This window comes from Nothobranchius furzeri, chromosome 1 (genome assembly GCF_043380555.1).
Source record: "Nothobranchius furzeri strain GRZ-AD chromosome 1, NfurGRZ-RIMD1, whole genome shotgun sequence".
Classification (NCBI taxonomy): domain Eukaryota; kingdom Metazoa; phylum Chordata; class Actinopteri; order Cyprinodontiformes; family Nothobranchiidae; genus Nothobranchius; species Nothobranchius furzeri.
Window position 1 is genome coordinate 13,170,152 of NC_091741.1, and position 72,089 is coordinate 13,242,240.

The window sequence follows — 72,089 nt, forward strand, 5'->3', positions numbered from 1 at the left end:
GTTACAGGAAGGTAGAATCTTTTGAGTTGTAAGCGATCTGAACGTTTCATGATGATAGCACTTTCCTAAGGGGGTCAAACCATGTCCCAAAGGTCACCGGATCTGGTGTCAATTTAAAGAAGTAGTCCAGTTACACATTTGTGGGCTTATAACTTGGCTTCTGAATGTCCTAGAGAGATCAGGTTTGTTTTAGTATACTACAATAAACAGCCCCTACAATCCAAAAAGGAATGGAGTCATTAGCACCTATGGTTTTTAAATGGCACCCAGAATTATGTTGCACGAAGCACAATTTCACATCATTCTGGGTTCATTTGTGTGAAAACAAGGTCCAATCAGGCTGAAACGTTACAGAAAGGTAGAATCTATTGAGTTGTAAGTGATCTGAACGTTTCATGATGATAGCACTTTCCTAAGGGGGTCAAACCATGTCCCAAAGGTCACCGGGTCTGGTGTCAATTTAAAGAAGTAGTCCAGTTACACATTTGTGGGGTAATAACTTGGCTTCTGAATGTCCTAGAGAGATAAGGTTTGTTTTAGTGTACTCCAATCAACAACCCCTACAACCACAAAAAGGAATGGAGTCATTAGCACTTAAGGTTTGTAAAGGGCACCCAGAATTATGCTGCACTAAGCAAAATTTCACATCATTCTGGGTTCATTTGTGTGAAAACAAGGTCCAATCAGGCTGAAATGGTACAGGAAGGTAGAATCTATTGAGTTGTAAGTGATCTGAACGTTTCAAGATGATCGCACTTTCCTAAGGGGGTCAAACCATGTCCCAAAGGTCACCGGGCCTGGTGTCACCTTAAAGAAGTAGTCCAGTTACACCTTTGAGGGCTTATAACTTGGCTTCTGAATGTCCTAGAGAGATCAGGTTTGTTTTAGTGTACTCCAATCAACAGCCCCTACAACCTCAAAAAGGAATGGAGTCATTAGCACTTATGGTTTTTAAATGGCACCCAGAATTATGTTGCACGAAGCACAATTTCACATCATTCTGGGTTCTTTTGTGTGAAAACAAGGTCCAATCAGGCTGAAATGTTACAGGAAGGTAGAATCTATTGAGTTGTAAGTGATCTGAACGTTTCATGATGATAGCACTTTCCTATAGGGGGTCAAACCATGTCCCAAAGGTCACCGGATCTGGTGTCAATTTAAAGAAGTAGTCCAGTTACACCTTTGTGGGCTTATAACTTGGCTTCTGAATGTCCTAGAGAGATCAGGTTTGTTTTAGTATACTACAATAAACAGCCCCTACAATCCAAAAAGGAATGGAGTCATTAGCACCTATGGTTTTTAAATGGCACCCAGAATTATGTTGCACGAAGCACAATTTCACATCATTCTGGGTTCATTTGTGTGAAAACAAGGTCCAATCAGGCTGAAACGTTACAGAAAGGTAGAATCTATTGAGTTGTAAGTGATCTGAACGTTTCATGATGATAGCACTTTCCTAAGGGGGTCAAACCATGTCCCAAAGGTCACCGGGTCTGGTGTCAATTTAAAGTAGTCCAGTTACACATTTGTGGGGTAATAACTTGGCTTCTGAATGTCCTAGAGAGATAAGGTTTGTTTTAGTGTACTCCAATCAACAACCCCTACAACCACAAAAAGGAATGGAGTCATTAGCACTTAAGGTTTGTAAAGGGCACCCAGAATTATGCTGCACTAAGCAAAATTTCACATCATTCTGGGTTCATTTGTGTGAAAACAAGGTCCAATCAGGCTGAAATGGTACAGGAAGGTAGAATCTATTGAGTTGTAAGTGATCTGAACGTTTCAAGATGATCGCACTTTCCTAAGGGGGTCAAACCATGTCCGAAAGGTCACCGGGCCTGGTGTCACCTTAAAGAAGTAGTCCAGTTACACCTTTGTGGGCTTATAACTTGGCTTCTGAATGTCCTAGAGAGGTTAGGTTTGTTTTAGTGTTCTCCAATCAACAGCCCCTACGACCACAAAAAGGAATGGAGTCATTAGCACTTATGGTTTGTAAATGGCATCCAGAATGATGCTGCACTAAGCACAATTTCACATCATTCTGGGTTCATTTGTGTGAAAACAAGGTCCAATCAGGCTGAAACGTTACAGGAAGGTAGAATCTATTGAGTTGTAAGTGATCTGAACGTTTCATGATGATAGCACTTTCCTAAGGGGGTCAAACCATGTCCCAAACGTCACCGGATCTGGTGTCAATTTAAAGAAGCAGTCCAGTTACACCTTTGTGGGCTTATAACTTGGCTTCTGAATGTCCTAGAGAGATCAGGTTTGTTTTAGTGTTCTCCAATCAACAGCCCCTACAACCACAAAAAGGAATGGAGTCATTAGCACTTATGGTTTGTAAATGGCACCCAGAATTATGCTGCACTAAGCACAATTTCACATCATTCTGGGTTCATTTGTGTGAAAACAAGGTCCATTCAGGCTGAAATGTTACAGGAAGGTAGAATCTATTGAGTTGTAAGTCATCTGAACGTTTCATGATGATAGCACTTTCCAGAGGGGGTCAAACCATGTCCCAAAGGTCCCAGGATCTGGTGTCAATTTAAAGAAGTAGTCCAGTTACACCTGTGTGGGCTTATAACTTGGCTTCTGAATGTCCTAGAGAGATCAGGTTTGTTTTAGTATACTCCAAAAAACAGCCCCTACAACCACAAAAAGGAATGGAGTCATTAGCACTTATGGTTTGTAAATGGCACCCAGAATTATGTTGCACGAAGCACAATTTCACATCATTCTGGGTTCATTTGTGTGAAAACAAGATCCAATCAGGCTGAAACATTACAGGAAGGTAAAATCTATTGAGTTGTAAGTGATCTGAACGTTTCAAGATGATCGCACATTCCTATAGGGGGTCAAACCATGTCCCAAAGGTCAAGGGGCCTGGTGTCACTTTAAAGAAGCAGTCCAGATACACCTTTGTGGGCTTATAACTTGGCTTCTGAATGTCCTAGAGAGATCAGGTTTGTTTTAATGTACTCCAACCAACAGCCCCTACGACCACAAAAAGGAATGGAGTCATTAGCACTTATGGTTTGTAAATGGCACCCAGAATTATGTTGCACGAAGCACAATTTCACATCATTCTGGGTTCATTTGTGTGAAAACAAGGTCCAATCAGGCTGAAACATTACAGGAAGGTAGAATCTATTGAGTTGTAAGCGATCTGAACGTTTCATGATGATAGCACTTTCCTAAGGGGGTCAAACCATGTCCCAAAGGTCACCGGATCTGGTGTCAATTTAAAGAAGTAGTCCAGTTACACATTTGTGGGCTTATAAATTGGCTTCTGAATGTCCTAGAGAGATCAGGTTTGTTTTAATGTACTCCAACAAACAGCCCCTACAACCACAAAAAGGAATGGAATCATTAGCACTTATGGTTTGTAAATGGCACCCAGAATTATGCTGCACTAAGCACAATTTCACATCATTCTGGGTTCATTTGTGTGAAAACAAGGTCCAATCAGGCTGAAACGTTACAAGAAGGTAGAATCTATTGAGTTGTAAGTGATCTGAACGTTTCATGATGATCGCACTGTCCTATAGGGTGTCAAACCATGTCCCAAAGGTCACCGGGCCTGGTGTCACTTTAAAGAAGTAGTCCATTTACACCTTTGAGGGCTTATAACTTGGCTTCTGAATGTCCTAGAGAGATCAGGTTTGTTTTAGTGTACTCCAATCAACAGCCCCTACAACCTCAAAAAGGAATGGAGTCATTAGCACTTATGGTTTTTAAATGGCACCCAGAATTATGTTGCACGAAGCACAATTTCACATCATTCTGGGTTCTTTTGTGTGAAAACAAGGTCCAATCAGGCTGAAATGTTACAGGAAGGTAGAATCTATTGAGTTGTAAGTGATCTGAACGTTTCATGATGATAGCACTTTCCTAAGGGGGTCAAACCATGTCCCAAAGGTCACCGGATCTGGTGTCAATTTAAAGAAGTAGTCCAGTTACACCTTTGTGGGCTTATAACTTGGCTTCTGAATGTCCTAGAGAGATCAGGTTTGTTTTAGTATACTACAATAAACAGCCCCTACAATCCAAAAAGGAATGGAGTCATTAGCACTTATGGTTTTTAAATGGCACCCAGAATTATGTTGCACGAAGCACAATTTCACATCATTCTGGGTTCATTTGTGTGAAAACAAGGTCCAATCAGGCTGAAACGTTACAGAAAGGTAGAATCTATTGAGTTGTAAGTGATCTGAACGTTTCATGATGATAGCACTTTCCTAAGGAGGTCAAACCATGTCCCAAAGGTCACCGGGTCTGGTGTCAATTTAAAGAAGTAGTCCAGTTACACATTTGTGGGGTAATAACTTGGCTTCTGAATGTCCTAGAGAGATAAGGTTTGTTTTAGTGTACTCCAATCAACAACCCCTACAACCACAAAAAGGAATGGAGTCATTAGCACTTAAGGTTTGTAAAGGGCACCCAGAATTATGCTGCACTAAGCAAAATTTCACATCATTCTGGGTTCATTTGTGTGAAAACAAGGTCCAATCAGGCTGAAATGTTACAGGAAGGTAGAATCTATTGAGTTGTAAGTGATCTGAACGTTTCAAGATGATCGCACATTCCTATAGGGGGTCAAACCATGTCCCAAAGGTCAAGGGGCCTGGTGTCACTTTAAAGAAGCAGTCCAGATACACCTTTGTGGGCTTATAACTTGGCTTCTGAATGTCCTAGAGAGATCAGGTTTGTTTTAATGTACTCCAACCAACAGCCCCTACGACCACAAAAAGGAATGGAGTCATTAGCACTTATGGTTTGTAAATGGCACCCAGAATTATGTTGCACGAAGCACAATTTCACATCATTCTGGGTTCATTTGTGTGAAAACAAGGTCCAATCAGGCTGAAACGTTACAGGAAGGTAGAATCTATTGAGTTGTAAGCGATCTGAACGTTTCATGATGATAGCACTTTCCTAAGGGGGTCAAACCATGTCCCAAAGGTCACCGGATCTGGTGTCAATTTAAAGAAGTAGTCCAGTTACACATTTGTGGGCTTATAACTTGGCTTCTGAATGTCCTAGAGAGATCAGGTTTGTTTTAATGTACTCCAACCAACAGCCCCTACAACCACAAAAAGGAATGGAGTCATTAGCACTTATGGTTTGTAAATGGCACCCAGAATTATGCTGCACTAAGCACAATTTCACATCATTCTGGGTTCATTTGTGTGAAAACAAGGTCCAATCAGGCTGAAACGTTACAAGAAGGTAGAATCTATTGAGTTGTAAGTGATCTGAACGTTTCATGATGATCGCACTTTCCTACGGGGGTCAAACCATGTCCCAAAGGTCACCGGGCCTGGTGTCACTTTAAAGAAGTAGTCCATTTACACCTTTGAGGGCTTATGTCCTAGAGAGATCAGGTTTGTTTTAGTGTACTCCAATCAACAGCCCCTACAACCTCAAAAAGGAATGGAGTCATTAGCACTTATGGTTTTTAAATGGCACCCAGAATTATGTTGCACGAAGCACAATTTCACATCATTCTGGGTTCTTTTGTGTGAAAACAAGGTCCAATCAGGCTGAAATGTTACAGGAAGGTAGAATCTATTGAGTTGTAAGTGATCTGAACGTTTCATGATGATAGCACTTTCCTAAGGGGGTCAAACCATGTCCCAAAGGTCACCGGATCTGGTGTCAATTTAAAGAAGTAGTCCAGTTACACCTTTGTGGGCTTATAACTTGGCTTCTGAATGTCCTAGAGAGATCAGGTTTGTTTTAGTATACTACAATAAACAGCCCCTACAATCCAAAAAGGAATGGAGTCATTAGCACTTATGGTTTTTAAATGGCACCCAGAATTATGTTGCACGAAGCACAATTTCACATCATTCTGGGTTCATTTGTGTGAAAACAAGGTCCAATCAGGCTGAAACGTTACAGGAAGGTAGAATCTATTGAGTTGTAAGTGATCTGAACGTTTCATGATGATAGCACTTTCCTAAGGGGGTCAAACCATGTCCCAAAGGTCACCGGATCTGGTGTCAATTTAAAGAAGTAGTCCAGTTACACATTTGTGGGCTTATAACTTGGCTTCTGAATGTCCTAGAGAGATCAGGTTTGTTTTAATGTACTCCAACCAACAGCCCCTACAACCCCAAAAAGGAATGGAGTCATTAGCACTTATGGTTTGTAAATGGCACCCAGAATTATGCTGCACTAAGCACAATTTCACATCATTCTGGGTTCATTTGTGTGAAAACAAGGTCCAATCAGGCTGAAACGTTACAAGAAGGTAGAATCTATTGAGTTGTAAGTGATCTGAACGTTTCATGATGATCGCACTGTCCTATAGGGTGTCAAACCATGTCCCAAAGGTCACCGGGCCTGGTGTCACTTTAAAGAAGTAGTCCATTTACACCTTTGAGGGCTTATAACTTGGCTTCTGAATGTCCTAGAGAGATCAGGTTTGTTTTAGTGTACTCCAATCAACAGCCCCTACAACCTCAAAAAGGAATGGAGTCATTAGCACTTATGGTTTTTAAATGGCACCCAGAATTATGTTGCACGAAGCACAATTTCACATCATTCTGGGTTCTTTTGTGTGAAAACAAGGTCCAATCAGGCTGAAATGTTACAGGAAGGTAGAATCTATTGAGTTGTAAGTGATCTGAACGTTTCATGATGATAGCACTTTCCTAAGGGGGTCAAACCATGTCCCAAAGGTCACCGGATCTGGTGTCAATTTAAAGAAGTAGTCCAGTTACACCTTTGTGGGCTTATAACTTGGCTTCTGAATGTCCTAGAGAGATCAGGTTTGTTTTAGTATACTACAATAAACAGCCCCTACAATCCAAAAAGGAATGGAGTCATTAGCACTTATGGTTTTTAAATGGCACCCAGAATTATGTTGCACGAAGCACAATTTCACATCATTCTGGGTTCATTTGTGTGAAAACAAGGTCCAATCAGGCTGAAACGTTACAGAAAGGTAGAATCTATTGAGTTGTAAGTGATCTGAACGTTTCATGATGATAGCACTTTCCTAAGGAGGTCAAACCATGTCCCAAAGGTCACCGGGTCTGGTGTCAATTTAAAGAAGTAGTCCAGTTACACATTTGTGGGGTAATAACTTGGCTTCTGAATGTCCTAGAGAGATAAGGTTTGTTTTAGTTTACTCCAATCAACAACCCCTACAACCACAAAAAGGAATGGAGTCATTAGCACTTAAGGTTTGTAAAGGGCACCCAGAATTATGCTGCACTAAGCAAAATTTCACATCATTCTGGGTTCATTTGTGTGAAAACAAGGTCCAATCAGGCTGAAATGTTACAGGAAGGTAGAATCTATTGAGTTGTAAGTGATCTGAACGTTTCAAGATGATCGCACATTCCTATAGGGGGTCAAACCATGTCCCAAAGGTCACCGGGCCTGGTGTCACCTTAAAGAAGTAGTCCAGTTACACCTTTGTGGGCTTATAACTTGGCTTCTGAATGTCCTAGAGAGGTTAGGTTTGTTTTAGTGTACTCCCATCAACAGCCCCTACAACCACAAAAAGGAATGGAGTCATTAGCACTTATGGTTTGTAAATGGCACCCAGAATGATGCTGCACTAAGCACAATTTCACATAATTCTGGGTTCATTTGTGTGAAAACAAGGTCCAATCAGGCTGAAACGTTACAGGAAGGTAGAATCTATTGAGTTGTACGTGATCTGAACGTTTCATCATGATAGCCCTTTCCTAAGGGGGTCAAACCATGTCACAAAGGTCACCGGATCTGGTGTCAATTAAAAGAAGTAGTCCAGTTACACATTTGTGGGCTTATAAATTGGCTTCTGAATGTCCTAGAGAGATCAGGTTTGTTTTAATGTACTCCAATCAACAGCCCCTACAACCACAAAAAGGAATGGAGTCATTAGCACTTATGGTTTTTAAATGGCACCCAGAATTATGCTGCACTAAGCACAATTTCACATCATTCTGGGTTTATTTGTGTGAAAACAAGGTCCAATCAGGCTGAAACGCTACAAGAAGGTAAAATCTATTGAGTTGTTAGCGATCTGAACGTTTCATGATGATAGCACTTTCCTAAGGGGGTCAAACCATGTCCCAACGGTCACCGGGCCTGGTGTCACTTTAAAGAAGCAGTCCAGTTACACCTTTGTGGGCTTATAACTTGGCTTCTGAATGTCCTAGAGAGGTTAGGTTTCTTTTAGTGTTCTCCAATCAACAGCCCCTACAACCACAAAAAGGAATGGAGTCATTAGCACTTAAGGTTTGTAAAGGGCACCCAGAATTATGCTGCACTAAGCAAAATTTCACATCATTCTGGGTTCATTTGTGTGAAAACAAGGTCCAATCAGGCTGAAATGTTACAGGAAGGTAGAATCTATTGAGTTGTAAGTGATCTGAACGTTTCAAGATGATCGCACTTTCCTAAGGGGGTCAAACCATGTCCCAAATGTCACCGGGCCTGGTGTCACCTTAAAGAAGTAGTCCAGTTACACCTTTGTGGGCTTATAACTTGGCTTCTGAATGTCCTAGAGAGGTTAGGTTTGCTTTAGTGTTCTCCAATCAACAGCCCCTACGACCACAAAAAGGAATGGAGTCATTAGCACTTATGGTTTGTAAATGGCACCCAGAATGATGCTGCACTAAGCACAATTTCACATCATTCTGGGTTCATTTGTGTGAAAACAAGGTCCAATCAGGCTGAAACGTTACATGAAGGTAGAATCTATTGAGTTGTAAGTGATCTGAACGTTTCATGATGATAGCACTTTCCTAAGGGGGTCAAACCATGTCCCAAATGTCACCGGATCTGGTGTCAATTTAAAGAAGTAGTCCAGTTACTCATTTGTGGGCTTATAACTTGGCTTCTGAATGTCCTAGAGAGATCAGGTTTGTTTTGATGTACTCCAATCAACAGCCCCTACAACCACAAAAAGGAATGGAGTCATTAGCACTTATGGTTTGTAAATGGCACCCAGAATTATGCTGCACAAAGCACAATTTCACATCATTCTGGGTTCATTTGTGTGAAAACAAGGTCCAATCAGGCTGAAATGTTACAGGAAGGTAGAATCTATTGAGTTGTAAGTGATCTGAACGTTTCAAGATGATTACACATTCCTATCGGGGGTCAAACCATGTCCCATAGGTCAACAGGCCTGGTGTCACTTTAAAGAAGTAGTCCAGTTACACCTTTGTGGGCTTATAACTTGGCTTCTGAATGTCCTAGAGAGATCAGGTTTGTTTTAGTATACTACAATAAACAGCCCCTACAATCCAAAAAGGAATGGAGTCATTAGCACTTATGGTTTTTAAATGGCACCCAGAATTATGTTGCACGAAGCACAATTTCACATCATTCTGGGTTCATTTGTGTGAAAACAAGGTCCAATCAGGCTGAAACGTTACAGAAAGGTAGAATCTATTGAGTTGTAAGTGATCTGAACGTTTCATGATGATAGCACTTTCCTAAGGAGGTCAAACCATGTCCCAAAGGTCACCGGGTCTGGTGTCAATTTAAAGAAGTAGTCCAGTTACACATTTGTGGGGTAATAACTTGGCTTCTGAATGTCCTAGAGAGATAAGGTTTGTTTTAGTGTACTCCAATCAACAACCCCTACAACCACAAAAAGGAATGGAGTCATTAGCACTTAAGGTTTGTAAAGGGCACCCAGAATTATGCTGCACTAAGCAAAATTTCACATCATTCTGGGTTCATTTGTGTGAAAACAAGGTCCAATCAGGCTGAAATGTTACAGGAAGGTAGAATCTATTGAGTTGTAAGTGATCTGAACGTTTCAAGATGATCGCACATTCCTATAGGGGGTCAAACCATGTCCCAAAGGTCACCGGGCCTGGTGTCACCTTAAAGAAGTAGTCCAGTTACACCTTTGTGGGCTTATAACTTGGCTTCTGAATGTCCTAGAGAGGTTAGGTTTGTTTTAGTGTACTCCAATCAACAGCCCCTACAACCACAAAAAGGAATGGAGTCATTAGCACTTATGGTTTGTAAATGGCACCCAGAATGATGCTGCACTAAGCACAATTTCACATCATTCTGGGTTCATTTGTGTGAAAACAAGGTCCAATCAGGCTGAAACGTTACAGGAAGGTAGAATCTATTGAGTTGTACGTGATCTGAACGTTTCATCATGATAGCCCTTTCCTAAGGGGGTCAAACCATGTCACAAAGGTCACCGGATCTGGTGTCAATTAAAAGAAGTAGTCCAGTTACACATTTGTGGGCTTATAAATTGGCTTCTGAATGTCCTAGAGAGATCAGGTTTGTTTTAATGTACTCCAATCAACAGCCCCTACAACCACAAAAAGGAATGGAGTCATTAGCACTTATGGTTTTTAAATGGCACCCAGAATTATGCTGCACTAAGCACAATTTCACATCATTCTGGGTTTATTTGTGTGAAAACAAGGTCCAATCAGGCTGAAACGCTACAAGAAGGTAAAATCTATTGAGTTGTTAGCGATCTGAACGTTTCATGATGATAGCACTTTCCTAAGGGGGTCAAACCATGTCCCAACGGTCACCGGGCCTGGTGTCACTTTAAAGAAGCAGTCCAGTTACACCTTTGTGGGCTTATAACTTGGCTTCTGAATGTCCTAGAGAGGTTAGGTTTCTTTTAGTGTTCTCCAATCAACAGCCCCTACAACCACAAAAAGGAATGGAGTCATTAGCACTTAAGGTTTGTAAAGGGCACCCAGAATTATGCTGCACTAAGCAAAATTTCACATCATTCTGGGTTCATTTGTGTGAAAACAAGGTCCAATCAGGCTGAAATGTTACAGGAAGGTAGAATCTATTGAGTTGTAAGTGATCTGAACGTTTCAAGATGATCGCACTTTCCTAAGGGGGTCAAACCATGTCCCAAATGTCACCGGGCCTGGTGTCACCTTAAAGAAGTAGTCCAGTTACACCTTTGTGGGCTTATAACTTGGCTTCTGAATGTCCTAGAGAGGTTAGGTTTGTTTTAGTGTTCTCCAATCAACAGCCCCTACGACCACAAAAAGGAATGGAGTCATTAGCACTTATGGTTTGTAAATGGCACCCAGAATGATGCTGCACTAAGCACAATTTCACATCATTCTGGGTTCATTTGTGTGAAAACAAGGTCCAATCAGGCTGAAACGTTACATGAAGGTAGAATCTATTGAGTTGTAAGTGATCTGAACGTTTCATGATGATAGCACTTTCCTAAGGGGGTCAAACCATGTCCCAAATGTCACCGGATCTGGTGTCAATTTAAAGAAGTAGTCCAGTTACTCATTTGTGGGCTTATAACTTGGCTTCTGAATGTCCTAGAGAGATCAGGTTTGTTTTAATGTACTCCAATCAACAGCCCCTACAACCACAAAAAGGAATGGAGTCATTAGCACTTATGGTTTGTAAATGGCACCCAGAATTATGCTGCACAAAGCACAATTTCACATCATTCTGGGTTCATTTGTGTGAAAACAAGGTCCAATCAGGCTGAAATGTTACAGGAAGGTAGAATCTATTGAGTTGTAAGTGATCTGAACGTTTCAAGATGATTACACATTCCTATCGGGGGTCAAACCATGTCCCATAGGTCAACAGGCCTGGTGTCACTTTAAAGAAGCAGTCCAGTTACACCTTTGTAGGCTTATAACTTGGCTTCTGAATGTCCTAGAGAGATCAGGTTTGTTTTAATGTACTCCAACCAACAGCCCCTACAACCACAAAAAGGAATGGAGTCATTAGCACTTATGGTTTGTAAATGGCACCCAGAATTATGCTGCACTAAGCACAATTTCACATCATTCTGGGTTCATTTGTGTGAAAACAAGGTCCAATCAGGCTGAAACGTTACAAGAAGGTAGAATCTATTGAGTTGTAAGTGATCTGAACGTTTCATGATGATAGCACTTTCCTAAGGGGGTCAAACCATGTCCCAAAGGTCACCGGATCTGGTGTCAATTTAAAGAAGCAGTCCAGTTACACCTTTGTGGGCTTATAACTTGGCTTCTGAATGTCCTAGAGAGATCAGGTTTGTTTTAGTGTTCTCCAATCAACAGCCCCTACAACCACAAAAAGGAATGGAGTCAATAGCACTTATGGTTTGTAAATGGCACCCAGAATTATGCTGCACTAAGCACAAGTTCACATCATTCTGGGTTCATTTGTGTGAAAACAAGGTCCATTCAGGCTGAAATGTTACAGGAAGGTAGAATCTATTGAGTCTAAGTCATCTGAACGTTTCATGATGATAGCACTTTCCAGAGGGGGTCAAACCATGTCCCAAAGGTCCCAGGATCTGGTGTCAATTTAAAGAAGTAGTCCAGTTACACCTGTGTGGGCTTATAACTTGGCTTCTGAATATCCTAGAGAGATCAGGTTTGTTTTAGTATACTCCAAAAAAAAGCCCCTACAACCACAAAAAGGAATGGAGTCATTAGCACTTATGGTTTGTAAATGGCACCCAGAATTATGTTGCACGAAGCACAATTTCACATCATTCTGGGTTCATTTGTGTGAAAACAAGATCCAATCAGGCTGAAACATTACAGGAAGGTAAAATCTATTGAGTTGTAAGTGATCTGAACGTTTCAAGATGATCGCACATTCCTATAGGGGGTCAAGCCATGTCCCAAAGGTCAAGGGGCCTGGTGTCACTTTAAAGAAGCAGTCCAGATACACCTTTGTGGGCTTATAACTTGGCTTCTGAATGTCCTAGAGAGATCAGGTTTGTTTTAATGTACTCCAACCAACAGCCCCTACGACCACAAAAAGGAATGGAGTCATTAGCACTTATGGTTTGTAAATGGCACCCAGAATTATGTTGCACGAAGCACAATTTCACATCATTCTGGGTTCATTTGTGTGAAAACAAGGTCCAATCAGGCTGAAACGTTACAGGACGGTAGAATCTATTGAGTTGTAAGCGATCTGAACGTTTCATGATGATAGCACTTTCCTAAGGGGGTCAAACCATGTCCCAAAGGTCACCGGATCTGGTGTCAATTTAAAGAAGTAGTCCAGTTACACATTTGTGGGCTTATAACTTGGCTTCTGAATGTCCTAGAGAGATCAGGTTTGTTTTAATGTACTCCAACCAACAGCCCCTACAACCACAAAAAGGAATGGAGTCATTAGCACTTATGGTTTGTAAATGGCACCCAGAATTATGCTGCACTAAGCACAATTTCACATCATTCTGGGTTCATTTGTGTGAAAACAAGGTCCAATCAGGCTGAAACGTTACAAGAAGGTAGAATCTATTGAGTTGTAAGTGATCTGAACGTTTCATGATGATCGCACTGTCCTATAGGGTGTCAAACCATGTCCCAAAGGTCACCGGGCCTGGTGTCACTTTAAAGAAGTAGTCCATTTACACCTTTGAGGGCTTATAACTTGGCTTCTGAATGTCCTAGAGAGATCAGGTTTGTTTTAGTGTACTCCAATCAACAGCCCCTACAACCTCAAAAAGGAATGGAGTCATTAGCACTTATGGTTTTTAAATGGCACCCAGAATTATGTTGCACGAAGCACAATTTCACATCATTCTGGGTTCTTTTGTGTGAAAACAAGGTCCAATCAGGCTGAAATGTTACAGGAAGGTAGAATCTATTGAGTTGTAAGTGATCTGAACGTTTCATGATGATAGCACTTTCCTAAGGGGGTCAAACCATGTCCCAAAGGTCACCGGATCTGGTGTCAATTTAAAGAAGTAGTCCAGTTACACCTTTGTGGGCTTATAACTTGGCTTCTGAATGTCCTAGAGAGATCAGGTTTGTTTTAGTATACTACAATAAACAGCCCCTACAATCCAAAAAGGAATGGAGTCATTAGCACTTATGGTTTTTAAATGGCACCCAGAATTATGTTGCACGAAGCACAATTTCACATCATTCTGGGTTCATTTGTGTGAAAACAAGGTCCAATCAGGCTGAAACGTTACAGAAAGGTAGAATCTATTGAGTTGTAAGTGATCTGAACGTTTCATGATGATAGCACTTTCCTAAGGAGGTCAAACCATGTCCCAAAGGTCACCGGGTCTGGTGTCAATTTAAAGAAGTAGTCCAGTTACACATTTGTGGGGTAATAACTTGGCTTCTGAATGTCCTAGAGAGATAAGGTTTGTTTTAGTGTACTCCAATCAACAACCCCTACAACCACAAAAAGGAATGGAGTCATTAGCACTTAAGGTTTGTAAAGGGCACCCAGAATTATGCTGCACTAAGCAAAATTTCACATCATTCTGGGTTCATTTGTGTGAAAACAAGGTCCAATCAGGCTGAAATGTTACAGGAAGGTAGAATCTATTGAGTTGTAAGTGATCTGAACGTTTCAAGATGATCGCACATTCCTATAGGGGGTCAAACCATGTCCCAAAGGTCAAGGGGCCTGGTGTCACTTTAAAGAAGCACTCCAGATACACCTTTGTGGGCTTATAACTTGGCTTCTGAATGTCCAAGAGAGATCAGGTTTGTTTTAATGTACTCCAACCAACAGCCCCTACGACCACAAAAAGGAATGGAGTCATTAGCACTTATGGTTTGTAAATGGCACCCAGAATTATGTTGCACGAAGCACAATTTCACATCATTCTGGGTTCATTTGTGTGAAAACAAGGTCCAATCAGGCTGAAACGTTACAGGAAGGTAGAATCTATTGAGTTGTAAGCGATCTGAACGTTTCATGATGATAGCACTTTCCTAAGGGGGTCAAACCATGTCCCAAAGGTCACCGGATCTGGTGTCAATTTAAAGAAGTAGTCCAGTTACACATTTGTGGGCTTATAACTTGGCTTCTGAATGTCCTAGAGAGATCAGGTTTGTTTTAATGTACTCCAACCAACAGCCCCTACAACCACAAAAAGGAATGGAGTCATTAGCACTTATGGTTTGTAAATGGCACCCAGAATTATGCTGCACTAAGCACAATTTCACATCATTCTGGGTTCATTTGTGTGAAAACAAGGTCCAATCAGGCTGAAACGTTACAAGAAGGTAGAATCTATTGAGTTGTAAGTGATCTGAACGTTTCATGATGATCGCACTTTCCTATAGGGGGTCAAACCATGTCCCAAAGGTCACCGGGCCTGGTGTCACTTTAAAGAAGTAGTCCATTTACACCTTTGAGGGCTTATAACTTGGCTTCTGAATGTCCTAGAGAGATCAGGTTTGTTTTAGTGTTCTCCAATCAACAGCCCCTACAACCTCAAAAAGGAATGGAGTCATTAGCACTTATGGTTTTTAAATGGCACCCAGAATTATGTTGCACGAAGCACAATTTCACATCATTCTGGGTTCTTTTGTGTGAAAACAAGGTCCAATCAGGCTGAAATGTTACAGGAAGGTAGAATCTATTGAGTTGTAAGTGATCTGAACGTTTCATGATGATAGCACTTTCCTAAGGGGGTCAAACCATGTCCCAAAGGTCACCGGATCTGGTGTCAATTTAAAGAAGTAGTCCAGTTACACCTTTGTGGGCTTATAACTTGGCTTCTGAATGTCCTAGAGAGATCAGGTTTGTTTTAGTATACTACAATAAACAGCCCCTACAATCCAAAAAGGAATGGAGTCATTAGCACTTATGGTTTTTAAATGGCACCCAGAATTATGTTGCACAAAGCACAATTTCACATCATTCTGGGTTCATTTGTGTGAAAACAAGGTCCAATCAGGCTGAAACGTTACATAAAGGTAGAATCTATTGAGTTGTAAGTGATCTGAACGTTTCATGATGATAGCACTTTCCTAAGGAGGTCAAACCATGTCCCAAAGGTCACCGGGTCTGGTGTCAATTTAAAGAAGTAGTCCAGTTACACATTTGTGGGGTAATAACTTGGCTTCTGAATGTCCTAGAGAGATAAGGTTTGTTTTAGTGTACTCCAATCAACAACCCCTACAACCACAAAAAGGAATGGAGTCATTAGCACTTAAGGTTTGTAAAGGGCACCCAGAATTATGCTGCACTAAGCAAAATTTCACATCATTCTGGGTTCATTTGTGTGAAAACAAGGTCCAATCAGGCTGAAATGTTACAGGAAGGTAGAATCTATTGAGTTGTAAGTGATCTGAACGTTTCAAGATGATCGCACTTTCCTAAGGGGGTCAAACCATGTCCCAAAGGTCACCGGGCCTGGTGTCACCTTAAAGAAGTAGTCCAGTTACACCTTTGTGGGCTTATAACTTGGCTTCTGAATGTCCTAGAGAGGTTAGGTTTGTTTTAGTGTACTCCAATCAACAGCCCCTACAACCACAAAAAGGAATGGAGTCATTAGCACTTATGGTTTGTAAATGGCACCCAGAATGATGCTGCACTAAGCACAATTTCACATCATTCTGGGTTCATTTGTGTGAAAACAAGGTCCAATCAGGCTGAAACGTTACAGGAAGGTAGAATCTATTGAGTTGTACGTGATCTGAACGTTTCATCATGATAGCCCTTTCCTAAGGGGGTCAAACCATGTCCCAAAGGTCACCGGATCTGGTGTCAATTAAAAGAAGTAGTCCAGTTACACATTTGTGGGCTTATAAATTGGCTTCTGAATAACCTAGAGAGATCAGGTTTGTTTTAATGTACTCCAATCAACAGCCCCTACAACCACAAAAAGGAATGGAGTCATTAGCACTTATGGTTTTTAAATGGCACCCAGAATTATGCTGCACTAAGCACAATTTCACATCATTCTGGGTTTATTTGTGTGAAAACAAGGTCCAATCAGGCTGAAACGCTACAAGAAGGTAAAATCTATTGAGTTGTTAGCGATCTGAACGTTTCATGATGATAGCACTTTCCTAAGGGGGTCAAACCATGTCCCAACGGTCACCGGGCCTGGTGTCACTTTAAAGAAGCAGTCCAGTTACACCTTTGTGGGCTTATAACTTGGCTTCTGAATGTCCTAGAGAGGTTAGGTTTCTTTTAGTGTTCTCCAATAAACAGCCCCTACAACCACAAAAAGGAATGGAGTCATTAGCACTTAAGGTTTGTAAAGGGCACCCAGAATTATGCTGCACTAAGCAAAATTTCACATCATTCTGGGTTCATTTGTGTGAAAACAAGGTCCAATCAGGCTGAAATGTTACAGGAAGGTAGAATCTATTGAGTTGTAAGTGATCTGAACGTTTCAAGATGATCGCACTTTCCTAAGGGGGTCAAACCATGTCCCAAATGTCACCGGGCCTGGTGTCACCTTAAAGAAGTAGTCCAGTTACACCTTTGTGGGCTTATAACTTGGCTTCTGAATGTCCTAGAGAGGTTAGGTTTGTTTTAGTGTTCTCCAATCAACAGCCCCTACGACCACAAAAAGGAATGGAGTCATTAGCACTTATGGTTTGTAAATGGCACCCAGAATGATGCTGCACTAAGCACAATTTCACATCATTCTGGGTTCATTTGTGTGAAAACAAGGTCCAATCAGGCTGAAACGTTACAGGAAGGTAGAATCTATTGAGTTGTAAGTGATCTGAACGTTTCATGATGATAGCACTTTCCTAAGGGGGTCAAACCATGTCCCAAAGGTCACCGGATCTGGTGTCAATTTAAAGAAGTAGTCCAGTTACTCATTTGTGGGCTTATAACTTGGCTTCTGAATGTCCTAGAGAGATCAGGTTTGTTTTAATGTACTCCAATCAACAGCCCCTACAACCACAAAAAGGAATGGAGTCATTAGCACTTATGGTTTGTAAATGGCACCCAGAATTATGCTGCACAAAGCACAATTTCACATCATTCTGGGTTCATTTGTGTGAAAACAAGGTCCAATCAGGCTGAAATGTTACAGGAAGGTAGAATCTATTGAGTTGTACGTGATCTGAACGTTTCATCATGATAGCCCTTTCCTAAGGGGGTCAAACCATGTCCCAAAGGTCACCGGATCTGGTGTCAATTTAAAGAAGTAGTCCAGTTACACATTTGTGGGCTTATAACTTGGCTTCTGAATGTCCTAGAGAGATCAGGTTTGTTTTAATGTACTCCAATCAACAGCCCCTACAACCACAAAAAGGAATGGAGTCATTAGCACTTATGGTTTTTAAATGGCACCCAGAATGATGCTGCACTAAAATCAATTTCACATCATTCTTGGTTTATTTGTGTGAAAACAAGGTCCAATCAGGCTGAAACGCTACAAGAAGGTAAAATCTATTGAGTTGTTAGCGATCTGAACGTTTCATGATGATAGCACTTTCCTAAGGGGGTCAAACGATGTCCCAACGGTCACCGGGCCTGGTGTCACTTTAAAGAAGCAGTCCAGTTACACCTTTGAGGGCTTATAACTTGGCTTCTGAATGTCCTAGAGAGATCAGGTTTGTTTTAGTGTTCTCCAATCAACAGCCCCTACAACCACAAAAAGGAATGGAGTCATTAGCACTTATGGTTTGAAAATGGCACCCAGAATTATGTTGCACGAAGCACAATTTCACATCATTCTGGGTTCATTTGTGTGAAAACAAGGTCCAATCAGGGTGAAACGTTACAGGAAGGTAGAATCTATTGAGTTGTAAGTGATCTGAACGTTTCATGATGATAGCACTTTTCTAAGGGGGTCAAACCATGTCCCAAAGGTCACCGGGCCTGGTGTCACTTTAAAGAAGTAGTCCAGTTACACCTTTGAGGGCTTATAACTTGGCTTCTGAATGTCCTAGAGAGATCAGGTTTGTTTTAGTGTACTCCAATCAACAGCCCCTACAACCTCAAAAAGGAATGGAGTCATTAGCACTTATGGTTTGTAAATGGCACCCAGAATTATGTTGCACGAAGCACAATTTCACATCATTCTGGGTCCATTTGTGTGAAAACAAGGTCCAATCAGGCTGAAACGTTACAAGAAGGTAGAATCTATTGAGTTGTAAGTGATCTGAACGTTTCATGATGATAGCACTTTCCTAAGGGGGTCAAACCATGTCCCAAAGGTCACCGGATCTGGTGTCAATTTAAAGAAGCAGTCCAGTTACACATTTGTGGGCTTATAACTTGGCTTCTGAATGTCCTAGAGAGATCAGGTTTGTTTTAGTATACTCCAAAAAACAGCCCCTACAACCACAAAAAGGAATGGAGTCATTAGCACTTATGGTTTGTAAATGGCACCCAGAATTATGTTGCACGAAGCACAATTTCACATCATTCTGGGTTCATTTGTGTGAAAACAAGGTCCAATCAGGCTGAAACATTACAGGAAGGTAAAATCTATTGAGTTGTAAGTGATCTGAACGTTTCAAGATGATTACACATTCCTATCGGGGGTCAAACCATGTCCCACAGGTCAACAGGCCTGGTGTCACTTTAAAGAAGCAGTCCAGTTACACCTTTGTAGGCTTATAACTTGGCTTCTGAATGTCCTAGAGAGATCAGGTTTGTTTTAATGTACTCCAACCAACAGCCCCTACAACCACAAAAAGGAATGGAGTCATTAGCACTTATGGTTTGTAAATGGCACCCAGAATTATGCTGCACTAAGCACAATTTCACATCATTCTGGGTTCATTTGTGTGAAAAAAAGGTCCAATCAGGCTGAAACGTTACAAGAAGGTAGAATCTATTGAGTTGTAAGTGATCTGAACGTTTCATGATGATAGCACTTTCCTAAGGGGGTCAAACCATGTCCCAAAGGTCACCGGATCTGGTGTCAATTTAAAGAAGCAGTCCAGTTACACCTTTGTGGGCTTATAACTTGGCTTCTGAATGTCCTAGAGAGATCAGGTTTGTTTTAGTGTTCTCCAATCAACAGCCCCTACAACCACAAAAAGGAATGGAGTCATTAGCACTTATGGTTTGTAAATGGCACCCAGAATTATGCTGCACTAAGCACAATTTCACATCATTCTGGGTTCATTTGTGTGAAAACAAGGTCCATTCAGGCTGAAATGTTACAGGAAGGTAGAATCTATTGAGTTGTAAGTCATCTGAACGTTTCATGATGATAGCACTTTCCAGAGGGGGTCAAACCATGTCCCAAAGGTCCCAGGATCTGGTGTCAATTTAAAGAAGTAGTCCAGTTACACCTGTGTGGGCTTATAACTTGGCTTCTGAATGTCCTAGAGAGATCAGGTTTGTTTTAGTATACTCCAAAAAAACAGCCCCTACAACCACAAAAACGAATGGAGTCATTAGCACTTATGGTTTTTAAATGGCACCCAGAATTATGTTGCACGAAGCACAATTTCACATCATTCTGGGTTCATTTGTGTGAAAACAAGATCCAATCAGGCTGAAACATTACAGGAAGGTAAAATCTATTGAGTTGTAAGTGATCTGAACGTTTCAAGGTGATCGCACATTCCTATAGGGGGTCAAACCATGTCCCAAAGGTCAAGGGGCCTGGTGTCACTTTAAAGAAGCAGTCCAGATACACCTTTGTGGGCTTATAACTTGGCTTCTGAATGTCCTAGAGAGATCAGGTTTGTTTTAATGTACTCCAACCAACAGCCCCTACGACCACAAAAAGGAATGGAGTCATTAGCACTTATGGTTTGTAAATGGCACCCAGAATTATGTTGCACGAAGCACAATTTCACATCATTCTGGGTTCATTTGTGTGAAAACAAGGTCCAATCAGGCTGAAACGTTACAGGAAGGTAGAATCTATTGAGTTGTAAGCGATCTGAACGTTTCATGATGATAGCACTTTCCTAAGGGGGTCAAACCATGTCCCAAAGGTCACCGGATCTGGTGTCAATTTAAAGAAGTAGTCCAGTTACACATTTGTGGGCTTATAACTTGGCTTCTGAATGTCCTAGAGAGATCAGGTTTGTTTTAATGTACTCCAACCAACAGCCCCTACAACCACAAAAAGGAATGGAGTCATTAGCACTTATGGTTTGTAAATGGCACCCAGAATTATGCTGCACTAAGCACAATTTCACATCATTCTGGGTTCATTTGTGTGAAAACAAGGTCCAATCAGGCTGAAACGTTACAAGAAGGTAGAATCTATTGAGTTGTAAGTGATCTGAACGTTTCATGATGATCGCACTGTCCTATAGGGTGTCAAACCATGTCCCAAAGGTCACCGGGCCTGGTGTCACTTTAAAGAAGTAGTCCATTTACACCTTTGAGGGCTTATAACTTGGCTTCTGAATGTCCTAGAGAGATCAGGTTTGTTTTAGTGTACTCCAATCAACAGACCCTACAACCTCAAAAAGGAATGGAGTCATTAGCACTTATGGTTTTTAAATGGCACCCAGAATTATGTTGCACGAAGCACAATTTCACATAATTCTGGGTTCTTTTGTGTGAAAACAAGGTCCAATCAGGCTGAAATGTTACAGGAAGGTAGAATCTATTGAGTTGTAAGTGATCTGAATGTTTCATGATGATAGCACTTTCCTAAGGGGGTCAAACCATGTCCCAAAGGTCACCGGATCTGGTGTCAATTTAAAGAAGTAGTCCAGTTACACCTTTGTGGGCTTATAACTTGGCTTCTGAATGTCCTAGAGAGATCAGGTTTGTTTTAGTATACTACAATAAACAGCCCCTACAATCCAAAAAGGAATGGAGTCATTAGCACTTATGGTTTTTAAATGGCACCCAGAATTATGTTGCACGAAGCACAATTTCACATCATTCTGGGTTCATTTGAGTGAAAACAAGGTCCAATCAGGCTGAAACGTTACAGAAAGGTAGAATCTATTGAGTTGTAAGTGATCTGAACGTTTCATGATGATAGCACTTTCCTAAGGAGGTCAAACCATGTCCCAAAGGTCACCGGGTCTGGTGTCAATTTAAAGAAGTAGTCCAGTTACACATTTGTGGGGTAATAACTTGGCTTCTGAATGTCCTAGAGAGATAAGGTTTGTTTTAGTGTACTCCAATCAACAACCCCTACAACCACAAAAAGGAATGGAGTCATTAGCACTTAAGGTTTGTAAAGGGCACCCAGAATTATGCTGCACTAAGCAAAATTTCACATCATTCTGGGTTCATTTGTGTGAAAACAAGGTCCAATCAGGCTGAAATGTTACAGGAAGGTAGAATCTATTGAGTTGTAAGTGATCTGAACGTTTCAAGATGATCGCACATTCCTATAGGGGGTCAAACCATGTCCCAAAGGTCAAGGGGCCTGGTGTCACTTTAAAGAAGCAGTCCAGATACACCTTTGTGGGCTTATAACTTGGCTTCTGAATGTCCTAGAGAGATCAGGTTTGTTTTAATGTACTCCAACCAACAGCCCCTACGACCACAAAAAGGAATGGAGTCATTAGCACTTATGGTTTGTAAATGGCACCCAGAATTATGTTGCACGAAGCACAATTTCACATCATTCTGGGTTCATTTGTGTGAAAACAAGGTCCAATCAGGCTGAAACGTTACAGGAAGGTAGAATCTATTGAGTTGTAAGCGATCTGAACGTTTCATGATGATAGCACTTTCCTAAGGGGGTCAAACCATGTCCCAAAGGTCACCGGATCTGGTGTCAATTTAAAGTAGTCCAGTTACACATTTGTGGGCTTATAACTTGGCTTCTGAATGTCCTAGAGAGATCAAGTTTGTTTTAATGTACTCCAACCAACAGCCCCTACAACCACAAAAAGGAATGGAGTCATTAGCACTTATGGTTTGTAAATGGCACCCAGAATTATGCTGCACTAAGCACAATTTCACATCATTCTGGGTTCATTTGTGTGAAAACAAGGTCCAATCAGGCTGAAACGTTACAAGAAGGTAGAATCTATTGAGTTGTAAGTGATCTGAACGTTTCATGATGATCACACTTTCCTATAGGGGGTCAAACCATGTCCCAAAGGTCACCGGGCCTGGTGTCACTTTAAAGAAGTAGTCCATTTACACCTTTGAGGGCTTATAACTTGGCTTCTGAATGTCCTAGAGAGATCAGGTTTGTTTTAGTGTACTCCAATCAACAGCCCCTACAACCTCAAAAAGGAATGGAGTCATTAGCACTTATGGTTTTTAAATGGCACCCAGAATTATGTTGCACGAAGCACAATTTCACATCATTCTGGGTTCTTTTGTGTGAAAACAAGGTCCAATCAGGCTGAAATGTTACAGGAAGGTAGAATCTATTGAGTTGTAAGTGATCTGAACGTTTCATGATGATAGCACTTTCCTAAGGGGGTCAAACCATGTCCCAAAGGTCACCGGATCTGGTGTCAATTTAAAGAAGTAGTCCAGTTACACCTTTGTGGGCTTATAACTTGGCTTCTGAATGTCCTAGAGAGATCAGGTTTGTTTTAGTATACTACAATAAACAGCCCCTACAATCCAAAAAGGAATGGAGTCATTAGCACTTATGGTTTTTAAATGGCACCCAGAATTATGTTGCACGAAGCACAATTTCACATCATTCTGGGTTCATTTGTGTGAAAACAAGGTCCAATCAGGCTGAAACGTTACAGAAAGGTAGAATCTATTGAGTTGTAAGTGATCTGAACGTTTCATGATGATAGCACTTTCCTAAGGAGGTCATACCATGTCCCAAAGGTCACCGGGTCTGGTGTCAATTTAAAGAAGTAGTCCAGTTACACATTTGTGGGGTAATAACTTGGCTTCTGAATGTCCTAGAGAGATAAGGTTTGTTTTAGTGTACTCCAATCAACAACCCCTACAACCACAAAAAGGAATGGAGTCATTAGCACTTAAGGTTTGTAAAGGGCACCCAGAATTATGCTGCACTAAGCAAAATTTCACATCATTCTGGGTTCATTTGTGTGAAAACAAGGTCCAATCAGGCTGAAATGTTACAGGAAGGTAGAATCTATTGAGTTGTACGTGATCTGAACGTTTCATCATGATAGCCCTTTCCTAAGGGGGTCAAACCATGTCCCAAAGGTCACCGGATCTGGTGTCAATTAAAAGAAGTAGTCCAGTTACACATTTGTGGGCTTATAAATTGGCTTCTGAATGTCCTAGAGAGATCAGGTTTGTTTTAATGTACTCCAATCAACAGCCCCTACAACCACAAAAAGGAATGGAGTCATTAGCACTTATGGTTTTTAAATGGCACCCAGAATTATGCTGCACTAAGCACAATTTCACATCATTCTGGGTTTATTTGTGTGAAAACAAGGTCCAATCAGGCTGAAACGCTACAAGAAGGTAAAATCTATTGAGTTGTTAGCGATCTGAACGTTTCATGATGATAGCACTTTCCTAAGGGGGTCAAACCATGTCCCAACGGTCACCGGGCCTGGTGTCACTTTAAAGAAGCAGTCCAGTTACACCTTTGTGGGCTTATAACTTGGCTTCTGAATGTCCTAGAGAGGTTAGGTTTATTTTAGTGTTCTCCAATCAACAGCCCCTACAACCACAAAAAGGAATGGAGTCATTAGCACTTAAGGTTTGTAAAGGGCACCCAGAATTATGCTGCACTAAGCAAAATTTCACATCATTCTGGGTTCATTTGTGTGAAAACAAGGTCCAATCAGGCTGAAATGTTACAGGAAGGTAGAATCTATTGAGTTGTAAGTGATCTGAACGTTTCAAGATGATCGCACTTTCCTAAGGGGGTCAAACCATGTCCCAAATGTCACCGGGCCTGGTGTCACCTTAAAGAAGTAGTCCAGTTACACCTTTGTGGGCTTATAACTTGGCTTCTGAATGTCCTAGAGAGGTTAGGTTTGTTTTAGTGTTCTCCAATCAACAGCTCCTACGACCACAAAAAGGAATGGAGTCATTAGCACTTATGGTTTGTAAATGGCACCCAGAATGATGCTGCACTAAGCACAATTTCACATCATTCTGGGTTCATTTGTGTGAAAACAAGGTCCAATCAGGCTGAAACGTTACAGGAAGGTAGAATCTATTGAGTTGTAAGTGATCTGAACGTTTCATAATGATAGCACTTTCCTAAGGGGGTCAAACCATGTCCCAAAGGTCACCGGATCTGGTGTCAATTTAAAGAAGTAGTCCAGTTACTCATTTGTGGGCTTATAACTTGGCTTCTGAATGTCCTAGAGAGATCAGGTTTGTTTTAATGTACTCCAATCAACAGCCCCTACAACCACAAAAAGGAATGGAGTCATTAGCACTTATGGTTTGTAAATGGCACCCAGAATTATGCTGCACAAATCACAATTTCACATCATTCTGGGTTCATTTGTGTGAAAACAAGGTCCAATCAGGCTGAAATGTTACAGGATGGTAGAATCTATTGAGTTGTACGTGATCTGAACGTTTCATCATGATAGCCCTTTCCTAAGGGGGTCAAACCATGTCCCAAAGGTCACCGGATCTGGTGTCAATTTAAAGAAGTAGTCCAGTTACACATTTGTGGGCTTATAACTTGGCTTCTGAATGTCCTAGAGAGATCAGGTTTGTTTTAATGTACTCCAATCAACAGCCCCTACAACCACAAAAAGGAATGGAGTCATTAGCACTTATGGTTTTTAAATGGCACCCAGAATGATGCTGCACTAAAAACAATTTCACATCATTCTTGGTTTATTTGTGTGAAAACAAGGTCCAATCAGGCTGAAACGCTACAAGAAGGTAAAATCTATTGAGTTGTTAGCGATCTGAACGTTTCATGATGATAGCACTTTCCTAAGGGGGTCAAACCATGTCCCAACGGTCACCGGGCCTGGTGTCACTTTAAAGAAGCAGTCCAGTTACACCTTTGAGGGCTTATAACTTGGCTTCTGAATGTCCTAGAGAGATCAGGTTTGTTTTAGTGTTCTCCAATCAACAGCCCCTACAACCACAAAAAGGAATGGAGTCATTAGCACTTATGGTTTGAAAATGGCACCCAGAATTATGTTGCACGAAGCACAATTTCACATCATTCTGGGTTCATTTGTGTGAAAACAAGGTCCAATCAGGGTGAAAAGTTACAGGAAGGTAGAATCTATTGAGTTGTAAGTGATCTGAACGTTTCATGATGATAGCACTTTTCTAAGGGGGTCAAACCATGTCCCAAAGGTCACCGGACCTGGTGTCACTTTAAAGAAGTAGTCCAGTTACACCTTTGAGGGCTTATAACTTGGCTTCTGAATATCCTAGAGAGATCAGGTTTGTTTTAGTGTACTCCAATCAACAGCCCCTACAACCTCAAAAAGGAATGGAGTCATTAGCACTTATGGTTTGTAAATGGCACCCAGAATTATGTTGCACGAAGCACAATTTCACATCATTCTGGGTCCATTTGTGTGAAAACAAGGTCCAATCAGGCTGAAACGTTACAAGAAGGTAGAATCTATTGAGTTGTAAGTGATCTGAACGTTTCATGATGATAGCACTTTCCTAAGGGGGTCAAACCATGTCCCAAAGGTCACCGGATCTGGTGTCAATTTAAAGAAGCAGTCCAGTTACACATTTGTGGGCTTATAACTTGGCTTCTGAATGTCCTAGAGAGATCAGGTTTGTTTTAATGTACTCCAACCAACAGCCCCTACAACCACAAAAAGGAATGGAGTCATTAGCACTTATGGTTTGTAAATGGCACCCAGAATTATGCAGCACTAAGCACAATTTCACATCATTCTGGGTTCATTTGTGTGAAAACAAGGTCCAATCAGGCTGAGTTGTTACAGGAAGGTAGAATCTATTGAGTTGTAAGTGATCTGAACGTTTCATGATGATAGCACTTTCCAGAGGGGGTCAAACCATGTCCCAAAGGTCCCCGGATCTGGTGTCAATTTAAAGAAGTAGTCCAGTTACACCTTTGTGGGCTTATAACTTGGCTTCTGAATGTCCTAGAGAGATCAGGTTTGTTTTAGTATACTCCAAAAAACAGCCCCTACAACCACAAAAAGGAATGGAGTCATTAGCACTTATGCTTTGTAAATGGCACCCAGAATTATGTTGCACGAAGCACAATTTCACATCATTCTGGGTTCATTTGTGTGAAAACAAGGTCCAATCAGGCTGAAACATTACAGGAAGGTAAAATCTATTGAGTTGTAAGTGATCTGAACGTTTCAAGATGATTACACATTCCTATCGGGGGTCAAACCATGTCCCACAGGTCAACAGGCCTGGTGTCACTTTAAAGAAGCAGTCCAGTTACACCTTTGTAGGCTTATAACTTGGCTTCTGAATGTCCTAGAGAGATCAGGTTTGTTTTAATGTACTCCAACCAACAGCCCCTACAACCACAAAAAGGAATGGAGTCATTAGCACTTATGGTTTGTAAATGGCACCCAGAATTATGCTGCACTAAGCACAATTTCACATCATTCTGGGTTCATTTGTGTGAAAACAAGGTCCAATCAGGCTGAAACGTTACAAGAAGGTAGAATCTATTGAGTTGTAAGTGATCTGAACGTTTCATGATGATCGCACATTCCTCTAGGGGGTCAAACCATGTCCCAAAGGTCACCGGGCCTGGTGTCACTTTAAAGAAGTAGTCCAGTTACACCTTTGAGGGCTTATAACTTGGCTTCTGAATGTCCTAGAGAGATCAGGTTTGTTTTAGTGTACTCCAATCAACAGCCCCTACAACCTCAAAAAGGAATGGAGTCATTAGCACTTATGGTTTTTAAATGGCACCCAGAATTATGTTGCACGAAGCACAATTTCACATCATTCTGGGTTCTTTTGTGTGAAAACAAGGTCCAATCAGGCTGAAATGTTACAGGAAGGTAGAATCTATTGAGTTGTAAGTGATCTGAACGTTTCATGATGATAGCACTTTCCTAAGGGGGCCAAACCATGTCCCAAAGGTCACCGGATCTGGTGTCAATTTAAAGAAGTAGTCCAGTTACACCTTTGTGGGCTTATATTTTGGCTTCTGAATGTCCTAGAGAGATCAGGTTTGTTTTAGTATACTACAATAAACAGCCCCTACAATCCAAAAAGGAATGGAGTCATTAGCACTTATGGTTTTCAAATGGCACCCAGAATTATGTTGCACGAAGCACAATTTCACATCATTCTGGGTTCATTTGTGTGAAAACAAGGTCCAATCAGGCTGAAACGTTACAGAAAGGTAGAAACTATTGAGTTGTAAGTGATCTGAACGTTTCATGATGATAGCACTTTCCTAAGGGGGTCAAACCATGTCCCAAAGGTCACCGGATCTGGTGTCAATTTAAAGAAGTAGTCCGGTTACACATTTGTGGGGTAATAACTTGGCTTCTGAATGTCCTAGAGAAATAAGGTTTGCTTTAGTGTACTCCAATCAACAACCCCTACAACCACAAAAAGGAATGGAGTCATTAGCACTTAAGGTTTGTAAAGGGCACCCAGAATTATGCTGCACTAAGCAAAATTTCACATCATTCTGGGTTCATTTGTGTGAAAACAAGGTGCAATCAGGCTGAAATGTTACAGGAAGGTAGAATCTATTGAGTTGTAAGTGATCTGAACGTTTCAAGATGATCACACTTTCCTAAGGGGGTCAAACCATGTCCCAAAGGTCACCGGGCCTGGTGTCACCTTAAAGAAGTAGTCCAGTTACACCTTTGTGGGCTTATAACTTGGCTTCTGAATGTCCTAGAGAGGTTAGGTTTGTTTTAGTGTTCTCCAATCAACAGCCCCTACGACCACAAAAAGGAATGGAGTCATTAGCACTTATGGTTTGTAAATGGCACCCAGAATTATGCTGCACAAAGCACAATTTCACATCATTCTGGGTTCATTTGTGTGAAAACAAGGTCCAATCAGGCTGAAACGTTACAGGAAGGTAGAATCTATTGAGTTGTAAGTGATCTGAACGTTTCATGATGATAGCACTTTCCTAAGGGGGTCAAACCATGTCCCAAAGGTCACCGGATCTGGTGTCAATTTAAAGAAGTAGTCCAGTTACTCATTTGTGGGCTTATAACTTGGCTTCTGAATGTCCTAGAGAGATCAGGTTTGTTTTAATGTACTCCAATCAACAGCCCCTACAACCACAAAAAGGAATGGAGTCATTAGCACTTATGGTTTGTAAATGGCACCCAGAATTATGCTGCACAAAGCACAATTTCACATCATTCTGGGTTCATTTGTGTGAAAACAAGGTCCAATCAGGCTGAAATGTTACAGGAAGGTAGAATCTATTGAGTTGTAAGTGATCTGAACGTTTCATCATGATAGCCCTTTCCTAAGGGGGTCAAACCATGTCCCAAAGGTCACCGGATCTGGTGTCAATTTAAAGAAGTAGTCCAGTTACACATTTGTGGGCTTATAACTTGGCTTCTGAATGTCCTAGAGAGATCAGGTTTGGTTTAATGTACTCCAATCAACAGCCCCTACAACCACAAAAAGGAATGGAGTCATTAGCACTTATGGTTTTTAAATGGCACCCAGAATTATGCTGCACTAAGCACAATTTCACATCATTCTGGGTTTATTTGTGTGAAAACAAGGTCCAATCAGGCTGAAACGCTACAAGAAGGTAGAATCTATTGAGTTGTAAGTGATCTGAACGTTTCATGATGATAGCAATTTCCTAAGGGGGTCAAACCATGTCCCAAAGGTCACCGGGCCTGGTGTCACTTTAAAGAAGTAGTCCAGTTACAACTTTGTGGGCTAATAACTTGGCTTCTGAATGTCCTAGAGAGGTTAGGTTTGTTTTAGTGTAGTCCAATCAACAACCATTACAACCACAAAAAGGAATGGAGTCATTAGCACTTAAGGTTTGTAAATGGCACCCAGAATTATGTTGCACGAAGCACAATTTCACATCATTCTGGGTCCATTTGTGTGAAAACAAGGTCCAATCAGGCTGAAACGCTACAAGAAGGTAGAATCTATTGAGTTGTAAGTGATCTGAACGTTTCAAGATGATCGCACTTTCCTAAGGGGGTCAAACCATGTCCCAAATGTCATTGATTGGAGTACACTAAAGCAAACCTTATTTCTCTAGGACATTCAGAAGCCAAGTTATTACCCCACAAATGTGTAACCGGACTACTTCTTTAAATTGACACCAGATCCGGTGACCTTTGGGACATGGTTTGACCCCCTTAGGAAAGTGCTATCATCATGAAACGTTCAGATCACTTACAACTCAATAGTTTCTACCTTTCTGTAACGTTTCAGCCTGATTGGACCTTGTTTTCACACAAATGAACCCAGAATGATGTGAAATTGTGCTTCGTGCAACATAATTCTGGGTGCCATTTGAAAACCATAAGTGCTAATGACTCCATTCCTTTTTGGATTGTAGGGGCTGTTTATTGTAGTATACTAAAACAAACCTGATCTCTCTAGGACATTCAGAAGCCAAAATATAAGCCCACAAAGGTGTAACTGGACTACTTCTTTAAATTGACACCAGATCCGGTGACCTTTGGGACATGGTTTGGCCCCCTTAGGAAAGTGCTATCATCATGAAACGTTCAGATCACTTACAACTCAATAGATTCTACCTTCCTGTAACATTTCAGCCTGATTGGACCTTGTTTTCACACAAAAGAACCCAGAATGATGTGAAATTGTGATTCGTGCAACATAATTCTGGGTGCCATTTAAAAACCATAAGTGCTAATGACTCCATTCCTTTTTGAGGTTGTAGGGGCTGTTGATTGGAGTACACTAAAACAAACCTGATCTCTCTAGGACATTCAGAAGCCAAGTTATAAGCCCTCAAAGGTGTAACTGGACTACTTCTTTAAAGTGACACCAGGCCCGGTGACCTTTGGGACATGGTTTGACCCCCTATAGGAATGTGCGATCATCATGAAACGTTCAGATCACTTACAACTCAATAGATTCTACCTTCTTGTAACGTTTCATCCTGATTGGACCTTGTTTTCACACAAATGAACCCAGAATGATGTGAAATTGTGCTTAGTGCAGCATAATTCTGGGTGCCATTTACAAACCATAAGTGCTAATGACTCCATTCCTTTTTGTGGTTGTAGGGGCTGTTGGTTGGAGTACATTAAAACAAACCTGATCTCTCTAGGACATTCAGAAGCCAAGTTATAAGCCTACAAAGGTGTAACTGGACTGCTTCTTTAAAGTGACACCAGGCCTGTTGACCTTTGGGACATGGTTTGACCCCCGATAGGAATGTGTAATCATCTTGAAACGTTCAGATCACTTAAAACTCAATAGATTTTACCTTCCTGTAATGTTTCAGCCTGATTGGACCTTGTTTTCACACAAATGAACCCAGAATGATGTGAAATTGTGCTTCGTGCAACATAATTCTGGGTGCCATTTACAAAGCATAAGTGCTAATGACTCCATTCCTTTTTGTGGTTGTAGGGGCTGTTTTTTGGAGTATACTAAAACAAACCTGATCTCTCTAGGACATTCAGAAGCCAAGTTATAAGCCCACAAAGGTGTAACTGGACTACTTCTTTAAATTGACACCAGATCCGGGGACCTTTGGGACATGGTTTGACCCCCTCTGGAAAGTGCTATCATCATGAAACGTTCAGATCACTTACAACTCAATAGATTCTACCTTCCTGTAACAACTCAGCCTGATTGGACCTTGTTTTCACACAAATGAACCCAGAATGATGTGAAATTGTGCTTAGTGCAGCATAATTCTGGGTGCCATTTACAAACCATAAGTGCTAATGACTCCATTCCTTTTTGTGGTTGTAGGGGCTGTTGGTTGGAGTACATTAAAACAAACCTGATCTCTCTAGGACATTCAGAAGCCAAGTTATAAGCCCACAAATGTGTAACTGGACTGCTTCTTTAAATTGACACCAGATCCGGTGACCTTTGGGACATGGTTTGACCCCCTTAGGAAAGTGCTATCATCATGAAACGTTCAGATCACTTACAACTCAATAGATTCTACCTTCTTGTAACGTTTCAGCCTGATTGGACCTTGTTTTCACACAAATGGACCCAGAATGATGTGAAATTGTGCTTCGTGCAACATAATTCTGGGTGCCATTTACAAACCATAAGTGCTAATGACTCCATTCCTTTTTGAGGTTGTAGGGGCTGTTGATTGGAGTACACTAAAACAAACCTGATCTCTCTAGGACATTCAGAAGCCAAGTTATAAGCCCTCAAAGGTGTAACTGGACTACTTCTTTAAAGTGACACCAGGCCCGGTGACCTTTGGGACATGGTTTGACCCCCTTAGAAAAGTGCTATCATCATGAAACGTTCAGATCACTTACAACTCAATAGATTCTACCTTCCTGTAACGTTTCACCCTGATTGGACCTTGTTTTCACACAAATGAAGCCAGAATGATGTGAAATTGTGCTTCGTGCAACATAATTCTGGGTGCCATTTTCAAACCATAAGTGCTAATGACTCCATTCCTTTTTGTGGTTGTAGGGGCTGTTGATTGGAGAACACTAAAACAAACCTGATCTCTCTAGGACATTCAGAAGCCAAGTTATAAGCCCTCAAAGGTGTAACTGGACTGCTTCTTTAAAGTGACACCAGGCCCGGTGACCGTTGGGACATGGTTTGACCCCCTTAGGAAAGTGCTATCATCATGAAACGTTCAGATCGCTAACAACTCAATAGATTTTACCTTCTTGTAGCGTTTCAGCCTGATTGGACCTTGTTTTCACACAAATAAACCAAGAATGATGTGAAATTGTTTTTAGTGCAGCATCATTCTGGGTGCCATTTAAAAACCATAAGTGCTAATGACTCCATTCCTTTTTGTGGTTGTAGGGGCTGTTGATTGGAGTACATTAAAACAAACCTGATCTCTCTAGGACATTCAGAAGCCAAGTTATAAGCCCACAAATGTGTAACTGGACTACTTCTTTAAATTGACACCAGATCCGGTGACCTTTGGGACATGGTTTGACCCCCTTAGGAAAGGGCTATCATGATGAAACGTTCAGATCACGTACAACTCAATAGATTCTACCTTCCTGTAACATTTCAGCCTGATTGGACCTTGTTTTCACACAAATGAACCCAGAATGATGTGAAATTTTGCTTAGTGCAGCATAATTCTGGGTGCCCTTTACAAACCTTAAGTGCTAATGACTCCATTCCTTTTTGTGGTTGTAGGGGTTGTTGATTGGAGTACACTAAAACAAACCTTATCTCTCTAGGACATTCAGAAGCCAAGTTATTACCCCACAAATGTGTAACTGGACTACTTCTTTAAATTGACACCAGACCCGGTGACCTTTGGGACATGGTTTGACCTCCTTAGGAAAGTGCTATCATCATGAAACGTTCAGATCACTTACAACTCAATAGATTCTACCTTCCTGTAACGTTTCAGCCTGATTGGACCTTGTTTTCACACAAATGAACCCAGAATGATGTGAAATTGTGCTTAGTGCAGCATCATTCTGGGTGCCATTTACAAACCATAAGTGCTAATGACTCCATTCCTTTTTGTGGTCGTAGGGGCTGTTGATTGGAGAACACTAAAACAAACCTAACCTCTCTAGGACATTCAGAAGCCAAGTTATAAGCCCACAAAGGTGTAACTGGACTACTTCTTTAAGGTGACACCAGGCCCGGTGACATTTGGGACATGGTTTGACCCCCTTAGGAAAGTGCGATCATCTTGAAACGTTCAGATCACTTACAACTCAATAGATTCTACCTTCCTGTAACATTTCAGCCTGATTGGACCTTGTTTTCACACAAATGAACCCAGAATGATGTGAAATTTTGCTTAGTGCAGCATAATTCTGGGTGCCCTTTACAAACCTTAAGTGCTAATGACTCCATTCCTTTTTGTGGTTGTAGGGGCTGTTGATTGGAGAACACTAAAAGAAACCTAACCTCTCTAGGACATTCAGAAGCCAAGTTATAAGCCCACAAAGGTGTAACTGGACTGCTTCTTTAAAGTGACACCAGGCCCGGTGACCGTTGGGACATGGTTTGACCCCCTTAGGAAAGTGCTATCATCATGAAACGTTCAGATCGCTAACAACTCAATAGATTTTACCTTCTTGTAGCGTTTCAGCCTGATTGGACCTTGTTTTCACACAAATAAACCCAGAATGATGTGAAATTGTGCTTAGTGCAGCATAATTCTGGGTGCCATTTAAAAACCATAAGTGCTAATGACTCCATTCCTTTTTGTGGTTGTAGGGGCTGTTGATTGGAGTACATTAAAACAAACCTGATCTCTCTAGGACATTCAGAAGCCAATTTATAAGCCCACAAATGTGTAACTGGACTACTTCTTTTAATTGACACCAGATCCGGTGACCTTTGGGACATGGTTTGACCCCCTTAGGAAAGGGCTATCATGATGAAACGTTCAGATCACGTACAACTCAATAGATTCTACCTTCCTGTAACGTTTCAGCCTGATTGGACCTTGTTTTCACACAAATGAACCCAGAATGATGTGAAATTGTGCTTAGTGCAGCATCATTCTGGGTGCCATTTACAAACCATAAGTGTTAATGACTCCATTCCTTTTTGTGGTTGTAGGGGCTGTTGATTGGAGTACACTAAAACAAACCTAACCTCTCTAGGACATTCAGAAGCCAAGTTATAAGCCCACAAAGGTGTAACTGGACTACTTCTTTAAGGTGACACCAGGCCCGGTGACCTTTGGGACATGGTTTGACCCCCTTAGGAAAGTGCGATCATCTTGAAACGTTCAGATCACTTACAACTCAATAGATTCTACCTTCCTGTAACATTTCAGCCTGATTGGACCTTGTTTTCACACAAATGAACCCAGAATGATGTGAAATTTTGCTTAGTGCAGCATAATTCTGGGTGCCCTTTACAAACCTTAAGTGCTAATGACTCCATTCCTTTTTGTGGTTGTAGGGGTTGTTGATTGGAGTACACTAAAACAAACCTTATCTCTCTAGGACATTCAGAAGCCAAGTTATTACCCCACAAATGTGTAACTGGACTACTTCTTTAAATTGACACCAGACCCGGTGACCTTTGGGACATGGTTTGACCTCCTTAGGAAAGTGCTATCATCATGAAACGTTCAGATCACTTACAACTCAATAGATTCTACCTTTCTGTAACGTTTCAGCCTGATTGGACCTTGTTTTCACACAAATGAACCCAGAATGATGTGAAATTGTGCTTCGTGCAACATAATTCTGGGTGCCATTTACAAACCATAAGTGCTAATGACTCCATTCCTTTTTGTGGTTGTAGGGGCTGTTGGTTGGAGTACATTAAAACAAACCTGATCTCTCTAGGACATTCAGAAGCCAAGTTATAAGCCCACAAATGTGTAACTGGACTACTTTAAATTGACACCAGATCCGGTGACCTTTGGGACATGGTTTGACCCCCTTAGGAAAGTGCTATCATCATGAAACGTTCAGATCGCTTACAACTCAATAGATTCTACCTTCCTGTAACGTTTCAGCCTGATTGGACCTTGTTTTCACACAAATGAACCCAGAATGATGTGAAATTGTGCTTCGTGCAACATAATTCTGGGTGCCATTTACAAACCATAAGTGCTAATGACTCCATTCCTTTTTGTGGTCGTAGGGGCTGTTGGTTGGAGTACATTAAAACAAACCTGATCTCTCTAGGACATTCAGAAGCCAAGTTATAAGCCCACAAAGGTGTATCTGGACTGCTTCTTTAAAGTGACACCAGGCCCCTTGACCTTTGGGACATGGTTTGACCCCCTATAGGAATGTGCAATCATCTTGAAACGTTCAGATCACTTACAACTCAATAGATTCTACCTTCCTGTAACATTTCAGCCTGATTGGACCTTGTTTTCACACAAATGAACCCAGAATGATGTGAAATTTTGCTTAGTGCAGCATAATTCTGGGTGCCCTTTACAAACCTTAAGTGCTAATGACTCCATTCCTTTTTGTGGTTGTAGGGGTTGTTGATTGGAGTACACTAAAACAAACCTTATCTCTCTAGGACATTCAGAAGCCAAGTTATTACCCCACAAATGTGTAACTGGACTACTTCTTTAAATTGACACCAGACCCGGTGACCTTTGGGACATGGTTTGACCTCCTTAGGAAAGTGCTATCATCATGAAACGTTCAGATCACTTACAACTCAATAGATTCTACCTTTCTGTAACGTTTCAGCCTGATTGGACCTTGTTTTCACACAAATGAACCCAGAATGATGTGAAATTGTGCTTCGTGCAACATAATTCTGGGTGCCATTTAAAAACCATAAGTGCTAATGACTCCATTCCTTTTTGGATTGTAGGGGCTGTTTATTGGAGTATACTAAAACAAACCTGATCTCTCTAGGACATTCAGAAGCCAAGTTATAAGCCCACAAAGGTGTAACTGGACTACTTCTTTAAATTGACACCAGATCCGGTGACCTTTGGGACATGGTTTGACCCCCTTAGGAAAGTGCTATCATCATGAAACGTTCAGATCACTTACAACTCAATAGATTCTTCCTTCCTGTAACATTTCAGCCTGATTGGACCTTGTTTTCACACAAAAGAACCCAGAATGATGTGAAATTGTGCTTCGTGCAACATAATTCTGGGTGCCATTTAAAAACCATAAGTGCTAATGACTCCATTCCTTTTTGAGGTTGTAGGGTCTGTTGATTGGAGTACACTAAAACAAACCTGATCTCTCTAGGACATTCAGAAGCCAAGTTATAAGCCCTCAAAGGTGTAAATGGACTACTTCTTTAAAGTGACACCAGGCCCGGTGACCTTTGGGACATGGTTTGACACCCTATAGGACAGTGCGATCATCATGAAACGTTCAGATCACTTACAACTCAATAGATTCTACCTTCTTGTAACGTTTCAGCCTGATTGGACCTTGTTTTCACACAAATGAACCCAGAATGATGTGAAATTGTGCTTAGTGCAGCATAATTCTGGGTGCCATTTACAAACCATAAGTGCTAATGACTCCATTCCTTTTTGTGGTTGTAGGGGCTGTTGGTTGGAGTACATTAAAACAAACCTGATCTCTCTAGGACATTCAGAAGCCAAGTTATAAGCCCACAAATGTGTAACTGGACTACTTCTTTAAATTGACACCAGATCCGGTGACCTTTGGGACATGGTTTGACCCCCTTAGGAAAGTGCCATCATCATGAAACGTTCAGATCGCTTACAACTCAATAGATTCTACCTTCCTGTAACGTTTCAGCCTGATTGGACCTTGTTTTCACACAAATGAACCCAGAATGATGTGAAATTGTGCTTCGTGCAACATAATTCTGGGTGCCATTTACAAACCATAAGTGCTAATGACTCCATTCCTTTTTGTGGTCGTAGGGGCTGTTGGTTGGAGTACATTAAAACAAACCTGATCTCTCTAGGACATTCAGAAGCCAAGTTATAAGCCCACAAAGGTGTATCTGGACTGCTTCTTTAAAGTGACACCAGGCCCCTTGACCTTTGGGACATGGTTTGACCCCCTATAGGAATGTGCGATCATCTTGAAACGTTCAGATCACTTACAACTCAATAGATTTTACCTTCCTGTAATGTTTCAGCCTGATTGGATCTTGTTTTCACACAAATGAACCCAGAATGATGTGAAATTGTGCTTCGTGCAACATAATTCTGGGTGCCATTTACAAACCATAAGTGCTAATGACTCCATTCCTTTTTGTGGTTGTAGGGGCTGTTTTTTGGAGTATACTAAAACAAACCTGATCTCTCTAGGACATTCAGAAGCCAAGTTATAAGCCCACACAGGTGTAACTGGACTACTTCTTTAAATTGACACCAGATCCTGGGACCTTTGGGACATGGTTTGACCCCCTCTGGAAAGTGCTATCATCATGAAACGTTCAGATGACTTACAACTCAATAGATTCTACCTTCCTGTAACATTTCAGCCTGAATGGACCTTGTTTTCACACAAATGAACCCAGAATGATGTGAAATTGTGCTTAGTGCAGCATAATTCTGGGTGCCATTTACAAACCATAAGTGCTAATGACTCCATTCCTTTTTGTGGTTGTAGGGGCTGTTGATTGGAGTACACTAAAACAAACCTGATCTCTCTAGCACATTCAGAAGCCAAGTTATAAGCCCACAAAGGTGTAACTGGACTGCTTCTTTAAATTGACACCAGATCCGGTGACCTTTGGGACATGGTTTGACCCCCTTAGGAAAGTGCTATCATCATGAAACGTTCAGATCACTTACAACTCAATAGATTCTACCTTCTTGTAACGTTTCAGCCTGATTGGACCTTTTTTTCACACAAATGAACCCAGAATGATGTGAAATTGTGCTTAGTGCAGCATAATTCTGGGTGCCATTTACAAACCATAAGTGCTAATGACTCCATTCCTTTTTGTGGTTGTAGGGGCTGTTGGTTGGAGTACATTAAAACAAACCTGATCTCTCTAGGACATTCAGAAGCCAAGTTATAAGCCTACAAAGGTGTAACTGGACTGCTTCTTTAAAGTGACACCAGGCCTGTTGACCTTTGGGACATGGTTTGACCCCCGATAGGAATGTGTAATCATCTTGAAACGTTCAGATCACTTACAACTCAATAGATTTTACCTTCCTGTAATGTTTCAGCCTGATTGGACCTTGTTTTCACACAAATGAACCCAGAATGATGTGAAATTGTGCTTCGTGCAACATAATTCTGGGTGCCATTTACAAACCATAAGTGCTAATGACTCCATTCCTTTTTGTGGTTGTAGGGGCTGTTTTTTGGAGTATACTAAAACAAACCTGATCTCTCTAGGACATTCAGAAGCCAAGTTATAAGCCCACAAAGGTGTAACTGGACTACTTCTTTAAATTGACACCAGATCCGGGGACCTTTGGGACATGGTTTGACCCCCTCTGGAAAGTGCTATCATCATGAAACGTTCAGATCACTTACAACTCAATAGATTCTACCTTCCTGTAACAACTCAGCCTGATTGGACCTTGTTTTCACACAAATGAACCCAGAATGATGTGAAATTGTGCTTAGTGCAGCATAATTCTGGGTGCCATTTACAAACCATAAGTGCTAATGACTCCATTCCTTTTTGTGGTTGTAGGGGCTGTTGGTTGGAGTACATTAAAACAAACCTGATCTCTCTAGGACATTCAGAAGCCAAGTTATAAGCCCACAAATGTGTAACTGGACTGCTTCTTTAAATTGACACCAGATCCGGTGACCTTTGGGACATGGTTTGACCCCCTTAGGAAAGTGCTATCATCATGAAACGTTCAGATCACTTACAACTCAATAGATTCTACCTTCTTGTAACGTTTCAGCCTGATTGGACCTTGTTTTCACACAAATGGACCCAGAATGATGTGAAATTGTGCTTCGTGCAACATAATTCTGGGTGCCATTTACAAACCATAAGTGCTAATGACTCCATTCCTTTTTGAGGTTGTAGGTGCTGTTGATTGGAGTACACTAAAACAAACCTGATCTCTCTAGGACATTCAGAAGCCAAGTTATAAGCCCTCAAAGGTGTAACTGGACTACTTCTTTAAAGTGACACCAGGCCCGGTGACCTTTGGGACATGGTTTGACCCCCTTAGAAAAGTGCTATCATCATGAAACGTTCAGATCACTTACAACTCAATAGATTCTACCTTCCTGTAACGTTTCACCCTGATTGGACCTTGTTTTCACACAAATGAACCCAAAATGATGTGAAATTGTGCTTCGTGCAACATAATTCTGGGTGCCATTTTCAAACCATAAGTGCTAATGACTCCATTCCTTTTTGTGATTGTAGGGGCTGTTGATTGGAGAACACTAAAACAAACCTGATCTCTCTAGGACCTTCAGAAGCCAAGTTATAAGCCCTCAAAGGTGTAACTGGACTGCTTCTTTAAAGTGACACCAGGCCCGGTGACCGTTGGGACATGGTTTGACCCCCTTAGGAAAGTGCTATCATCATGAAACGTTCAGATCGCTAACAACTCAATAGATTTTACCTTCTTGTAGCGTTTCAGCCTGATTGGACCTTGTTTTCACACAAATAAACCAAGAATGATGTGAAATTGTTTTTAGTGCAGCATCATTCTGGGTGCCATTTAAAAACCATAAGTGCTAATGACTCCATTCCTTTTTGTGGTTGTAGGGGCTGTTGATTGGAGTACATTAAAACAAACCTGATCTCTCTAGGACATTCAGAAGCCAAGTTATAAGCCCACAAATGTGTAACTGGACTACTTCTTTAAATTGACACCAGATACGGTGACCTTTGGGACATGGTTTGACCCCCTTAGGAAAGGGCTATCATGATGAAACGTTCAGATCACGTACAACTCAATAGATTCTACCTTCCTGTAACATTTAAGCCTGATTGGACCTTGTTTTCACACAAATGAACCCAGAATGATGTGAAATTGTGCTTTGTGCAGCATAATTCTGGGTGCCATTTACAAACCATAAGTGCTAATGACTCCATTCCTTTTTGTGGTTGTAGGGGCTGTTGATTGGAGTACATTAAAACAAACCTGATCTCTCTAGGACATTCAGAAGCCAAGTTATAAGCCCACAAATGAGTAACTGGACTACTTCTTTAAATTGACACCAGATCCGGTGACCTTTGGGACATGGTTTGACCCCCTTAGGAAAGTGCTATCATCATGAAACGTTCAGATCACTTACAACTCAATAGATTCTACCTTCCTGTAACGTTTCAGCCTGATTGGACCTTGTTTTCACACAAATGAACCCAGAATGATGTGAAATTGTGCTTAGTGCAGCATCATTCTGGGTGCCATTTACAAACCATAAGTGCTAATGACTCCATTCCTTTTTGTGGTCGTAGGGGCTGTTGATTGGAGAACACTAAAACAAACCTAACCTCTCTAGGACATTCAGAAGCCAAGTTATAAGCCCACAAAGGTGTAACTGGACTACTTCTTTAAGGTGACACCAGGCCCGGTGACATTTGGGACATGGTTTGACCCCCTTAGGAAAGTGCGATCATCTTGAAACGTTCAGATCACTTACAACTCAATAGATTCTACCTTCCTGTAACATTTCAGCCTGATTGGACCTTGTTTTCACACAAATGAACCCAGAATGATGTGAAATTTTGCTTAGTGCAGCATAATTCTGGGTGCCCTTTACAAACCTTAAGTGCTAATGACTCCATTCCTTTTTGTGGTTGTAGGGGCTGTTTATTGGAGAACACTAAAAGAAACCTAACCTCTCTAGGACATTCAGAAGCCAAGTTATAAGCCCACAAAGGTGTAACTGGACTGCTTCTTTAAAGTGACACCAGGCCCGGTGACCGTTGGGACATGGTTTGACCCCCTTAGGAAAGTGCTATCATCATGAAACGTTCAGATCGCTAACAACTCAATAGATTTTACCTTCTTGTAGCGTTTCAGCCTGATTGGACCTTGTTTTCACACAAATAAACCCAGAATGATGTGAAATTGTGCTTAGTGCAGCATAATTCTGGGTGCCATTTAAAAACCATAAGTGCTAATGACTCCATTCCTTTTTGTGGTTGTAGGGGCTGTTGATTGGAGTACATTAAAACAAACCTGATCTCTCTAGGACATTCAGAAGCCAATTTATAAGCCCACAAATGTGTAACTGGACTACTTCTTTTAATTGACACCAGATCCGGTGACCTTTGGGACATGGTTTGACCCCCTTAGGAAAGGGCTATCATGATGAAACGTTCAGATCACGTACAACTCAATAGATTCTACCTTCCTGTAACGTTTCAGCCTGATTGGACCTTGTTTTCACACAAATGAACCCAGAATGATGTGAAATTGTGCTTAGTGCAGCATCATTCTGGGTGCCATTTACAAACCATAAGTGCTAATGACTCCATTCCTTTTTGTGGTTGTAGGGGCTGTTGATTGGAGTACACTAAAACAAACCTAACCTCTCTAGGACATTCAGAAGCCAAGTTATAAGCCCACAAAGGTGTAACTGGACTACTTCTTTAAGGTGACACCAGGCCCGGTGACCTTTGGGACATGGTTTGACCCCCTTAGGAAAGTGCGATCATCTTGAAACGTTCAGATCACTTACAACTCAATAGATTCTACCTTCCTGTAACATTTCAGCCTGATTGGACCTTGTTTTCACACAAATGAACCCAGAATGATGTGAAATTTTGCTTAGTGCAGCATAATTCTGGGTGCCCTTTACAAACCTTAAGTGCTAATGACTCCATTCCTTTTTGTGGTTGTAGGGGTTGTTGATTGGAGTACACTAAAACAAACCTTATCTCTCTAGGACATTCAGAAGCCAAGTTATTACCCCACAAATGTGTAACTGGACTACTTCTTTAAATTGACACCAGACCCGGTGACCTTTGGGACATGGTTTGACCTCCTTAGGAAAGTGCTATCATCATGAAACGTTCAGATCACTTACAACTCAATAGATTCTACCTTTCTGTAACGTTTCAGCCTGATTGGACCTTGTTTTCACACAAATGAACCCAGAATGATGTGAAATTGTGCTTCGTGCAACATAATTCTGGGTGCCATTTAAAAACCATAAGTGCTAATGACTCCATTCCTTTTTGGATTGTAGGGGCTGTTTATTGTAGTATACTAAAACAAACCTGATCTCTCTAGGACATTCAGAAGCCAAGTTATAAGCCCACAAAGGTGTAACTGGACTACTTCTTTAAATTGACACCAGATCCGGTGACCTTTGGGACATGGTTTGACCCCCTTAGGAAAGTGCTATCATCATGAAACGTTCAGATCACTTACAACTCAATAGATTCTACCTTCCTGTAACATTTCAGCCTGATTGGACCTTGTTTTCACACAAAAGAACCCAGAATGATGTGAAATTGTGCTTCGTGCAACATAATTCTGGGTGCCATTTAAAAACCATAAGTGCTAATGACTCCATTCCTTTTTGAGGTTGTAGGGGCTGTTGATTGGAGAACACTAAAACAAACCTGATCTCTCTAGGACATTCAGAAGCCAAGTTATAAGCCCTCAAAGGTGTAAATGGACTACTTCTTTAAAGTGACACCAGGCCCGGTGACCTTTGGGACATGGTTTGACCCCCTATAGGAAAGTGCGATCATCATGAAACGTTCAGATCACTTACAACTCAATAGATTCTACCTTCTTGTAACGTTTCAGCCTGATTGGACCTTGTTTTCACACAAATGAACCCAGAATGATGTGAAATTGTGCTTAGTGCAGCATAATTCTGGGTGCCATTTACAAACCATAAGTGCTAATGACTCCATTCCTTTTTGTGGTTGTAGGGGCTGTTGGTTGGAGTACATTAAAACAAACCTGATCTCTCTAGGACATTCAGAAGCCAAGTTATAAGCCCACAAATGTGTAACTGGACTACTTCTTTAAATTGACACCAGATCCGGTGACCTTTGGGACATGGTTTGACCCCCTTAGGAAAGTGCTATCATCATGAAAAGTTCAGATCGCTTACAACTCAATAGATTCTACCTTCCTGTAACGTTTCAGCCTGATTGGACCTTGTTTTCACACAAATGAACCCAGAATGATGTGAAATTGTGCTTCGTGCAACATAATTCTGGGTGCCATTTACAAACCATAAGTGCTAATGACTCCATTCCTTTTTGTGGTCGTAGGGGCTGTTGGTTGGAGTACATTAAAACAAACCTGATCTCTCTAGGACATTCAGAAGCCAAGTTATAAGCCCTCAAAGGTGTAAATGGACTACTTCTTTAAAGTGACACCAGGCCCGGTGACCTTTGGGACATGGTTTGACACCCTATAGGACAGTGCGATCATCATGAAACGTTCAGATCACTTACAACTCAATAGATTCTACCTTCTTGTAACGTTTCAGCCTGATTGGACCTTGTTTTCACACAAATGAACCCAGAATGATGTGAAATTGTGCTTAGTGCAGCATAATTCTGGGTGCCATTTACAAACCATAAGTGCTAATGACTCCATTCCTTTTTGTGGTTGTAGGGGCTGTTGGTTGGAGTACATTAAAACAAACCTGATCTCTCTAGGACATTCAGAAGCCAAGTTATAAGCCCACAAATGTGTAACTGGACTACTTCTTTAAATTGACACCAGATCCGGTGACCTTTGGGACATGGTTTGACCCCCTTAGGAAAGTGCTATCATCATGAAACGTTCAGATCGCTTACAACTCAATAGATTCTACCTTCCTGTAACGTTTCAGCCTGATTGGACCTTGTTTTCACACAAATGAACCCAGAATGATGTGAAATTGTGCTTCGTGCAACATAATTCTGGGTGCCATTTACAAACCATAAGTGCTAATGACTCCATTCCTTTTTGTGGTCGTAGGGGCTGTTGGTTGGAGTACATTAAAACAAACCTGATCTCTCTAGGACATTCAGAAGCCAAGTTATAAGCCCACAAAGGTGTATCTGGACTGCTTCTTTAAAGTGACACCAGGCCCCTTGACCTTTGGGACATGGTTTGACCCCCTATAGGAATGTGCGATCATCTTGAAACGTTCAGATCACTTACAACTCAATAGATTCTACCTTCCTGTAACATTTCAGCCTGATTGGACCTTGTTTTCACACAAATGAACCCAGAATGATGTGAAATTTTGCTTAGTGCAGCATAATTCTGGGTGCCCTTTACAAACCTTAAGTGCTAATGACTCCATTCCTTTTTGTGGTTGTAGGGGTTGTTGATTGGAGTACACTAAAACAAACCTTATCTCTCTAGGACATTCAGAAGCCAAGTTATTACCCCACAAATGTGTAACTGGACTACTTCTTTAAATTGACACCAGACCCGGTGACCTTTGGGACATGGTTTGACCTCCTTAGGAAAGTGCTATCATCATGAAACGTTCAGATCACTTACAACTCAATAGATTCTACCTTTCTGTAACGTTTCAGCCTGATTGGACCTTGTTTTCACACAAATGAACCCAGAATGATGTGAAATTGTGCTTCGTGCAACATAATTCTGGGTGCCATTTAAAAACCATAAGTGCTAATGACTCCATTCCTTTTTGTGGTTGTAGGGGCTGTTGGTTGGAGTACATTAAAACAAACCTGATCTCTCTAGGACATTCAGAAGCCAAGTTATAAGCCCACAAATGTGTAACTGGACTACTTCTTTAAATTGACACCAGATCCGGTGACCTTTGGGACATGGTTTGACCCCCTTAGGAAAGTGCTATCATCATGAAACGTTCAGATCGCTTACAACTCAATAGATTCTACCTTCCTGTAACGTTTCAGCCTGATTGGACCTTGTTTTCACACAAATGAACCCAGAATGATGTGAAATTGTGCTTCGTGCAACATAATTCTGGGTGCCATTTACAAACCATAAGTGCTAATGACTCCATTCCTTTTTGTGGTCGTAGGGGCTGTTGGTTGGAGTACATTAAAACAAACCTGATCTCTCTAGGACATTCAGAAGCCAAGTTATAAGCCCACAAAGGTGTATCTGGACTGCTTCTTTAAAGTGACACCAGGCCCCTTGACCTTTGGGACATGGTTTGACCCCCTATAGGAATGTGCGATCATCTTGAAACGTTCAGATCACTTACAACTCAATAGATTCTACCTTCCTGTAACATTTCAGCCTGATTGGACCTTGTTTTCACACAAATGAACCCAGAATGATGTGAAATTTTGCTTAGTGCAGCATAATTCTGGGTGCCCTTTACAAACCTTAAGTGCTAATGACTCCATTCCTTTTTGTGGTTGTAGGGGTTGTTGATTGGAGTACACTAAAACAAACCTTATCTCTCTAGGACATTCAGAAGCCAAGTTATTACCCCACAAATGTGTAACTGGACTACTTCTTTAAATTGACACCAGACCCGGTGACCTTTGGGACATGGTTTGACCTCCTTAGGAAAGTGCTATCATCATGAAACGTTCAGATCACTTACAACTCAATAGATTCTACCTTTCTGTAACGTTTCAGCCTGATTGGACCTTGTTTTCACACAAATGAACCCAGAATGATGTGAAATTGTGCTTCGTGCAACATAATTCTGGGTGCCATTTAAAAACCATAAGTGCTAATGACTCCATTCCTTTTTGGATTGTAGGGGCTGTTTATTGTAGTATACTAAAACAAACCTGATCTCTCTAGGACATTCAGAAGCCAAGTTATAAGCCCACAAAGGTGTAACTGGACTACTTCTTTAAATTGACACCAGATCCGGTGACCTTTGGGACATGGTTTGACCCCCTTAGGAAAGTGCTATCATCATGAAACGTTCAGATCACTTACAACTCAATAGATTCTACCTTCCTGTAACATTTCAGCCTGATTGGACCTTGTTTTCACACAAAAGAACCCAGAATGATGTGAAATTGTGCTTCGTGCAACATAATTCTGGGTGCCATTTAAAAACCATAAGTGCTAATGACTCCATTCCTTTTTGAGGTTGTAGGGGCTGTTGATTGGAGTACACTAAAACAAACCTGATCTCTCTAGGACATTCAGAAGCCAAGTTATAAGCCCTCAAAGGTGTAAATGGACTACTTCTTTAAAGTGACACCAGGCCCGGTGACCTTTGGGACATGGTTTGACACCCTATAGGACAGTGCGATCATCATGAAACGTTCAGATCACTTACAACTCAATAGATTCTACCTTCTTGTAACGTTTCAGCCTGATTGGACCTTGTTTTCACACAAATGAACCCAGAATGATGTGAAATTGTGCTTAGTGCAGCATAATTCTGGGTGCCATTTACAAACCATAAGTGCTAATGACTCCATTCCTTTTTGTGGTTGTAGGGGCTGTTGGTTGGAGTACATTAAAACAAACCTGATCTCTCTAGGACATTCAGAAGCCAAGTTATAAGCCCACAAATGTGTAACTGGACTACTTCTTTAAATTGACACCAGATCCGGTGACCTTTGGGACATGGTTTGACCCCCTTAGGAAAGTGCTATCATCATGAAACGTTCAGATCGCTTACAACTCAATAGATTCTACCTTCCTGTAACGTTTCAGCCTGATTGGACCTTGTTTTCACACAAATGAACCCAGAATGATGTGAAATTGTGCTTCGTGCAACATAATTCTGGGTGCCATTTACAAACCATAAGTGCTAATGACTCCATTCCTTTTTGTGGTCGTAGGGGCTGTTGGTTGGAGTACATTAAAACAAACCTGATCTCTCTAGGACATTCAGAAGCCAAGTTATAAGCCCACAAAGGTGTATCTGGACTGCTTCTTTAAAGTGACACCAGGCCCCTTGACCTTTGGGACATGGCTTGACCCCCTATAGGAATGTGCGATCATCTTGAAACGTTCAGATCACTTACAACTCAATAGATTTTACCTTCCTGTAATGTTTCAGCCTGATTGGATCTTGTTTTCACACAAATGAACCCAGAATGATGTGAAATTGTGCTTCGTGCAACATAATTCTGGGTGCCATTTACAAACCATAAGTGCTAATGACTCCATTCCTTTTTGTGGTTGTAGGGGCTGTTTTTTGGAGTATACTAAAACAAACCTGATCTCTCTAGGACATTCAGAAGCCAAGTTATAAGCCCACACAGGTGTAACTGGACTACTTCTTTAAATTGACACCAGATCCTGGGACCTTTGGGACATGGTTTGACCCCCTCTGGAAAGTGCTATCATCATGAAACGTTCAGATGACTTACAACTCAATAGATTCTACCTTCCTGTAACATTTCAGCCTGAATGGACCTTGTTTTCACACAAATGAACCCAGAATGATGTGAAATTGTGCTTAGTGCAGCATAATTCTGGGTGCCATTTACAAACCATAAGTGCTAATGACTCCATTCCTTTTTGTGGTTGTAGGGGCTGTTGATTGGAGAACACTAAAACAAACCTGATCTCTCTAGGACATTCAGAAGCCAAGTTATAAGCCCACAAAGGTGTAACTGGACTGCTTCTTTAAATTGACACCAGATCCGGTGACCTTTGGGACATGGTTTGACCCCCTTAGGAAAGTGCTATCATCATGAAACGTTCAGATCACTTACAACTCAATAGATTCTACCTTCTTGTAACGTTTCAGCCAGATTGGACCTTTGTTTTCACACAAATGAACCCAGAATGATGTGAAATTGTGCTTAGTGCAGCATAATTCTGGGTGCCATTTACAAACCATAAGACCTAATGACTCCATTCCTTTTTGTGGTTGTAGGGGCTGTTGGTTGGAGTACATTAAAACAAACCTGATCTCTCTAGGACATTCAGAAGCCAAGTTATAAGCCTACAAAGGTGTAACTGGACTGCTTCTTTAAATTGACACCAGGCCTGTTGACCTTTGGGACATGGTTTGACCCCCTTAGGAAAGTGCTATCATCATGAAACGTTCAGATCGCTTACAACTCAATAGATTCTACCTTCCTGTAACGTTTCAGCCTGATTGGACCTTGTTTTCACACAAATGAACCCAGAATGATGTGAAATTGTGCTTCGTGCAACATAATTCTGGGTGCCATTTACAAACCATAAGTGCTAATGACTCCATTCCTTTTTGTGGTTGTAGGGGCTGTTTTTTGGAGTATACTAAAACAAACCTGATCTCTCTAGGACATTCAGAAGCCAAGTTATAAGCCCACAAAGGTGTAACTGGACTACTTCTTTAAATTGACACCAGATCCGGGGACCTTTGGGACATGGTTTGACCCCCTCTGGAAAGTGCTATCATCATGAAACGTTCAGATCACTTACAACTCAATAGATTCTACCTTCCTGTAACAACTCAGCCTGATTGGACCTTGTTTTCACACAAATGAACCCAGAATGATGTGAAATTGTGCTTAGTGCAGCATAATTCTGGGTGCCATTTACAAACCATAAGTGCTAATGACTCCATTCCTTTTTGTGGTTGTAGGGGCTGTTGGTTGGAGTACATTAAAACAAACCTGATCTCTCTAGGACATTCAGAAGCCAAGTTATAAGCCCACAAATGTGTAACTGGACTGCTTCTTTAAATTGACACCAGATCCGGTGACCTTTGGGACATGGTTTGACCCCCTTAGGAAAGTGCTATCATCATGAAACGTTCAGATCACTTACAACTCAATAGATTCTACCTTCTTGTAACGTTTCAGCCTGATTGGACCTTGTTTTCACACAAATGGACCCAGAATGATGTGAAATTGTGCTTCGTGCAACATAATTCTGGGTGCCATTTACAAACCATAAGTGCTAATGACTCCATTCCTTTTTGAGGTTGTAGGGGCTGTTGATTGGAGTACACTAAAACAAACCTGATCTCTCTAGGACATTCAGAAGCCAAGTTATAAGCCCTCAAAGGTGTAACTGGACTACTTCTTTAAAGTGACACCAGGCCCGGTGACCTTTGGGACATGGTGTGACCCCCTTAGAAAAGTGCTATCATCATGAAACGTTCAGATCACTTACAACTCAATAGATTCTACCTTCCTGTAACGTTTCACCCTGATTGGACCTTGTTTTCACACAAATGAACCCAGAATGATGTTAAATTGTGCTTCGTGCAACATAATTCTGGGTGCCATTTTCAAACCATAAGTGCTAATGACTCCATTCCTTTTTGTGGTTGTAGGGGCTGTTGATTGGAGAACACTAAAACAAACCTGATCTCTCTAGGACATTCAGAAGCCAAGTTATAAGCCCTCAAAGGTGTAACTGGACTGCTTCTTTAAAGTGACACCAGGCCCGGTGACCGTTGGGACATGGTTTGACCCCCTTAGGAAAGTGCTATCATCATGAAACGTTCAGATCGCTAACAACTCAATAGATTTTACCTTCTTGTAGCGTTTCAGCCTGATTGGACCTTGTTTTCACACAAATAAACCAAGAATGATATGAAAATGTTTTTAGTGCAGCATCATTCTGGGTGCCATTTACAAACCATAAGTGCTAATGACTCCATTCCTTTTTGTGGTTGTAGGGGCTGTTGATTGGAGAACACTAAAACAAACCTGATCTCTCTAGGACATTCAGAAGCCAAGTTATAAGCCCACAAATGTTTAACTGGACTACTTCTTTAAATTGACACCAGATCCGGTGACCTTTGGGACATGGTTTGACCCCCTTAGGAAAGGGCTATCATGATGAAACGTTCAGATCACGTACAACTCAATAGATTCTACCTTCCTGTAACATTTCAGCCTGATTGGACCTTGTTTTCACACAAATGAACCCAGAATGATGTGAAATTGTGCTTTGTGCAGCATAATTCTGGGTGCCATTTACAAACCATAAGTGCTAATGACTCCATTCCTTTTTGTGGTTGTAGGGGCTGTTGATTGGAGTACATTAAAACAAACCTGATCTCTCTAGGACATTCAGAAGCCAAGTTATAAGCCCACAAATGAGTAACTGGACTACTTCTTTAAATTGACACCAGATCCGGTGACCTTTGGGACATGGTTTGACCCCCTTAGGAAAGTGCTATCATCATGAAACGTTCAGATCACTTACAACTCAATAGATTCTACCTTCCTGTAACATTTCAGCCTGATTGCACCTTGTTTTCACACAAATGAACCCAGAATGATGTGAAATTGTGCTTAGTGCAGCATCATTCTGGGTGCCATTTACAAACCATAAGTGCTAATGACTCCATTCCTTTTTGTGGTCGTAGGGGCTGTTGATTGGAGAACACTAAAACAAACCTAACCTCTCTAGGACATTCAGAAGCCAAGTTATAAGCCCACAAAGGTGTAACTGGACTACTTCTTTAAGGTGACACCAGGCCCGGTGACATTTGGGACATGGTTTGACCCCCTTAGGAAAGTGCGATCATCTTGAAACGTTCAGATCACTTACAACTCAATAGATTCTACCTTCCTGTAACATTTCAGCCTGATTGGACCTTGTTTTCACACAAATGAACCCAGAATGATGTGAAATTTTGCTTAGTGCAGCATAATTCTGGGTGCCCTTTACAAACCTTAAGTGCTAATGACTCCATTCCTTTTTGTGGTTGTAGGGGCTGTTGATTGGAGAACACTAAAAGAAACCTAACCTCTCTAGGACATTCAGAAGCCAAGTTATAAGCCCACAAAGGTGTAACTGGACTGCTTCTTTAAAGTGACACCAGGCCCGGTGACCGTTGGGACATGGTTTGACCCCCTTAGGAAAGTGCTATCATCATGAAACGTTCTAATCGCTAACAACTCAATAGATTTTACCTTCTTGTAGCGTTTCAGCCTGATTGGACCTTGTTTTCACACAAATAAACCCAGAATGATGTGAAATTGTGCTTAGTGCAGCATAATTCTGGGTGCCATTTAAAAACCATAAGTGCTAATGACTCCATTCCTTTTTGTGGTTGTAGGGGCTGTTGATTGGAGTACATTAAAACAAACCTGATCTCTCTAGGACATTCAGAAGCCAATTTATAAGCCCACAAATGTGTAACTGGACTACTTCTTTTAATTGACACCAGATCCGGTGACCTTTGTGACATGGTTTGACCCCCTTAGGAAAGGGCTATCATGATGAAACGTTCAGATCACGTACAACTCAATAGATTCTACCTTCCTGTAACGTTTCAGCCTGATTGGACCTTGTTTTCACACAAATGAACCCAGAATGATGTGAAATTGTGCTTAGTGCAGCATCATTCTGGGTGCCATTTACAAACCATAAGTGCTAATGACTCCATTCCTTTTTGTGATTGTAGGGGCTGTTGATTGGAGTACACTAAAACAAACCTAACCTCTCTAGGACATTCAGAAGCCAAGTTATAAGCCTACAAAGGTGTAACTGGACTACTTCTTTAAGGTGACACCAGGCCCGGTGACCTTTGGGACATGGTTTGACCCCCTTAGGAAAGTGCGATCATCTTGAAACGTTCAGATCACTTACAACTCAATAGATTTTACCTTCTTGTAGCGTTTCAGCCTGATTGGACCTTGTTTTCACACAAATAAACCAAGAATGATATGAAAATGTTTTTAGTGCAGCATCATTCTGGGTGCCATTTACAAACCATAAGTGCTAATGACTCCATTCCTTTTTGTGGTTGTAGGGGCTGTTGATTGGAGAACACTAAAACAAACCTGATCTCTCTAGGACATTCAGAAGCCAAGTTATAAGCCCACAAATGTTTAACTGGACTACTTCTTTAAATTGACACCAGATCCGGTGACCTTTGGGACATGGTTTGACCCCCTTAGGAAAGGGCTATCATGATGAAACGTTCAGATCACGTACAACTCAATAGATTCTACCTTCCTGTAACATTTCAGCCTGATTGGACCTTGTTTTCACACAAATGAACCCAGAATGATGTGAAATTGTGCTTTGTGCAGCATAATTCTGGGTGCCATTTACAAACCATAAGTGCTAATGACTCCATTCCTTTTTGTGGTTGTAGGGGCTGTTGATTGGAGTACATTAAAACAAACCTGATCTCTCTAGGACATTCAGAAGCCAAGTTATAAGCCCACAAATGAGTAACTGGACTACTTCTTTAAATTGACACCAGATCCGGTGACCTTTGGGACATGGTTTGACCCCCTTAGGAAAGTGCTATCATCATGAAACGTTCAGATCACTTACAACTCAATAGATTCTACCTTCCTGTAACATTTCAGCCTGATTGCACCTTGTTTTCACACAAATGAACCCAGAATGATGTGAAATTGTGCTTAGTGCAGCATCATTCTGGGTGCCATTTACAAACCATAAGTGCTAATGACTCCATTCCTTTTTGTGGTCGTAGGGGCTGTTGATTGGAGAACACTAAAACAAACCTAACCTCTCTAGGACATTCAGAAGCCAAGTTATAAGCCCACAAAGGTGTAACTGGACTACTTCTTTAAGGTGACACCAGGCCCGGTGACATTTGGGACATGGTTTGACCCCCTTAGGAAAGTGCGATCATCTTGAAACGTTCAGATCACTTACAACTCAATAGATTCTACCTTCCTGTAACATTTCAGCCTGATTGGACCTTGTTTTCACACAAATGAACCCAGAATGATGTGAAATTTTGCTTAGTGCAGCATAATTCTGGGTGCCCTTTACAAACCTTAAGTGCTAATGACTCCATTCCTTTTTGTGGTTGTAGGGGCTGTTGATTGGAGAACACTAAAAGAAACCTAACCTCTCTAGGACATTCAGAAGCCAAGTTATAAGCCCACAAAGGTGTAACTGGACTGCTTCTTTAAAGTGACACCAGGCCCGGTGACCGTTGGGACATGGTTTGACCCCCTTAGGAAAGTGCTATCATCATGAAACGTTCTAATCGCTAACAACTCAATAGATTTTACCTTCTTGTAGCGTTTCAGCCTGATTGGACCTTGTTTTCACACAAATAAACCCAGAATGATGTGAAATTGTGCTTAGTGCAGCATAATTCTGGGTGCCATTTAAAAACCATAAGTGCTAATGACTCCATTCCTTTTTGTGGTTGTAGGGGCTGTTGATTGGAGTACATTAAAACAAACCTGATCTCTCTAGGACATTCAGAAGCCAATTTATAAGCCCACAAATGTGTAACTGGACTACTTCTTTTAATTGACACCAGATCCGGTGACCTTTGTGACATGGTTTGACCCCCTTAGGAAAGGGCTATCATGATGAAACGTTCAGATCACGTACAACTCAATAGATTCTACCTTCCTGTAACGTTTCAGCCTGATTGGACCTTGTTTTCACACAAATGAACCCAGAATGATGTGAAATTGTGCTTAGTGCAGCATCATTCTGGGTGCCATTTACAAACCATAAGTGCTAATGACTCCATTCCTTTTTGTGATTGTAGGGGCTGTTGATTGGAGTACACTAAAACAAACCTAACCTCTCTAGGACATTCAGAAGCCAAGTTATAAGCCTACAAAGGTGTAACTGGACTACTTCTTTAAGGTGACACCAGGCCCGGTGACCTTTGGGACATGGTTTGACCCCCTTAGGAAAGTGCGATCATCTTGAAACGTTCAGATCACTTACAACTCAATAGATTCTACCTTCCTGTAACATTTCAGCCTGATTGGACCTTGTTTTCACACAAATGAACCCAGAATGATGTGAAATTTTGCTTAGTGCAGCATAATTCTGGGTGCCCTTTACAAACCTTAAGTGCTAATGACTCCATTCCTTTTTGTGGTTGTAGGGGTTGTTGATTGGAGTACACTAAAACAAACCTTATCTCTCTAGGACATTCAGAAGCCAAGTTATTACCCCACAAATGTGTAACTGGACTACTTCTTTAAATTGACACCAGACCCGGTGACATTTGGGACATGGTTTGACCTCCTTAGGAAAGTGCTATCATCATGAAACGTTCAGATCACTTACAACTCAATAGATTCTACCTTTCTGTAACGTTTCAGCCTGATTGGACCTTGTTTTCACACAAATGAACCCAGAATGATGTGAAATTGTGCTTCGTGCAACATAATTCTGGGTGCCATTTAAAAACCATAAGTGCTAATGACTCCATTCCTTTTTGGATTGTAGGGGCTGTTTATTGTAGTATACTAAAACAAACCTGATCTCTCTAGGACATTCAGAAGCCAAGTTATAAGCCCACAAATGTGTAACTGGACTACTTCTTTAAATTGACACCAGATCCGGTGACCTTTGGGACATGGTTTGACCCCCTTAGGAAAGTGCTATCATCATGAAACGTTCAGATCACTTACAACTCAATAGATTCTACCTTCCTGTAACATTTCAGCCTGATTGGACCTTGTTTTCACACAAAAGAACCCAGAATGATGTGAAATTGTGCTTCGTGCAACATAATTCTGGGTGCCATTTAAAAACCATAAGTGCTAATGACTCCATTCCTTTTTGAGGTTGTAGGGGCTGTTGATTGGAGTACACTAAAACAAACCTGATCTCTCTAGGACATTCAGAAGCCAAGTTATAAGCCCTCAAAGGTGTAAATGGGCTACTTCTTTAAAGTGACACCAGGCCCGGTGACCTTTGGGACATGGTTTGACCCCCTATAGGAAAGTGCGATCATCATGAAACGTTCAGATCACTTACAACTCAATAGATTCTACCTTCTTGTAACGTTTCAGCCTGATTGGACCTTGTTTTCACACAAATGAACCCAGAATGATGTGAAATTGTGCTTAGTGCAGCATAATTCTGGGTGCCATTTACAAACCATAAGTGCTAATGACTCCATTCCTTTTTGTGGTTGTAGGGGCTGTTGGTTGGAGTACATTAAAACAAACCTGATCTCTCTAGGACATTCAGAAGCCAAGTTATAAGCCCACAAATGTGTAACTGGACTACTTCTTTAAATTGACACCAGATCCGGTGACCTTTGGGACATGGTTTGACCCCCTTAGGAAAGTGCTATCATCATGAAACGTTCAGATCGCTTACAACTCAATAGATTCTACCTTCCTGTAACGTTTCAGCCTGATTGGACCTTGTTTTCACACAAATGAACCCAGAATGATGTGAAATTGTGCTTTGTGCAACATAATTCTGGGTGCCATTTACAAACCATAAGTGCTAATGACTCCATTCCTTTTTGTGGTCGTAGGGGCTGTTGGTTGGAGTACATTAAAACAAACCTGATCTCTCTAGGACATTCAGAAGCCAAGTTATAAGCCCACAAAGGTGTATCTGGACTGCTTCTTTAAAGTGACACCAGGCCCCTTGACCTTTGGGACATGGTTTGACCCCCTATAGGAATGTGCGATCATCTTGAAACGTTCAGATCACTTACAACTCAATAGATTCTACCTTTCTGTAACGTTTCAGCCTGATTGGACCTTGTTTTCACACAAATGAACCCAGAATGATGTGAAATTGTGCTTCGTGCAACATAATTCTGGGTGCCATTTAAAAACCATAAGTGCTAATGACTCCCTTCCTTTTTGGATTGTAGGGGCTGTTTATTGTAGTATACTAAAACAAACCTGATCTCTCTAGGACATTCAGAAGCCAAGTTATAAGCCCACAAAGGTGTAACTGGACTACTTCTTTAAATTGACACCAGATCCGGTGACCTTTGGGACATGGTTTGACCCCCTTAGGAAAGTGCTATCATCATGAAACGTTCAGATCACTTACAACTCAATAGATTCTACCTTCCTGTAACATTTCAGCCTGATTGGACCTTGTTTTCACACAAAAGAACCCAGAATGATGTGAAATTGTGCTTCGTGCAACATAATTCTGGGTGCCATTTAAAAACCATAAGTGCTAATGACTCCATTCCTTTTTGAGGTTGTAGGGGCTGTTGATTGGAGTACACTAAAACAAACCTGATCTCTCTAGGACATTCAGAAGCCAAGTTATAAGCCCTCAAAGGTGTAAATGGACTACTTCTTTAAAGTGACACCAGGCCCGGTGACCTTTGGGACATGGTTTGACACCCTATAGGACAGTGCGATCATCATGAAACGTTCAGATCACTTACAACTCAATAGATTCTACCTTCTTGTAACGTTTCAGCCTGATTGGACCTTGTTTTCACACAAATGAACCCAGAATGATGTGAAATTGTGCTTAGTGCAGCATAATTCTGGGTGCCATTTACAAACCATAAGTGCTAATGACTCCATTCCTTTTTGTGGTTGTAGGGGCTGTTGGTTGGAGTACATTAAAACAAACCTGATCTCTCTAGGACATTCAGAAGCCAAGTTATAAGCCAACAAATGTGTAACTGGACTACTTCTTTAAATTGACACCAGATCCGGTGACCTTTGGGACATGGTTTGACCCCCTTAGGAAAGTGCTATCATCATGAAACGTTCAGATCGCTTACAACTCAATAGATTCTACCTTCCTGTAACGTTTCAGCCTGATTGGACCTTGTTTTCACACAAATGAACCCAGAATGATGTGAAATTGTGCTTCGTGCAACATAATTCTGGGTGCCATTTACAAACCATAAGTGCTAATGACTCCATTCCTTTTTGTGGTCGTAGGGGCTGTTGGTTGGAGTACATTAAAACAAACCTGATCTCTCTAGGACATTCAGAAGCCAAGTTATAAGCCCACAAAGGTGTATCTGGACTGCTTCTTTAAAGTGACACCAGGCCCCTTGACCTTTGGGACATGGTTTGACCCCCTATAGGAATGTGCGATCATCTTGAAACGTTCAGATCACTTACAACTCAATAGATTTTACCTTCCTGTAACATTTCAGCCTGATTGGATCTTGTTTTCACACAAATGAACCCAGAATGATGTGAAATTGTGCTTCGTGCAACATAATTCTGGGTGCCATTTACAAACCATAAGTGCTAATGACTCCATTCCTTTGTGTGGTTGTAGGGGCTGTTTTTTGGAGTATACTAAAACAAACCTGATCTCTCTAGGACATTCAGAAGCCAAGTTATAAGCCCACACAGGTGTAACTGGACTACTTCTTTAAATTGACACCAGATCCTGGGACCTTTGGGACATGGTTTGACCCCCTCTGGAAAGTGCTATCATCATGAAACGTTCAGATGACTTACAACTCAATAGATTCTACCTTCCTGTAACATTTCAGCCTGAATGGACCTTGTTTTCACACAAATGAACCCAGAATGATGTGAAATTGTGCTTAGTGCAGCATAATTCTGGGTGCCATTTACAAACCATAAGTGCTAATGACTCCATTCCTTTTTGTGGTTGTAGGGGCTGTTGATTGGAGAACACTAAAACAAACCTGATCTCTCTAGGACATTCAGAAGCCAAGTTATAAGCCCACAAAGGTGTAACTGGACTGCTTCTTTAAATTGACACCAGATCCGGTGACCTTTGGGACATGGTTTGACCCCCTTAGGAAAGTGCTATCATCATGAAACGTTCAGATCACTTACAACTCAATAGATTCTACCTTCCTGTAACGTTTCAGCCTGATTGGACCTTGTTTTCACACAAATGAACCCAGAATGATGTGAAATTGTGCTTAGTGCAGCATCATTCTGGATGCCATTTACAAACCATAAGTGCTAATGACTCCATTCCTTTTTGTGGTCGTAGGGGCTGTTGATTGGAGAACACTAAAACAAACCTAAACTCTCTAGGACATTCAGAAGCCAAGTTATAAGCCCACAAAGGTGTAACTGGACTACTTCTTTAAGGTGACACCAGGCCCGGTGACCTTTGGGACATTGTTTGACCCCCTTAGGAAAGTGCGATCATCTTGAAACGTTCAGATCACTTACAACTCAATAGATTCTACCTTCCTGTACCATTTCAGCCTGATTGGACCTTGTTTTCACACAAATGAACCCAGAATGATGTGAAATTTTGCTTAGTGCAGCATAATTCTGGGTGCCCTTTACAAACCTTAAGTGCTAATGACTCCATTCCTTTTTGTGGTTGTAGGGGTTGTTGATTGGAGTACACTAAAACAAACCTTATCTCTCTAGGACATTCAGAAGCCAAGTTATTACCCCACAAATGTGTAACTGGACTACTTTAAATTGACACCAGACCCGGTGACCTTTGGGACATGGTTTGACCCCCTTAGGAAAGTGCTATCATCATGAAACGTTCAGATCACTTACAACTCAATAGATTCTACCTTTCTGTAACGTTTCAGCCTGATTGGACCTTGTTTTCACACAAATGAACCCAGAATGATGTGAAATTGTGCTTCGTGCAACATAATTCTGGGTGCCATTTAAAAACCATAGGTGCTAATGACTCCATTCCTTTTTGGATTGTAGGGGCTGTTTATTGTAGTATACTAAAACTAACCTGATCTCTCTAGGACATTCAGAAGCCAAGTTATAAGCCCACAAAGGTGTAACTGGACTACTTCTTTAAATTGACACCAGATCCGGTGACCTTTGGGACATGGTTTGACCCCCTATAGGAAAGTGCTATCATCATGAAACGTTCAGATCACTTACAGCTCAATAAATTCTACCTTCCTGTAACATTTCAGCCTGATTGGACCTTGTTTTCACACAAAAGAACCCAGAATGATGTGAAATTGTGCTTCGTGCAACATAATTCTGGGTGCCATTTAAAAACCATAAGTGCTAATGACTCCATTCCTTTTTGAGGTTGTAGGGGCTGTTGATTGGAGTACACTAAAACAAACCTGATCTCTCTAGGACATTCAGAAGCCAAGTTATAAGCCCTCAAAGGTGTAACTGGACTACTTCTTTAAGGTGACACCAGGCCCGGTGACCTTTGGGACATGGTTTGACCCCCTTAGGAAAGTGCGATCATCTTGAAACGTTCAGATCACTTACAACTCAATAGATTCTACCTTCCTGTACCATTTCAGCCTGATTGGACCTTGTTTTCACACAAATGAACCCAGAATGATGTGAAATTTTGCTTAGTGCAGCATAATTCTGGGTGCCCTTTACAAACCTTAAGTGCTAATGACTCCATTCCTTTTTGTGGTTGTAGGGGTTGTTGATTGGAGTACACTAAAACAAACCTTATCTCTCTAGGACATTCAGAAGCCAAGTTATTACCCCACAAATGTGTAACTGGACTACTTCTTTAAATTGACACCAGACCCGGTGACCTTTGGGACATGGTTTGACCCCCTTAGGAAAGTGCTATCATCATGAAACGTTCAGATCACTTACAACTCAATAGATTCTACCTTTCTGTAACGTTTCAGCCTGATTGGACCTTGTTTTCACACAAATGAACCCAGAATGATGTGAAATTGTGCTTCGTGCAACATAATTCTGGGTGCCATTTAAAAACCATAGGTGCTAATGACTCCATTCCTTTTTGGATTGTAGGGGCTGTTTATTGTAGTATATTAAAACAAACCTGATCTCTCTAGGACATTCAGAAGCCAAGTTATAAGCCCACAAAGGTGTAACTGGACTACTTCTTTAAATTGACACCAGATCCGGTGACCTTTGGGACATGGTTTGACCCCCTATAGGAAAGTGCTATCATCATGAAACGTTCAGATCACTTATAACTCAATAGATTCTACCTTCCTGTAACATTTCAGCCTGATTGGACCTTGTTTTCACACAAAAGAACCCAGAATGATGTGAAATTGTGCTTCGTGCAACATAATTCTGGGTGCCATTTAAAAACCATAAGTGCTAATGACTCCATTCCTTTTTGAGGTTGTAGGGGCTGTTGATTTGAGTACACTAAAACAAACCTGATCTCTCTAGGACATTCAGAAGCCAAGTTATAAGCCCTCAAAGGTGTAAATGGACTACTTCTTTAAAGTGACACCAGGCCCGGTGACCTTTGGGACATGGTTTGACCCCCTATAGGAATGTGCGATCATCATGAAACGTTCAGATCACTTACAACTCAATAGATTCTACCTTCTTGTAACGTTTCAGCCTGATTGGACCTTGTTTTCACACAAATGAACCCAGAATGATGTGAAATTGTGCTTAGTGCAGCATAATTCTGGGTGCCATTTACAAACCATAAGTGCTAATGACTCCATTCCTTTTTGTGGTTGTAGGGGCTGTTGGTTGGAGTACATTAAAACAAACCTGATCTCTCTAGGACATTCAGAAGCCAAGTTATAAGCCCACAAATGTGTAACTGGACTACTTCTTTAAATTGACACCAGATCCGGTGACCTTTGGGACATGGTTTGACCCCCTTAGGAAAGTGCTATCATCATGAAACGTTCAGATCGCTTACAACTCAATAGATTCTACCTTCCTGTAACGTTTCAGCCTGATTGGACCTTGTTTTCACACAAATGAACCCAGAATGATGTGAAATTGTGCTTCGTGCAACATAATTCTGGGTGCCATTTACAAACCATAAGTGCTAATGACTCCATTCCTTTTTGTGGTTGTAGGTGCTGTTGGTTGGAGTACATTAAAACAAACCTGATCTCTCTAGGACATTCAGAAGCCAAGTTATAAGCCCGCAAAGGTGTAACTGGACTGCTTCTTTAAAGTGACACCAGGCCCGTTGACCTTTGGGACATGGTTTGACCCCCTATAGGAATGTGCGATCATCTTGAAACGTTCAGATCACTTACAACTCAATAGATTTTACCTTCCTGTAATGTTTCAGCCTGATTGGACCTTGTTTTCACACAAATGAACCCAGAATGATGTGAAATTGTGCTTAGTGCAGCATAATTCTGGGTGCCATTTACAAACCATAAGGCTAATGACTCCATTCCTTTTTGTGGTTGTAGGGGCTGTTGGTTGGAGTACATCAAAACAAACCTGATCTCTCTAGGACATTCAGAAGCCAAGTTATAAGCCCACAAATGTGTAACTAGACTACTTCTTTAAATTGACACCAGATCCAGTGACCTTTGGGACATGGTTTGACCCCCTTAGGAAAGTGCTATCATCATGAAACGTTCAGATCGCTTACAACTCAATAGATTCTACCTTCCTGTAACGTTTCAGCCTGATTGGACCTTGTTTTCACACAAATGAACCCAGAATGATGTGAAATTGTGCTTCGTGCAACATAATTCTGGGTGCCATTTACAAACCATAAGTGCTAATGACTCCATTCCTTTTTGTGGTTGTAGGGGCTGTTGATTGGAGAACACTAAAACAAACCTAACCTCTCTAGGACATTGAGAAGCCAAGTTATAAGCCCACAAAGGTGTAACTGGACTGCTTCTTTAAAGTGACACCAGGCCCGGTGACCTTTGGGACATGGTTTGACCCCCTATAGGAATGTGCGATCATCTTGAAACATTCAGATCACTTACAACTCAATAGATTCTACCTTCCTGTAACGTTTTAGCCTGATTGGACCTTGTTTTCACACAAATGAACCCAGAATAATGTGAAATTGTGCTTCGTGCAACATAATTCTGGGTGCCATTTACAAACCATAAGTGCTAATGACTCAATTCCTTTTTGTGGTTGTAGGGGCTGTTGATTGGAGAACACTAAAACAAACCTAACCTCTCTAGGACATTCAGAAGCCAAGTTATAAGCCCACAAAGGTGTAACTGGACTACTTCTTTAAAGTGACACCAGGCCCGGTGACCTTTGGGACATGGTTTGACCCCCTATAGGAATGTGCGATCATCTTGAAACGTTCAGATCACTTACAACTCAATAGATTCTACCTTCTTGTAGCGTTTTAGCCTGATTGGACCTTGTTTTCACACAAATGTTCCCAGAATGATGTGAAATTGTGCTTTGTGCAACATAATTCTGGGTGCCATTTACAAACCATAAGTGCTAATGACTCCATTCCTTTTTGTGGTTGTAGGGGCTGTTGATTGGAGTACATTAAAACAAACCTGATCTCTCTAGGACATTCAGAAGCTAAGTTATAAGCCCACAAATGTGTAACTGGACTACTTCTTTAAATTGACACCAGATCCGGTGACCTTTGGGACATGGTTTGACCCCCTTAGGAAAGTGCTATCATGATGAAACATTCAGATCACTTACAACTCAATAGATTCTACCTTCCTGTAACGTTTCAGCCTGATTGGACCTTGTTTTCACACAAATGAACCCAGAATGATGTGAAATTGTGCTTCGTGCAACATAATTCTGGGTGCCATTTAAACACCATAAGTGCTAATGACTCCATTCCTTTTTGTGGTTGTAGGGGCTGTTGATTGGAGTATACTAAAACAAACCTGATCTCTCTAGGACATTCAGAAGCCAAGTTATAAGCCCACAAAGGTGTAACTGGACTACTTCTTTAAATTGACACCAGATCCGGTGACCTTTGGGACATGGTTTGACCCCCTTAGGAAAGTGCTATCATCATGAAACGTTCAGATCACTTACAACTCAATAGATTCTACCTTCTTGTAACGTTTCAGCCTGATTGGACCTTGTTTTCACACAAATGAACCCAGAATGATGTGAAATTGTGCTTCGTGCAACATAATTCTGGGTGCCATTTACAAACCATAAGTGCTAATGACTCCATTCCTTTTTGTGGTTGTAGGGGCTGTTGGTTGGAGTACATTAAAACAAACCTGATCTCTCTAGGACATTCAGAAGCCAAGTTATAAGCCCACAAATGTGTAACTGGACTACTTCTTTAAATTGACACCAGATCCGGTGACCTTTGGGACATGGTTTGACCCCCTTAGGAAAGTGCTATCATCATGAAACGTTCAGATCGCTTACAACTCAATAGATTCTACCTTCCTGTAACGTTTCAGCCTGATTGGACCTTGTTTTCACACAAATGAACCCAGAATGATGTGAAATTGTGCTTCGTGCAACATAATTCTGGGTGCCATTTACAAACCATAAGTGCTAATGACTCCATTCCTTTTTGTGGTCGTAGGGGCTGTTGGTTGGAGTACATTAAAACAAACCTGATCTCTCTAGGACATTCAGAAGCCAAGTTATAAGCCCACAAAGGTGTATCTGGACTGCTTCTTTAAAGTGACACCAGGCCCCTTGACCTTTGGGACATGGTTTGACCCCCTATAGGAATGTGCGATCATCTTGAAACGTTCAGATCACTTACAACTCAATAGATTTTACCTTCCTGTAACATTTCAGCCTGATTGGATCTTGTTTTCACACAAATGAACCCAGAATGATGTGAAATTGTGCTTCGTGCAACATAATTCTGGGTGCCATTTACAAACCATAAGTGCTAATGACTCCATTCCTTTTTGTGGTTGTAGCGGCTGTTTTTTGGAGTATACTAAAACAAACCTGATCTCTCTAGGACATTCAGAAGCCAAGTTATAAGCCCACACAGGTGTAACTGGACTACTTCTTTAAATTGACACCAGATCCTGGGACCTTTGGGACATGGTTTGACCCCCTCTGGAAAGTGCTATCATCATGAAACGTTCAGATGACTTACAACTCAATAGATTCTACCTTCCTGTAACATTTCAGCCTGAATGGACCTTGTTTTCACACAAATGAACCCAGAATGATGTGAAATTGTGCTTAGTGCAGCATAATTCTGGGTGCCATTTACAAACCATAAGTGCTAATGACTCCATTCCTTTTTGTGGTTGTAGGGGCTGTTGATTGGAGAACACTAAAACAAACCTGATCTCTCCAGGACATTCAGAAGCCAAGTTATAAGCCCACAAAGGTGTAACTGGACTGCTTCTTTAAATTGACACCAGATCCGGTGACCTTTGGGACATGGTTTGACCCCCTTAGGAAAGTGCTATCATCATGAAACGTTCAGATCACTTACAACTCAATAGATTCTACCTTCCTGTAACGTTTCAGCCTGATTGGACCTTGTTTTCACACAAATGAACCCAGAATGATGTGAAATTGTGCTTAGTGCAGCATCATTCTGGATGCCATTTACAAACCATAAGTGCTAATGACTCCATTCCTTTTTGTGGTCGTAGGGGCTGTTGATTGGAGAACACTAAAACAAACCTAAACTCTCTAGGACATTCAGAAGCCAAGTTATAAGCCCACAAAGGTGTAACTGGACTACTTCTTTAAGGTGACACCAGGCCCGGTGACCTTTGGGACATTGTTTGACCCCCTTAGGAAAGTGCGATCATCTTGAAACGTTCAGATCACTTACAACTCAATAGATTCTACCTTCCTGTACCATTTCAGCCTGATTGGACCTTGTTTTCACACAAATGAACCCAGAATGATGTGAAATTTTGCTTAGTGCAGCATGATTCTGGGTGCCCTTTACAAAACTTAAGTGCTAATGACTCCATTCCTTTTTGTGGTTGTAGGGGTTGTTGATTGGAGTACACTAAAACAAACGTTATCTCTCTAGGACATTCAGAAGCCAAGTTATTACCCCACAAATGTGTAACTGGACTACTTTAAATTGACACCAGACCCGGTGACCTTTGGGACATGGTTTGACCCCCTTAGGAAAGTGCTATCATCATGAAACGTTCAGATCACTTACAACTCAATAGATTCTACCTTTCTGTAACGTTTCAGCCTGATTGGACCTTGTTTTCACACAAATGAACCCAGAATGATGTGAAATTGTGCTTCGTGCAACATAATTCTGGGTGCCATTTAAAAACCATAGGTGCTAATGACTCCATTCCTTTTTGGATTGTAGGGGCTGTTTATTGTAGTATACTAAAACTAACCTGATCTCTCTAGGACATTCAGAAGCCAAGTTATAAGCCCACAAAGGTGTAACTGGACTACTTCTTTAAATTGACACCAGATCCGGTGACCTTTGGGACATGGTTTGACCCCCTATAGGAAAGTGCTATCATCATGAAACGTTCAGATCACTTACAACTCAATAAATTCTACCTTCCTGTAACATTTCAGCCTGATTGGACCTTGTTTTCACACAAAAGAACCCAGAATGATGTGAAATTGTGCTTCGTGCAACATAATTCTGGGTGCCATTTAAAAACCATAAGTGCTAATGACTCCATTCCTTTTTGAGGTTGTAGGGGCTGTTGATTGGAGTACACTAAAACAAACCTGATCTCTCTAGGACATTCAGAAGCCAAGTTATAAGCCCTCAAAGGTGTAACTGGACTACTTCTTTAAGGTGACACCAGGCCCGGTGACCTTTGGTTCATGGTTTGACCCCCTTAGGAAAGTGCGATCATCTTGAAACGTTCAGATCACTTACAACTCAATAGATTCTACCTTCCTGTACCATTTCAGCCTGATTGGACCTTGTTTTCACACAAATGAACCCAGAATGATGTGAAATTTTGCTTAGTGCAGCATAATTCTGGGTGCCCTTTACAAACCTTAAGTGCTAATGACTCCATTCCTTTTTGTGGTTGTAGGGGTTGTTGATTGGAGTACACTAAAACAAACCTTATCTCTCTAGGACATTCAGAAGCCAAGTTATTACCCCACAAATGTGTAACTGGACTACTTCTTTAAATTGACACCAGACCCGGTGACCTTTGGGACATGGTTTGACCCCCTTAGGAAAGTGCTATCATCATGAAACGTTCAGATCACTTACAACTCAATAGATTCTACCTTTCTGTAACGTTTCAGCCTGATTGGACCTTGTTTTCACACAAATGAACCCAGAATGATGTGAAATTGTGCTTCGTGCAACATAATTCTGGGTGCCATTTAAAAACCATAGGTGCTAATGACTCCATTCCTTTTTGGATTGTAGGGGCTGTTTATTGTAGTATACTAAAACAAACCTGATCTCTCTAGGACATTCAGAAGCCAAGTTATAAGCCCACAAAGGTGTAACTGGACTACTTCTTTAAATTGACACCAGATCCGGTGACCTTTGGGACATGGTTTGACCCCCTATAGGAAAGTGCTATCATCATGAAACGTTCAGATCACTTACAACTCAATAGATTCTACCTTCCTGTAACATTTCAGCCTGATTGGACCTTGTTTTCACACAAAAGAACCCAGAATGATGTGAAATTGTGCTTCGTGCAACATAATTCTGGGTGCCATTTAAAAACCATAAGTGCTAATGACTCCATTCCTTTTTGAGGTTGTAGGGGCTGTTGATTTGAGTACACTAAAACAAACCTGATCTCTCTAGGACATTCAGAAGCCAAGTTATAAGCCCTCAAAGGTGTAAATGGACTACTTCTTTAAAGTGACACCAGGCCCGGTGACCTTTGGGACATGGTTTGACCCCCTATAGGAATGTGCGATCATCATGAAACGTTCAGATCACTTACAACTCAATAGATTCTACCTTCTTGTAACGTTTCAGCCTGATTGGACCTTGTTTTCACACAAATGAACCCAGAATGATGTGAAATTGTGCTTAGTGCAGCATAATTCTGGGTGCCATTTACAAACCATAAGTGCTAATGACTCCATTCCTTTTTGTGGTTGTAGGGGCTGTTGGTTGGAGTACATTAAAACAAACCTGATCTCTCTAGGACATTCAGAAGCCAAGTTATAAGCCCACAAATGTGTAACTGGACTACTTCTTTAAATTGACACCAGATCCGGTGACCTTTGGGACATGGTTTGACCCCCTTAGGAAAGTGCTATCATCATGAAACGTTCAGATCGCTTACAACTCAATAGATTCTACCTTCCTGTAACGTTTCAGCCTGATTGGACCTTGTTTTCACACAAATGAACCCAGAATGATGTGAAATTGTGCTTCGTGCAACATAATTCTGGGTGCCATTTACAAACCATAAGTGCTAATGACTCCATTCCTTTTTGTGGTTGTAGGGGCTGTTGGTTGGAGTACATTAAAACAAACCTGATCTCTCTAGGACATTCAGAAGCCAAGTTATAAGCCCGCAAAGGTGTAACTGGACTGCTTCTTTAAAGTGACACCAGGCCCGTTGACCTTTGGGACATTGTTTGACCCCCTATAGGAATGTGCGATCATCTTGAAACGTTCAGATCACTTACAACTCAATAGATTTTACCTTCCTGTAATGTTTCAGCCTGATTGGACCTTGTTTTCACACAAATGAACCCAGAATGATGTGAAATTGTGCTTAGTGCAGCATAATTCTGGGTGCCATTTACAAACCATAAGGCTAATGACTCCATTCCTTTTTGTGGTTGTAGGGGCTGTTGGTTGGAGTACATTAAAACAAACCTGATCTCTCTAGGACATTCAGAAGCCAAGTTATAAGCCCACAAATGTGTAACTAGACTACTTCTTTAAATTGACACCAGATCCGGTGACCTTTGGGACATGGTTTGACCCCCTTAGGAAAGTGCTATCATCATGAAACGTTCAGATCGCTTACAACTCAATAGATTCTACCTTCCTGTAACGATTCAGCCTGATTGGACCTTGTTTTCACACAAATGAACCCAGAATGATGTGAAATTGTGCTTCGTGCAACATAATTCTGGGTGCCATTTACAAACCATAAGTGCTAATGACTCCATTCCTTTTTGTGGTTGTAGGGGCTGTTGATTGGAGAACACTAAAACAAACCTAACCTCTCTAGGACATTGAGAAGCCAAGTTATAAGCCCACAAAGGTGTAACTGGACTGCTTCTTTAAAGTGACACCAGGCCCGGTGACCTTTGGGACATGGTTTGACCCCCTATAGGAATGTGAGATCATCTTGAAACGTTCAGATCACTTACAACTCAATAGATTCTACCTTCCTGTAACGTTTTAGCCTGATTGGACCTTGTTTTCACACAAATGAACCCAGAATAATGTGAAATTGTGCTTCGTGCAACATAATTCTGGGTGCCATTTACAAACCATAAGTGCTAATGACTCAATTCCTTTTTGTGGTTGTAGGGGCTGTTGATTGGAGAACACTAAAACAAACCTAACCTCTCTAGGACATTCAGAAGCCAAGTTATAAGCCCACAAAGGTGTAACTGGACTACTTCTTTAAAGTGACACCAGGCCCGGTGACCTTTGGGACATGGTTTGACCCCCTATAGGAATGTGCGATCATCTTGAAACGTTCAGATCACTTACAACTCAATAGATTCTACCTTCTTGTAGCGTTTTAGCCTGATTGGACCTTGTTTTCACACAAATGTTCCCAGAATGATGTGAAATTGTGCTTTGTGCAACATAATTCTGGGTGCCATTTACAAACCATAAGTGCTAATGACTCCATTCCTTTTTGTGGTTGTAGGGGCTGTTGATTGGAGTACATTAAAACAAACCTGATCTCTCTAGGACATTCAGAAGCTAAGTTATAAGCCCACAAATGTGTAACTGGACTACTTCTTTAAATTGACACCAGATCCGGTGACCTTTGGGACATGGTTTGACCCCCTTAGGAAAGTGCTATCATGATGAAACATTCAGATCACTTACAACTCAATAGATTCTACCTTCCTGTAACGTTTCAGCCTGATTGGACCTTGTTTTCACACAAATGAACCCAGAATGATGTGAAATTGTGTTTCGTGCAACATAATTCTGGGTGCCATTTAAACACCATAAGTGCTAATGACTCCATTCCTTTTTGTGGTTGTAGGGGCTGTTGATTGGAGTATACTAAAACAAACCTGATCTCTCTAGGACATTCAGAAGCCAAGTTATAAGCCCACAAAGGTGTAACTGGACTACTTCTTTAAATTGACACCAGATCCGGTGACCTTTGGGACATGGTTTGACCCCCTTAGGAAAGTGCTATCATCATGAAACGTTCAGATCACTTACAACTCAATAGATTCTACCTTCCTGTAACATTTCAGCCTGATTGGACCTTGTTTTCACACAAATGAACCCAGAATGATGTGAAATTGTGCTTCGTGCAACATAATTCTGGGTGCCATTTACAAACCATAAGTGCTAATGACTCCATTCCTTTTTGTGGTTGTAGGGGCTGTTTTTTGGAGTATACTAAAACAAACCTGATCTCTCTAGGACATTCAGAAGCCAAGTTATAAGCCCACACAGGTGTAACTGGACTACTTCTTTAAATTGACACCAGATCCTGGGACCTTTGGGACATGGTTTGACCCCCTCTGGAAAGTGCTATCATCATGAAACGTTCAGATGACTTACAACTCAATAGATTCTACCTTCCTGTAACATTTCAGCCTGAATGGACCTTGTTTTCACACAAATGAACCCAGAATGATGTGAAATTGTGCTTAGTGCAGCATAATTCTGGGTGCCATTTACAAACCATAAGTGCTAATGACTCCATTCCTTTTTGTGGTTGTAGGGGCTGTTGATTGGAGAACACTAAAACAAACCTGATCTCTCCAGGACATTCAGAAGCCAAGTTATAAGCCCACAAAGGTGTAACTGGACTGCTTCTTTAAATTGACACCAGATCCGGTGACCTTTGGGACATGGTTTGACCCCCTTAGGAAAGTGCTATCATCATGAAACGTTCAGATCACTTACAACTCAATAGATTCTACCTTCCTGTAACGTTTCAGCCTGATTGGACCTTGTTTTCACACAAATGAACCCAGAATGATGTGAAATTGTGCTTAGTGCAGCATCATTCTGGATGCCATTTACAAACCATAAGTGCTAATGACTCCATTCCTTTTTGTGGTCGTAGGGGCTGTTGATTGGAGAACACTAAAACAAACCTAAACTCTCTAGGACATTCAGAAGCCAAGTTATAAGCCCACAAAGGTGTAACTGGACTACTTCTTTAAGGTGACACCAGGCCCGGTGACCTTTGGGACATTGTTTGACCCCCTTAGGAAAGTGCGATCATCTTGAAACGTTCAGATCACTTACAACTCAATAGATTCTACCTTCCTGTACCATTTCAGCCTGATTGGACCTTGTTTTCACACAAATGAACCCAGAATGATGTGAAATTTTGCTTAGTGCAGCATAATTCTGGGTGCCCTTTACAAACCTTAAGTGCTAATGACTCCATTCCTTTTTGTGGTTGTAGGGGTTGTTGATTGGAGAGCACTAAAACAAACCTTATATCTCTAGGACATTCAGAAGCCAAGTTATTACCCCACAAATGTGTAACTGGACTACTTTAAATTGACACCAGACCCGGTGACCTTTGGGACATGGTTTGACCCCCTTAGGAAAGTGCTATCATCATGAAACGTTCAGATCACTTACAACTCAATAGATTCTACCTTTCTGTAACGTTTCAGCCTGATTGGACCTTGTTTTCACACAAATGAACCCAGAATGATGTGAAATTGTGCTTCGTGCAACATAATTCTGGGTGCCATTTAAAAACCATAGGTGCTAATGACTCCATTCCTTTTTGGATTGTAGGGGCTGTTTATTGTAGTATACTAAAACTAACCTGATCTCTCTAGGACATTCAGAAGCCAAGTTATAAGCCCACAAAGGTGTAACTGGACTACTTCTTTAAATTGACACCAGATCCGGTGACCTTTGGGACATGGTTTGACCCCCTATAGGAAAGTGCTATCATCATGAAACGTTCAGATCACTTACAACTCAATAAATTCTACCTTCCTGTAACATTTCAGCCTGATTGGACCTTGTTTTCACACAAAAGAACCCAGAATGATGTGAAATTGTGCTTCGTGCAACATAATTCTGGGTGCCATTTAAAAACCATAAGTGCTAATGACTCCATTCCTTTTTGAGGTTGTAGGGGCTGTTGATTGGAGTACACTAAAACAAACCTGATCTCTCTAGGACATTCAGAAGCCAAGTTATAAGCCCTCAAAGGTGTAACTGGACTACTTCTTTAAGGTGACACCAGGCCCGGTGACCTTTGGGACATGGTTTGACCCCCTTAGGAAAGTGCGATCATCTTGAAACGTTCAGATCACTTACAACTCAATAGATTCTACCTTCCTGTACCATTTCAGCCTGATTGGACCTTGTTTTCACACAAATGAACCCAGAATGATGTGAAATTTTGCTTAGTGCAGCATAATTCTGGGTGCCCTTTACAAACCTTAAGTGCTAATGACTCCATTCCTTTTTGTGGTTGTAGGGGTTGTTGATTGGAGTACACTAAAACAAACCTTATCTCTCTAGGACATTCAGAAGCCAAGTTATTACCCCACAAATGTGTAACTGGACTACTTCTTTAAATTGACACCAGACCCGGTGACCTTTGGGACATGGTTTGACCCCCTTAGGAAAGTGCTATCATCATGAAACGTTCAGATCACTTACAACTCAATAGATTCTACCTTTCTGTAACGTTTCAGCCTGATTGGACCTTGTTTTCACACAAATGAACCCAGAATGATGTGAAATTGTGCTTCGTGCAACATAATTCTGGGTGCCATTTAAAAACCATAGGTGCTAATGACTCCATTCCTTTTTGGATTGTAGGGGCTGTTTATTGTAGTATACTAAAACAAACCTGATCTCTCTAGGACATTCAGAAGCCAAGTTATAAGCCCACAAAGGTGTAACTGGACTACTTCTTTAAATTGACACCAGATCCGGTGACCTTTGGGACATGGTTTGACCCCCTATAGGAAAGTGCTATCATCATGAAACGTTCAGATCACTTACAACTCAATAGATTCTACCTTCCTGTAACATTTCAGCCTGATTGGACCTTGTTTTCACACAAAAGAACCCAGAATGATGTGAAATTGTGCTTCGTGCAACATAATTCTGGGTGCCATTTAAAAACCATAAGTGCTAATGACTCCATTCCTTTTTGAGGTTGTAGGGGCTGTTGATTTGAGTACACTAAAACAAACCTGATCTCTCTAGGACATTCAGAAGCCAAGTTATAAGCCCTCAAAGGTGTAAATGGACTACTTCTTTAAAGTGACACCAGGCCCGGTGACCTTTGGGACATGGTTTGACCCCCTATAGGAATGTGCGATCATCATGAAACTTTCAGATCACTTACAACTCAATAGATTCTACCTTCTTGTAACGTTTCAGCCTGATTGGACCTTGTTTTCACACAAATGAACCCAGAATGATGTGAAATTGTGCTTAGTGCAGCATAATTCTGGGTGCCATTTACAAACCATAAGTGCTAATGACTCCATTCCTTTTTGTGGTTGTAGGGGCTGTTGGTTGGAGTACATTAAAACAACCCTAATCTCTCTAGGACATTCAGAAGCCAAGTTATAAGCCCACAAATGTGTAACTGGACTACTTCTTTAAATTGACACCAGATCCGGTGACCTTTGGGACATGGTTTGACCCCCTTAGGAAAGTGCTATCATCATGAAACGTTCAGATCGCTTACAACTCAATAGATTCTACCTTCCTGTAACGTTTCAGCCTGATTGGACCTTGTTTTCACACAAATGAACCCAGAATGATGTGAAATTGTGCTTCGTGCAACATAATTCTGGGTGCCATTTACAAACCATAAGTG